The sequence below is a fragment of the Phyllobates terribilis genome, unplaced genomic scaffold (genome assembly GCF_046119375.1).
Source record: "Phyllobates terribilis strain yellow unplaced genomic scaffold, ASM4611937v1 Scaffold_86__1_contigs__length_6382490, whole genome shotgun sequence".
NCBI classification, from domain to species: domain Eukaryota; kingdom Metazoa; phylum Chordata; class Amphibia; order Anura; family Dendrobatidae; genus Phyllobates; species Phyllobates terribilis.
The window spans coordinates 2,758,390-2,826,259 of record NW_027362846.1 but is presented as its reverse complement, the minus strand read 5'-3'; the positions used below and the strand labels follow the sequence as shown (position 1 = coordinate 2,826,259).

General features: G+C 47.2%; 2 protein-coding genes across 2 annotated transcripts in view; both read left to right on the top strand.

The window, feature by feature from the left end:
• Positions 1-30,762: 30,762 nt before the first annotated feature.
• Positions 30,763-39,104, top strand: LOC141197701 (uncharacterized). The gene is made up of 7 exons (XM_073662788.1): positions 30,763-30,961; positions 31,565-31,704; positions 31,834-31,938; positions 32,022-32,157; positions 32,229-32,326; positions 32,523-32,613; positions 36,846-39,104. The coding sequence occupies exons 1-7, from the start codon at positions 30,763-30,765 to the stop codon at positions 37,952-37,954; spliced, it is 1,878 nt and encodes a 625-aa protein (XP_073518889.1). The 3' UTR covers positions 37,955-39,104.
• A 27,037-nt stretch (positions 39,105-66,141) lies between these two features.
• LOC141197750 (uncharacterized) overlaps positions 66,142-67,870 on the top strand; it is an 18,858-nt gene continuing 17,129 nt past the window's right edge. The window contains exon 1 of the mRNA XM_073662836.1: positions 66,142-66,202. The gene's annotated coding sequence lies outside the window, so the exon portion shown is untranslated. The remainder of the gene's footprint in view (positions 66,203-67,870) is intronic.

Here is a 67,870-nt window from a genome sequence, read left to right as displayed (position 1 = left end):
TTGAAATCTGATGGTACATATCGAATGATATTGGATTTGGGGATGTTTAATAAACATACTCCCAATGTTGCTCCCATTGTCGCTGATACTCATGACATGATGGCAAGGCTAAATGCAAAGACAAAATATTTCTCTGTACTAGACATCAGTAATGTTTTTTTCAGTATACCTCTTGAAAAGAGCTGTCAGTACAAGTTTGCATTCACTTTCTTGGATGAGCAATATCTGTTTTGCAGGTTACCTCTAGGAGCACATTTGTCACCTAGTGTTTTTCATCAGGTGTTGGTAAGGGTATTATCCAGATTTTCTAGGCCTGATTGCATACAGCAATATGTGGTGATATTCTGTTGTCTACTGAGGATAAGGAGTCGCATGTTTCTCTTTTGACAGAATTGTTTGAACTGTTGTATGATGCAGGGTTGAAATTTAACACTAAAAAGGTCAAATTGATGCAGACCGAGGTCAGGTTTCTGGGAGTGTTGTTGAGTCCAGGAAAAAGACAGCCATTGCAGGAAAGAATAGAGGCAATCGCTTCTCTCCCAATCCCAACCACACACAAGGCATTGTGACATTTTTTGGGTCTTGTAAACTATTCTAGGGATTTCATTGAGGATTTTGCTGAAAAGGCCAGGTCTTTGTACGATCTTTTGAAAGGTGAAAATAATGATTATTTTGGTCCTTGGGATGTTGAACAACAAACCTCATTTGAACTAATGAAAATGAATTTACAGAATGCACCTGCTTTGTCCACAGTAGATCCTTCAGCTCCATTTGCTTTGCAAGTTCACCCATCAGAGACAGCGGTGTCGGCTGTTCTGTTACAATTGTAGGGAGAAGAGTGGAGAATTTTGGGCTATTTTTCTAAGCTTCTCTCATCTGTTGAAAGAGGTTTTGAAACTTGTGCCAGACACTTGGTAGGCATCTACTTTGCAGTCAGAGCAACTGAACACATTGTTGGTTTCAACGAAATCATTCTGCAAACTCCTCATTCTACACTAAAACTTCTCTTTGAAAAAAATATCCCAGGTGTGTCACATCAGAGATTTGCCCATTGGTTACTGTCATTGTCTCCCAATCAAATGGAGGTAGATTATAAGACCAAATATGTTCTTCCTCAGTTGATGCAATATGAAGGGCAAACTCATGATTGTCTCCAGTCTTTTCAGGATCCAAGTCCATCACTTTTCAGACAGAAGGCAGAGGTAACTGATGAAGCAGTTTTTGTAGATGGTTCCCGATTCTATTCAGATGGGCACTATTATACAGGATATGCCATTTTTTAACCCACAAGAAGACAGGTGGTAAAGCACAAGTTACCGAGTAATTTTTCAGCTCAGAGGGCAGAGCTAGAAGCAGTAAAAATGGTGCTACAGCTGAATGAGGCTGACGATCAGTGTCCCATTGTAATCTACAGTGACAGCTCCTATGTTGTGAGATCACTGACAGATTACCTGCCAGTTTGGGAAAAAAGAGGCTATGTAGATTCTTCTAACAAGACTCTTGTACATAGTGACACACTGAAAACAATTTTTGAAATAGCTTCAAAAACCCCTAATGGTTTTGCTATTGTCAAAGTTCCTGCCCATAAAAAGTCTGATGATGAATTATCTGTCGGAAATGTAACCGCAGATATGTTAGCCAAAGAGGCAGCCCTAACAGGAGAAGAAGTGTTTGAACCTGAACCTCTCGAGGTTTCAGCAGTTCAAAGAACAGACACGCATATCCCTTCTTTTGCGGAAGAACAAGAAAAAGATACAACTCTTGTTGCTTCCCGGGTTGATCCAAAACCTCCCTTTGTTTGTGAAAACGGGGTTTTGTGTCATGACTTAAATGGGGACTTGAGTCCTGTTGTACCAAAACATCTACAGGATGAGTTTACAAGATACAATCATGAAAGCTTGGGTCATTTGGGCCAACAGAAATTGTTAGGCATTCTCAGAGAGAAATTTTACTGGGAAAAGATGGAAGAGACTGTACAAAGTATTGTTCAATCATGTCTCATTTGTACCCAAATTAATCCAAGACCAAAAGGACAGAAACCGCCACTACTGCGAATCGCACCTGCCGATGGTCCATGGTCTACATTACAAATCTACTACATTGGTCCATTACCATCAGGTAAAAATGGTCTCAGGTATGCATTGGTTGTAGTAGATGTTTTTTTCTAAATGGGTTGAAGTTTTACCTGTCAAGAAAAATGATGCTTTGTCTATAGCTAGAGCATTAGTTAATCGTGTCTTTTGTACTTGGGGGATCCCAAGAATGATTACCTCTGATCGAGGAAGTCACTTCACAGGAAAAATCATGCGAGCAGTTGGTACTATTCTACAAACATGTGCCTTACCATCCACAGTCTGCTGGTATTGTGGAAAGGATGAATAGGACAATAAAATGCAGAATTGCCAAAATGTTATTGGACAAAGGTAATACTTGGGTGGATGCGGTACCTTTTGTACTGTTGAGTGTTAGAGGAAAAACTTCCTCCACAACTCAGTTTACTGCTTTTGAACTAATGACAGGAAGGAAAATGCCATTGATTTTCCCACATGAACCATTTTTGTCCACACCTCAAAAAGATGCTGTTGCAAGGTCCAAATGGTTGCAATTGTTGCAGGAAAACTTGGAAACTATTCTTCCACATGCTGCATCAAGAATGCAGAGGATGGAGCCACCATATGAATCCAAATTCAAAAAAGGGGCTCTAGTCATGATTAAAACTTTCAGGAAGAGTGGACCTTGGGAAAGTAACTGGGAAGGTCCCTTTGAAATAATCGACACCATGGGACAAGTTATGATCCCAGTGCAACCAGCATCCAATGTGGTTAAAAATACCCGCAGACAACAAAAATTGTGGGTACACGTCGATCAATGCAAATTGTATATTGCAAAATAATGATACTGCATTTCTTTTAGGAAGAAATGGATTCCAATAAGAGCTGGAATACGGAATACCATGTCCTTGATGGAAGGGATTCAACACCAATCCTTCAAGAAAAGAAGACGTTTCCCAGGAAAAGCTACTATCTGATGGGAACCACATTTCTGCTACTTTGTACTGTTTCAATTCTGATCTACGCAGAAGACATTTTATATCATGGAACAAATACTAGTGAAGTGGATGGACATATCAAATGAACTTTACATTCACGGAAACCAAGAGGATCAAGTATACAAAATCTAATAGATAATAAAACAGCAAAACAAGGGTGAGCGAAAGATTAGATTCCTGAGAACGGTTATTATAAGAAAGTTCATACCCTGGTGGTATATAATATTGTCTAATCAGAAATCCAGACTAATGTAAACCAGAGAACAGTCGGAAAAATGAAGGAAGGAAAAAGGAGAGCAGTCCGACCATAAAGTCCCAAAACGTCATGTGCAGTGGAAATCAAAATAAGTTTATTTATTACAGGTGACAACAATGGATAACAAAACAATGGCAAAAAAATATAAAATAAATACACTAAAAACAGGGGCACATGTCCGGGAAGTATATAGAAATCATGATGGGAACAGCCAATCTCACAAACAATAAATAGCAAGATATAAACGTCACATATGCAAAAAATAATAAAATACAGTATACATATGTATTGTATGCCAAAACCATGCAAGTGGAGCAAGAAAACTAAATAAATACTAAAATTGTGTAATAGATGATATATAATAAATGATAAATGCTGCTGCAATTGAATATATACAAATAAATAGCTATAAATCTAAATTACATATTATATAGATATGAGTCCATCAATGTATATCTATAGGCATATCAATATTAATAATACAGACACAATAGAGTCTCAAGCAGGGTAAATGCAATAGAGAAGTATGTAAAGTGCTAGTGCATATATACTTCCCAAGATATGCAAAAAATACAGAATGTGTAGAAAAGGCTTTGTAGAGGCGAAATGCAGCAGCAAATTTAGTCAAATAATCATTATGGTAAAGCAATCATTAGGAACTAGACCACATCATTGGCATGTAACATAGATAATGGTAAAGACTTACAATCTAAAGGCTCTCAATCCCGGGCTGCGTCCACCCCGACGCGCGTTTCGGCAAGCGCCTTTGTCAGGTGGTCTGTCCATAAGTCTTTACCATTATTGATGTTACATTACAAAGAATGAAAAGAACTTCAACACAGGTTAGAAGTAAGAGGGGATATTAGAAGATATTTTCGGGGGATTAGGAACAGTGGGAAGTTTAATACTATGGACATTCATACACTTAAATCAGATTTGGAAAATATTGGGTATGGAGGCAAAGGAGTAAAAATTCACAAAAGTTTGAATCAACTTCTTGAAAAGATTGTTTTCAACACTGCTGCTATGCTGGGATCTTCAGTGTCACATCTACAAGAAGCTACTTTAGCTCTAATAGAAAGTGAGCAGGAATCCCAAGTGGCCAGAGCATGTCTAGAAATTCAGATTGAATATTCCACCAGTCTGAAAATGATTGCACAAATGCACAGGCATTACAAAGTGGAATTACACCTTTAGGAATAATGAGAAATTTGCCTACAGAATATAATTTTGCGCTAAATCATACAGATTTGTGGGTAAATAAGTGGTTAGGATTAGTGATGACTGAGCATGTTTGCTACTGCTCGGTGCTCGCCCGAGCATCTCACTGCTCGACATGCTCGGGGTTGCTCGGCGGGAGCTTGGGTCTCCTCCCTGCATGTTTTGCGCTCTTTAGAGAGCCAATGAACATGCAGGGATTGCTTGCCACTCACTGTAATGCCGTAGCCATGTTGGTTGTGGCATTACAGTGATTGGCTGGCCACACAGCGCCATCAGGCCGCCATGCTCGTCACAGTCAATCCGGAATCAGACAGTGTAGGGAGAGCTGCTGCTGAGCTAGGGAGAGATTCGCTTGTGTCTAGTTAGTGTAGGTGTACAGACTAAATTAGAGACACATATCCACCTCAACAAACAGTCCTTCTGAAGACTAATCCATCTGCAGAGATATCAGGCAGACAGTGTATATAGCAGACTGCAGTGCATATAGCACAAGAGGCTCCATTCCAGTTCTGCCTTCTGCTGCTGTTAGATATTTCTAGACAAAGGCCCAGGTCTCAGGGGCCAGGAATATTTTTTTTGGGATCTTAATCCTCATTATTTGCTTAAAAAGCAATACAGAAAACACCGTTTTTCTGCACCATTTGCTTGTAGGCACTGCAGAATACAGCCAGGTCCTTTCCATACTACAGCACTAAAAATCCAGCTATTTAAAACTGTGTTTTCTCCGTCACACGGATCACATACACGTTTTCAGAAAATACTGCCATTTAGGATCTTCATTAAAAATTTGTTTCAGTGTGTCAGTGAAGTAATTGACACCAGATTGATGTTCAAAATAGTTACCTACAAGCCAGGTATTTAAAACTGGTTTGTCCGTCACATGGATCACATATAAGTTCGCTCCAAATTCAGTCATTTGTTTTGAGCGTGGAAGATATTGTCCTCCATTTAAAATGGGCAAGGCACATGGCAAGGGACGAGGAACTGGACCTGATGGTGATGATGGTGCATGCCGAGGCTGTGGGCAAGCTGAAATTCTGCCAAAACAAACACCCACATCTTCTCACTCGACCTTCCTGTCCCAATTAATAGGGGACCGCAGAACAGCACTATTGAACACAGAGCAGTGTCAAAAGGTTGTTGGTTGGATAGCAGATAATGCTTCCAGTCACTTAGCCACTACCCCCACCTTGTCTTCCACACGGTCAAGTCGGGTGAAGCGGGGCAAGAGGAGATCGCATGTACCGATGCCCAAATATTTGAGCAGCCAAGGTCACACCAAGGCGACTGTGGGAAAGTGTCCCAAGAGGTGGACGATGATGAGACACAATTGCCAGAAAGTCAGGAGGAGGACCAGAGTGCAGAAGTGGAAGACGAGGTGGTGGATGATATAGTAACTGACCCAACCTGGCAGGAGGACATGCAGAGCGAGGACAGCAGCACACAGGGGGAAGGAGGCAGAGCACCCCAACAGGCAGGAAGCAGAGTGGTGGCCGCAGAAAGAAGGCATTCAACCGTTCCCTGTAACACCAACACGAAGGAAGTTGCCAGTACAACTGTTAGGTCTTCCCAAGTCTGGTTGTTTTTTAAAGACTCTGCCGATAACCCCAAAAAGGCCATTTGCACCACCTGCCAGGCCAGCATCAGCGGGGGTTGCAAAACGACCAGCCTGACCACCACCCACCAGCATGATCAGGCACATGGCAGCAAAGAACCTGACTTTGTGGGCCGAACCCCAGGGTCCAGGAACAGTGTCTGCGGCTGGCACCGTTGCTTCTTCCGCTGTTGTGCATGCAAGCCAATCCCCTGTCCATGGTGCATGCGAAGATGCCTCCTGCCCTGCACCTGTCATTGCATACTCTCAAGTAGTAGCTTGAGCATGTTCACATCCCTGTGTCCCAGTTCAGCGTTCAGTTGTCCATACCCCAGTCCTTGGAACGCAAGCGCAAATACGCAGCCAACGCCCCACAGGCCACAGTACTAAATTCCCACATTTCACGACTGCTTGCACTCGAAATGTTGCCTTTAAGGCTCTTGGAGATGGAAGCATTCCGCAACCTGATGGCGGCGGCTGTCCCTCGGTACTCGGTCCCCAGCCGCCACTATTTCTCCCAGTGTGCCGTCCCTGCATTACACAAGCACGTGTCCCAAAACATTAGCCATGCCCTCAACAACACAGTTACCGGGAAAGTCCACCTAACCACGGATACGTGGACAAGTGCTTGTGGGCAGGGATGGTACATCTCGTTGACGGCACACTGGGTTAACAGTGGAAGCCGGGACCCAGTCAGACCTTGGGATGGAACACATCCTCTCGACGCCGAGGATTGCGGGCCCTAGGTCAATCAGGGTTGCCCCCACAGTCTACAGCTCCTGCATATCATCCTCCTCAGCCTCCTCCTCCTCTTCAGCCTCCATCTCCGAAATGACCACATCAGTCACAAGCTGGAAGCACTGCAGCACTGCCTCGGCCAAGCGGCAACAGGCTGTGCTGAAGATAATATGCTTAGGTGACAAACCGCACAATGCTGAGTTGTGGACCGCTCTGAAAGAGCAGGCAGATCTGTGGCTCACACCGCTGAACCTACAGCCAGGCATGGTCATGTGTGACAATGGGCGAAACCTGGTGGCGGCTCTGAGGCGAGGCGAGCTCACACACGTCCCATGCCTGGCCCATGTGCTTAACCTCGTGGTTTAGCGGTTTCTCAAATCCAACCCGGAGCTGACGGATCTGCTTGTTAAAGTACGCCGCCTGTGTGCCCATTTTAGAAACTCACCTCCAGCTTCCGCCACCCTTGCTATGTTTCAGCAGCGTTTGCAGCTTCCGTGGATTGGGTGACAATGAGGAGGAGGAGGAGGAAGAACAGGAACTAGTTTCATGTGCTATAGACGGTACTACCTGCACAACTGTCATACCGTTTGTTCAGCGTGGATGGCCAGAGGACAGAGAGGAGGAGGAGAATGAGAGCATGGTCAGTCATCCTCTTGGTGAGGACACGGAAGTCTTGCCTGTTAGCAGTCTGGCACGCATGGCTGAGTTTATGTTACGCTGCCTTTCCCATGACCCTCGCGTTCTCAACATTATGGGTGACAGTGATTACTGGTTGGTGACACTTCTAGACCCACACTACAAGGAGAACTTTATATCTTTTATTCCTGAGGCGGACAGGTGTACAAAAATGGGCAGTACCAGAAGGCCCTTGTTGCGGAACTATTAAAAAATTCCCATCTGAAAACGCTGGCGGCAGAGGTCACAGTTCGTTGGACAACCAAGGAGTACAGGCGAGAGAGACACAAATGCAATCCAGCAGAGGCAGGGGAACACTGTCAAAGTTCTGGGACAGTTTTCTCAGACCCTCCCATCGCACAGGCCCTGAGGCGCTGGGTATTCTCACAAGGAGTGCAAAGTTTGGGAAGATGCTGAGAGAGTACCTTGCCGACCATACCAACGTCCTCCGTGATTCCTCTGTGCCTTTTAATTATTGGGTATCCAAGCTGGATACGTGGAATGAACTGACTCTCTACGCCTTGGAGGTCCTGGCTGCCCTGTCGCTAGCATTTTATCAGAGCGGGTTTTTAGTGCCGCTGGTGGAATTATAACTGATAAGTGCATCCGCCTGTCACCTGAAAATGCTGTCAGGCTGACTCTTATAATAATGAACAAGGGCTGGATTGGGCCAGACTTCTCAACACCACTGAATTCTAGCAGCGTAACATAAACTCAAATCCAGTGTCTTTTTTTGGGAGGTGTATTCCTATGCACCTCTTCACACCCACACATGGGTATACGCTTCCTGATTTTGGCTATTTGCTCTTGTCTTCCTCATCCTCATCCTCCACTACCATATTACCAGGGTGACCGTGGTCCGTGATGCAACACCCACATAATTTTTTTAAAGGGTGTTTATGATGCCCGTAAAAAAAAATAATTATACAGTATGTTCATGTATACCCCCCAGGTGTAAATATTTGTCAGCCCATACATTTAGTGCATGGGCATTCCAAGTATAGGAGACCCGCTCTTTTCTAATGGAAACATTTTTTTATGAGGCCCTCTAAGTCTCTTCCAAGGACATTGGAGTGCCTCCCAATTTTTGGCAGCCCTTGCATTCACTGCATAGGCCAACACTATGGGAGACCCTCTCCTTTCTAATGACAATTTGTCGTTACTGTGGCCCTGCTCTATGTGACCTAAAATTGGTCAGCCGTTGGACTCACTGCAAACCCTATAACTGTATAGCAGGCTCTCTCCTTTCTAATGGGAATTTGTCGTTACTGTGGCCCTGCTCTATGTGTCTTTAAATTCTTAGTGGGGTTTTTCCTAAAATTGGCCAGCCGTTGGACTCACTGCATACCCTATAACAGTATAGCAGACTCTCTCCTTTCTAATGGGAAAATGTCATACTTGTTACTGTGGCCCTGCTCTATGTGTCTTTAAATTCTTAGTGGGGTTTTTCCTAAAATTGGTCAGCTGTTGGACTCACTACATACCCTATAACTGTATAGCAAACCCTCTCCTTTCTAATGGGAACATGTCATACTTGTTACTGTGGCCCTGCTCTATGTATCTTTAAATTGTTAGTGGGGTTTTTACTAAAATTGGTCAGCCATTGGACTCACTGCATACCCTATAACTGTAACACACAAGGACAAAGTAAAACAAACATATAAAAATACTCTGTTGGTTATAAAAAACAGGGTATTTGGTTGACACGTTTTTTGTAAAAAAATGTATACTAAGCCGCTCTATCAACGTCAATGTAACCCACATCAGAGCAGTCTCTAACTGATGTATTTAAAAACTGATCATGTGTATAGTACCTATATAGTGGGGTTTTTCCTAAAATTGGTCAGCAGTTGGACTCACTGCATACCCTATAACTGTATAGCAGACCCTCTCCTTTCTAATGGGAACATGTCGTACTTGTTATTGTGGCCCTGCTCTATGTGCCTTTAAATTCTTAGTGGCGTTTTTCCTAAAATTGGTCAGCCGTTGGACACACTGCATACCCTATAACTGTATAGCAGACTCTCTCCTTTCTAACGGGAATTTGTCATTACTGTGGCCCTGCTCTATGAGTCTTTAAATTCTTAGTGGGGTTTTTCCCAAATTTTGGCAGCCCTTGCAGTCACAGCATGGGCATTACCACTATAGGAGACCCGCTCCTTTATAATGGGAAATTTTTTTTTACTGAGACCCTTCTCTATGTCTCTTCAAAGGGGTATTGGGTTGCGTCCAAATTTTTGGCAGCCCTTGCAATCACTGGATACGCAATAACAGTATAGGAGACCCACTTTTAAATAATGGGAACAACAAAGCATAGCCGGCTGATGGCTCTCCAACAATAGCGAGGGCCGACTGCTGGCCTTTTAAGAATTGTAAGGGCCGTCTGATAGCCCTATAAAAATAGGCTTTAAGACTTTCAGAGTCCCTCCATCATAAATAAAACAGGATGTGTCTGATGATGTGTCACACAGCACATTCATAGAATCATAGAATCATAGAATGGTAGAGTTGGAAGGGACCTCCTGGGTCATCTGGTCCAACCCCCTGCTCAAAGCAGGATTCACTAAATCATCTCAGACAGATGTCTGTCCAGCCTCTGTTTGAAGACGTCCATTGAAGGGGAACTCACCACCTCTCGTGGCAGCCTGTTCCACTCATTAATCACCCTAACTGTCAAAAAGTTTTTTCTAATATCTAATCTGTGTCTCCTCCCATTTAGTTTCATCCCATTGCTTCTAGTCTTTCCTTGTGCAAATGAGAATAAAGATGATCCTTCTACAATGTGACAGTCCTTGACATATTTGTAGACAGCTATTAAGTCTCCTCCTCTCTTACATTGCCAGGTAAGGTTGTAAAATGTTACAATTACATTTCCCGGTGAATGCATTTGTCTTAAAAAAAATAACTTAAAAAAACCAAAACAATAGGATCTTTTTTTAGTATAAAAAACAGCGTCACCAATTTAACCTCAATGTAATCACATTGTTCAGCTCCTGCACCTCCTCCTCCATCTCCGAAATGACCACATCAGTGACAAGCTGACAGGCTGTGGTGAAGATAACATGCTTAATGCTTAGGTGACAAACCGGCCAGCGCTGCAGAGTTGTTGAAAGCTGTAACACAGCAGCCTGATCTGTGGCTCTCACCGCTGAACATACAGCCAGGCATGGTCGTGTGTGACAATGGGTGGAACCTGGTGACGGAGAAATGATAGCCGGAGTAGATACAGTTTCCCTCTATGCCTGTCCTTTCACCGAGCTAAAGGATATGACTGTGGTGAAATACAACTCCCACTGAGAAGCTCTTTCAGATTGAAAAACATTGTGCCCAGCAGAGGATTTGATTCTGAGGGCTCACCTTTCTCCCCCGCTCAAGAGCCCCATAGTTAGCGCTATCATGAACTCTCCTGAGGTAGAAGCCAAGGCACACCAGAGGATTCTCTGGTGGGACCGTCCAACCCTGCCGAGAAGCAGTCCTGGCTAAGAAAAGTATGGGGGAAGGTTCCCGGACACTCTATGGCTGCTTTTTTTAATGCAGATCAGATGTGCTTATGCATGTTATCTCTCAAATCGCATTGCAGATCAGGCCCACTCTGTAGTCATGAAATTAAATGCACAAATAAAGATGTGTGTGTGTCAAAGCACCACCGACAAGTGCGAGTTGATGTTGGACGGGCTGCCATTGCTTCTGCAACAAGCTGCATTAGAGGACTTCCTGGGAGAAATGACACCCAGAGTAGATACGGTTTCCCTCTATGCTAGTCCTTTCACCGAGCTAAATACAAATCTCAGCAAAAAAAGCTGTGGACTGGCTCCGTACCGTCCCTGGCAACATTCACTTGTCCAGTTGTTTGTGGGTAGGCGGTCCTTCCCAGTAAGTGCACGGGGGAGGGCACGGGTAATGTTGTGGGACCCGTGCTTGTGGAAGGCAGAGACGATACCGGGAAAAATAGTGGCGGCTGGGGACTGAGTATGGATATCCGGTCGCTGCCGCCATAAGATTGTGGACAGCTTCCATCTCCATGAGCCTAAAAGGCCACATTTCAAGTGCAAGCAGCTGTCAAAATTTTGGCAGTATAGTATTGCAGCCTGTGGGTGGGTGGCTGACTGCATACTTGCGCTTGCATTCCAAGGAATGCGGTAAGGACAACTGAACGCTGTATTGGGACAAAGACGTGGACGGTGATTGTTGCAAGTCTGCAATGACAGGTGCATGGCGGGAGGCATGTTCGCATCCGCCAGGGATCACTTATGATGGGCACACTTTTAGGCAGTGACCTGGGAGTCAGAGATGCTTCCAGAGGTATTCCCCATGCTGTTCCCATGTCTTTTCAGCACTGTATGCATGTGTCTGATGATGTGTCACACACCACATGGCCAGGTAAGGTTGTAAAATGTTAAAATTAGATTACCTGGTGAATGCATTTGTTTTGGTTGAAAGCAATGCAAAAGTGCAAAAACGAATCAAAAACGCTTTGTGTGAACATAGCCCAAGTTGTGGAGGAGTATTTTTGTTTTTCCTTATTTATTTTGCCTTATATACAAGTCATTACCCTGGAAAGGATGTTTCTTAACATATTTCCCAGGAAAATCCATTTTGGTTTAGTTTTTGTATGTTTTATTGTGAGTCCATAAAAGTGGCGTAATACTCTGACCACATTGCTGACAGCAGTGACCTGGGAGTCAGAAACGCTTCCAGGGGTGTTCCCCATGCTGTTCCCATGTCATTTGAGCACTGTTCCCATCAATTTGGGCAATTTTTAGGCCCTCTGCAGACCGCTGGGGGGAACCACCTGAAAAATGCTCGAGTTTCCCATAGACTTACATTGGGCTCGTTGCTCGGGTCAACCACCCGAGTATTCCAATTTGCTCGACCCGAGCAACGAGTACCCGAGCATTTTAGTGCTCGCTCATCACTAGTTGGTCACAGTCTTCAGCAAAAATTGCAGCAGGAAATGTATTAACAAATCCAATCATAATCATATTTATTTTAAAAGAAATATAAAAAAAAAATATAACCTTTTGAGTGAATTTTTATTTTTAATTTAGAAGCTTTTGGGAACTCAGATGACATTCAATACAGGTGTTGATACAAGGTTTTCAGAATAAAGAATGAATGCGATACGAATGGTGAGAGAATGGAAGACTCCATACTAAATAAGGAAGGAGTCACTGACTGTGGTGGCCCCTCCCCAGGCCGTGGCGATTGGTGACCCCCCTTCGCTGCCCCTTACTGACCAGTGATCCTGATGCCCCCGGAAGGATCCAAAGAAGTGAAAGGGGACGCTACAAGCCGTCCCATGGATACATAAACACCGGGACATCCCACGTTACTTCCTTTCTTTGCTGATCCCAGAGTGGAACGTCATGGAGAATTCAGGATCAGGTCAGATTGCTGAGGCCCTCCGGGCTGGGTTTGCACAGGGGGGCGAGCGCTGGTTACAGGCCCTCATGTTGGGGCTCAGCGATCACCCCCCTGGCCCCAGCTCTAATTCTCCGGATAACCCTTCCCCTGGCCCTCAACCCCTTAAGGGTACATCACATCCCCCAATCCCCTCACCCCTTGGGCCCACTCACTCACCACTCAACGTGCTGCAGCCGAATCCTTTGGGACGAGGGGCTGCAGTTCTGCCACTGTCTGGCCCTGTCCTCCATTCTCGTCCGGCCGCCGCAGATGCACAGCTGCAGGCCACTCATCGTGGCTCACCCCCTGTCTCGGGGGTTCGGGTAGCTGTCGCACCTCGGCGGCCACGCGACGTCGAGGCAGAGCTATCATGTGGGGCGGTTTGGCAGGCGCCCCCCGGCATTGGACGGCGATCGGCTGCGGAGCCTCTTCGTGTTCTTGCAGGAGCGAGGGAGCGGGTGGCCGGAGCAGGGCGGTGTGTTCGCGCTGGCGTTGGGTTGCGGGGGGGTTCCTTTGGCGGTTGCGCGCTGGAGCAGGGAGGCGGGCGCGCGATGTAACTAGGCTGCAGAGGCATTCTGGACTGGGGGGCGTGGCCTGCGCCTCCCCCAGCATGGAACAGGAACGGCAGCTGGTGCAGCAGAGGATCCTGCGCCGCACTCACAGCTGCACTAGTCTACGATTGTGGGTTGTCTTCTGTGTCAGCTGCGGGCACAGCGGGGATTCAGGTCTCCTGCCTGCCGCCGGTGCTGGAGACAGCACCGAGCACATCTAACCCCAAACCCCTAAACACTCCCGTCCCGCATCCTGCCGAAGGGCGCCCTGGAGAGCGGAGGTCCAGCAGGCACTCCCGCCCTCCAGAGCGCTTTAGGCACAGCACCCCGCTGCCACAGAAAAGAAGTTGCGGGTCATACATTTATCCATCACCTCCCCCTCAACACACAGCAGGCGCTGTGGTGGAGCACAGCTCTGGACAGGAATCCTCTGCCGGGGACTGTGCTCTGCCAACCGCCCAAACACCCCCCGCAGAAAAACCCCTATTAAAAATAAAATAAAAAGTTCCCAAAACAGCACACGTGACCCTACACATCCAGGGGACATGGCTGCCCCTGTAATCACCACAGCCCATCCAGCGCCCAGTCAAATGATCAATACCATATACCCCTTTGATAGCGCAGCGACTCACGCGCCTGACACCGCTATAGCATCGCCCTCTAGCTGGACACAAATTGCACCGCCTCATCCCGACAGCACACATGTATACTGCGCAGAACCCCACATACACCGTCAGGGACACAGAGACTCCAGGCATACTCGCTCCAGGCGAACTCGCTGTAGTTCCTCCTCCGACAGATCTACATCATCACACACGAATCACCGGCGAAGGAAGAGGTCGCCGCAAGCAAAGCGGAGATCGGCATCCCACAGGAGGGGTCATAGGTCGCGGTCCTCAAGGTGGCGCTCACCATCTTCCGCATCAGAGATGTCGGGACCATCGTCAAGCCACAGCCGCTTGCACTGATCCCGTCCTTCGGGGGGCAGAGATGATACAGCCTGCACGATGAAGCGAGTTCACGTAGGTCTACAAGCAGAGGCACACCGCTCACCCCGAGCGAGACTGGTGTCTCCAAACATCGGAGTCCCTCCTCCAGCCGCAGAAATGGGTGAGTGCAATATAAGTATAACTGAAATGGGAAATAATAACAGCAACTTAATAACGGCCCTTAAGGCCATAGTCGAAAAACTATCCGCGCCACCAGGCGCAATACATAATCCTACCAAAACAACTCCACCATTAGCCAGCGTACACAAGGACGCATTCTTTTGCGGGATTAGCCCATTAGGCTCACACATAGGCGAGGAAACCAGAATAAAAATATGGAATAGTGACTATATCGACATTTGGTCACTAGTAACCGCTGACCAACATACTATAGACAAAGAGAGAAGTGTAGCCGACCGACCATTCGACAGAAACAGACAAAAGGTCGCAAAGACTGGTTACAGGCGTTTTCTGTGCTGGGTTGCATCATGGGCCAAAAACATCCGGAACGCTGCTCGGAACTATTCATATACCAGGATACAGTGTATAACTCGTACAAAGCCCACGGCGGTTCAGCATGGTGGCGCTACGATGAAGAGTTCCGGAGGCGGTTGGCCCTGCAACCACAGCTAGGCTGGGGGGGTAAAAGCTACAGAAGTATGGTTGAGACTAATGCTGTCACAGAAACACCATCCCTTTTCAACAACGGCTACTGGACAACCGGCAACAGCAGGCCAAAATTCAGTGGTCGTACATAGACCAGGGGCCTGCTGGCAGTACAATGAGGGACACTGTCGCTTCTACGCCTTATTCAGATACAAACATGAATGTTCAGCCTGTGGAGGAGCCCACCCTGCAGCGAGATGTTCTCGTCCCGCAAGCAAATTATCAATTAAACTCCTACAGTCAGAATCCAAGGACCCCGGTGAGCGTAAACGCGATGGGCCCCTGGCTAGACCAATATCCTAGGAAAGACGCAGCGGGGCAGTTACGTTTTGGTTTCACATCCGTTTTTTTCATCCCTTTCAAACTTAATAAATCGCCCACCTTTGCAAATAACCTTAAATCTGCAAAAGAACACCCTGAAATACTTAGGCAAAAAATACAAAAAGAAGTATCTCTAGGCAGAGTGGCGGGTCCTTTCCCAACACCACCATTCAGTAACCTAAGAGTTTCCCCTCTAGGAATAATACCAAAAAAAGAGCCGGGTTCATTCCGGCTTATCCATCATTTATCTTACCCAAAAGGAGAGTCTGTAAATGACGGTATTACATCTGAAGACGCCTCGGTCTCCTACGCGTCATTCGACAGAGCAGTAATGTTAGTACGCGATGCGGGGCCCGGGGCGATGCTCGCTAAATCCGACATAGAATCCGCCTTTCGCCTACTACCGGTGCACCCAGATTGCTACCACCTGCTGGGATGCCAAGTGGACAATGAATACTTCTACGACACTTGCCTCCCAATGGGTTGTTCAATTTCTTGTTATTACTTTGAACTATTCAGTTCTTTCCTAGAATGGGTGTTGAGGTATGAAACCGGCAGTAGGTCCGTCACACATTACCTAGATGACTTCCTATTCGTCGGACCAAAAGACTCAAATCAATGCCAATCATTACTTAACGAATTCACAAACATCGCTCGACGGTTCGGAGTCCCATTATGCCCTACAAAAACCATAGGCCCCACAACAAAGCTATCGTTTTTAGGCATCGAAATCGACACCACAGCAGGGTTCTTCCGTGTCCCAACGGAAAAATAAAAAAACATTACACCAGATCGAGGGATTTTGCGCGGTACGGAAAGTAACTTTACAGCAAATGCAAGTGTTACTTGGCCTCCTCGTGTTTGTGAGCCGGGTGATGCCAGCCGGAAGGGTTTTTTCTCGTCGTTTATCCCTTGCAACAAAACGTGCATTACAACCGAGTCATAGAATCAGAATCACCAGGCAGCTTCGGGCGGACTTAGAGGTGTGGAAAAACTTCTTACAATCATTCAATGGTCACACGTTATTTATGTCAGCAGAACAGTCCAACATTGAACTAAGTCTTTTCACCGGGGCAGCAGAAGCGGGCGGATATGCAGCGATACTAGACAACCAATGGTGCACAGGCTTATGGCCTCCATATTGGTCTGAACAAGGATTAACAAAAAAACAGACACTCCTGGAACTCTTCCCAATAGTGGTAGCCATAGAAATATGGAGCACGTACCTAGCTAACAAAAATATACGCTTCATAACAAATAACACCAGCCTAGTGCACTGCATTAATAAGATGGCATCATCGTCTCTCCCAGTGCTAGGCCTACTACGCCGGCTAGCATTCCTGTGCCTAAAACACAATATATGGGTTTGCGCGAGCTACAATATTGAAGAGTCTAATGCTGCTGCTAACGCTTTATCACAATTCAATTGGTAGGTTTTCAGAGAGCTCCTCCCCAACGCCCACCCGTCGGGCACCAGTTGCCCACCCTCCCTACTGATATAGTGGCGAACAGCTGATGCCATTAATCAGAGCATCAGTCGCCCCGTCAACGTGGAAGGCATACGGTAAGGCATGGGAAGACTGGACACGATTAGTAGCAGGCAGACGGGTCGACCTATGTGAACAAGCCAGACTAGATGTAACCATAGAATTTCTTCACCAACTAATGATGAGGGGCATATCAGGGGCGTCAGCGCAGCGGTGGCTAACCGGAGTGGCATTTTACTTTCAATTACTGAATTGGGAAGATGTGACAAAAAGATTCATCATCAGGCAAGCCTTAAAAGGGTGGAAAAGGGGTCAGCCAAGTCAGGAGTGCAGACGTCCCGTGTCACTAAATCTGCTCTCAAAAATCATATCCCTAACACCATTAACATACCACTCACAATTTGAAGCAACACTAGGGTCTACTGCATTTGCAATCGCCTTCTTCGGGGCGCTACGCATAAGCGAATTAGTCCCTCGATTCAAAATCACCACCAGTGGAGGCTTATTACACCAGGACGTAGTCATAGCCAATAATGCAATACGCCTACGCATACGCAAATCCAAAATGGACCCAGCGGGCAGGGGCACTTGGATGCTTTTACAACCCACTAACGGTATACTGTGTCCGGTAACAATAGTAAAAACATATACAGCCATCAGGCCGCAAAGTAATTTCTTCCTATCACACATTGACGGAACTCCATTATCAAGATACCAGTTCCAAGCTATATTTAATAAATGCCTAACATCAGCAGGGAACCACCCCAAAGATTACGGGACACACTCATTCCGCATAGGCGCAGCCACGGAAGCAGCTAAAGCAGGATTGTCAGAGACGGAAGTTCAGAGGATAGGGAGATAGCGATCCTCGTGTTTTGCAAGATACATAAGACCGGACTTGTTATCCTAACGTAGTTTGTTTCTTTTACAGGTGACGATAAGCCAACAGTGTGGGTGATAGGCCACTCGTATATATATTGGGCAGAAAAAAAGGCGAAAGTCTGCCCGGGCGGGAGGAATATAGGGTTTCATAACACATATTTCAACTGGAGAGGTATTAGAGGCCTGAGAGGCCACAGGTACTAATAATCGACATAGGAAGAGAATCAACAGGTCCGGTCATCTTAGTTATACACGCCGGGGGAAATGACCTCTGTCATTACAAGAGCGCATAACTAATGGAAATAATGAAGCTAGACACTGAGCGCTTCAGAGCATTTTTTAGTAAACTAACGATAGTATGGTCAGAGATTGTGCCGAGAGCGGTATGGCGAGGTGCGCGAGACATCACGGCCATCGAATGGACAAGGAGGCTAATAAATATTCGGATGGCAAAATTTGTAAATGAAAGAGGTGGTGTAGTGATAAGACACCGAGAGCTGGAAGGAGATAAAACAGGCCTGCTAAGGCCCGATGGTGTTCATTTAACAGATATTGGACTGGATATACAGTCATGGCCAAAAGTATTGAGAATGACACCAAAATTATATTTTCACATGATCTGCTGGCCTCTGGTTTTTATTAGTGTTTGTCTGATGTTTATATCACATACAGAAATATAATTCCAATCATATTATGAGTACCAATAGGTTATATTGACAGTTAGAATGAGTTAATGCAGCAAGTCAATATTTGCAGTGTTGCCCCTTCTTCTTCAAGACCTCTGTAATTCTCCCTGGCATGCTCTCAATCAACTTTTGGACCAAATCCTGACTGATAGCAGTCCATTCTTGCATAATCAATGCTTGCATTTTGCCAGAATTTGTTGGTTTTTGTTTGTCCACCCGTCTCTTGATGATTGACCACAAGTTCTCAATGGGATTAAGATCTGGAGAGTTTCCAGGCCATGGACCCAAAATGTATGTTTTGTTCCATGAGCCATTTAGTTATCACCTTTGCTTTATGGCAAGGTGCTCCATCATGCTGGAAAAGGCATTGTTGGGCGCCAAACTGCTCTTGGACGGTTGGGAGAAGTTGCTCTTGGAGGACATTCTGGTACCATTCTTTATTCATGGCTGTGTTTTTAGGCAAGACTGTGAGTGAGCCAATTCCCTTGGCTGAGAAGCAACCCCACACATGAATGGTTTCAGGATGCTTTACAGTTGGCATGAGACAAGACTGGTGGTAGCGCTCACCTCTTCTTCTCCGAATCAGCTGTTTTCCAGATGTCCCAAACAATGTAAAAGGGGATTCATGAGAGAAAATGACTTTGCCCCAGTCCTCAGCAGTCCACTCCCTGTACCTTTTGCAGAATATCAGTCGGTCCCTGATGTTTTTTCTGGAGAGAAGTGGCTTCTTTGCTGCCCTCCTTGAAACCAGCCCTTGCTCAAAGAGTCTCCGCCTCACAGTGCGTGCAGAAGCACTCACACCAGCCTGCTGCCATTCCTGAGCAAGCTCGGCACTGCTGGTAGTCCAATCCCGCAGCTGAAACAGTTTTAAGATAAGGTCCTGGCGATTGCTGGTCTTTCTTGGGCGCCCTGGAGCCTTTTTGACAACAATGGAGGCTCTCTCCTTGAAGTTCTTGATGATGCGATAGATTGTTGACTGAGGTGCAATCTTTGTAGCTGCGATACTCTTCCCTGTTAGGCCATTTTTGTGCAGTGCAATGATGGCTGCACGTGTTTCTTTAGAGATAACCATGGTTAACTGAAGAGAAACAATGATACCAAGAACCAGCCTCCTTTTAAAGTGTCCAGTGATGTCATTCTTACTTAATCATGACTGATTGATCGCCAGCCCTGTCCTCATCAACACCCACACCTGTGTTAATGGATCAATCACTAAAACGATGTTAGCTGCTCCTTTTAAGGCAGGACTGCAATGATGTTGAAATGTGTTTTGGGGGTTAAAGTTCATTTTCTGGGCAAATATTGACTTTGCAAGTACAGTAATTGCTGCTAAGCTGATCACTCTTTGACATTCAGGAGTATATGCAAATTGCCATTACAAAAAATGAAGCAGTAAACTTTGGAAAAATTACTATTTGTCTCATTCTCAATACTTTTGGCCATGACTGTATTCCTGTCAGGACTCCAGGACGGAGTGGAACAAGCGTTAATGATGATGATGGGTGGGGGTCGGAGTCCTGCCTACGAGTATGCAGGATCCTCCGTGGCCTGAAATAGAAAGGACATGTTGGAAAGTTATTCTTGTTGGTCAACTTGCCGGTGTGGAGACACAGGGCATGCTGCAACAAGCGGAATTATTTTTGGAAATAAAATGCCTTTCTAATGGAATGAGTTAAAGTGTTAATAAAGCTGTGACTGATCCTCACCCATCCAGTTGTAAGAGTTACATTATTGTAGTGTTAAGGAAGGGGTGGCGGTAGGGGGGTTGAGCGTCTGGGTTTGGTTGGGGGTCCCCACAGTCTGAGTTTAGGATTGATTATGATATTTCTTAAATCATAATCAGGGGGGGACTGTAAAATATTAATCTCTAATGATAAAAGTATATACATAAGCTTTAAAGTTCTGGTTCGAGCCTTGCTTAGTTTCAAATATTCTAGAGAAAGATTGCAGTTATTCTGGGAACCTTGGCAGAGACACCTGTTCTGTACGTCAAACCTATAGGACTCTGGTCTATATGGGTTATTTGGAGATAACTAATGATCCTTTAAAGGTCACTAGCCATATGTTTAAAATATACCAACACAAGGTAAATGTGCACGTAGTCAAAAGGCATATTCCATGAGTTACTAGTTTTGTTCTAACATGGTAGAAGTTACTAATATACCAGAAAGTCGCGATATTGAGTTATGAAACTGTAAAAATAATCTCCAATGTATGTCTATGAGGCGAGATGGTATATAAGCAGAGGCAGACATGAATGGGCAGACGTCTCATACCTTGAGAATCTCCACCACGGACCATCTCATGCTGTATACTTAAGAACTTATGAATGTTGCTTTCTCTCTTATAACCTAATACTTCTTTCTGTGCTATGAACTATTTTTTCCGTATTTTTGTAACCACTTTTGAATGAACTTTAAACAAGATTTTGTTTTATCCACACAATTCAATATTGCTTTCCTTCCTATCCTCACTGTACTCTTACTCCAATGTAAGTGTTATATTTGTAACAGTGATGGAAAAGTATCATAGTCTTTAGTAAGTGGGCACCTCGTACACACGCGGCTCCGCTCCGTACACACGGCTCTGCTCCATACACCTCAAACACATGGCTCCGCACACCTCGTACATGCGTGCCTCCGCTCCTCACACCTCGTACACACGCGGATCCGCTCCATACACCTTGTACACACGCAGCTCCGCTCCGGACACCTCGCACACACGGAGCTCCGCTCCATACACCTCAAACACATGGCTCCGCACACCTCATACACATACGCCTCCGCTCCGTACACCTCGTACACACGCGGCTCCGCTCCGTACACATGGCTGTGCTCAATACACCTCAAACACATGGCTCCGCACACCTCGTACATGCGTGCCACCGCTCCTCACACCTCGTACACACGCGGCTCCGCTCCATACACCTTGTACACACGCAGCTCCGCTCCGGACACCTCGGACACACGCAGCTCCGCTCCATACACCTCAAACACATGGCTCCGCACACCTCATACACATACGCCTCCGCTCCGTACACCTCGTACACACGCGGCACCGCTCCGTACACAAGGCTCTGCTCAATAAACCTCAAACACATGGCTCCGCACACCTCGTACATGCGTGCCTCCGCTCCGTACACCTCGTACACACACGGCTCTGCTCCGTACACCTTGTACACACACGGCTCCGCTTCGTACACCTCAAACACATGGCTCCTCACACCTCGTACACACGGCTCCGCTCAGTACACAAGGCTCTGCTCCATACACCTCAAACACATGGCTCCGCACACCTCGTACATGCGCGCCTCCGCTCCGTACACCTCATACACACATGGATCCGCTCCGCTCCGTACACACGGCTCCGCTCCATACACTTCAAACACATGGCTCCACACACCTCGTACACCTTATACACACGGCTCCGCTCCATACACCTCGTACACACGGCTCTGCTCCGTACACCTCGTACACACGCAGCTCCGCTACGTACACCTCGTACACATGCGGCTCCGCTCCGTACACCTCGTACACACGCGGCTCCGCTCCGTACACCTCGTACACACGCGGCTCCGCTCCGTACACCTCGTACACACGCGGCTCCGCTCCGTACACCTCGTACACACGCGGCTCCGCTCCGTACACCTCGTACACACGCGGCTCTGCTCCGTACACCTCGTACACACGCGGCTCTGCTCCGTACACCTCGTACACACGTGGCTCCGCTCTGTACACCTCGAAAACACGCGGCTCCGCTCCGTACACCTCGTACACACATGGCTCCGCTCCGTACACCTCATACACACGCGGCTCCGCTCTGTACACACGGCTCCGCTCCATACACTTCAAACACATGGCTCCACACACCTCGTACACCTTATACACACGGCTCCGCTCCATATACCTCAAACACATGGTTCCGCACACCTCGTACACGCGCGGCTCCGCTCCGTACGCCTCGTACACACACGGCTCTGCTCCGTACACCTTGTACACACACGGCTCCGCTTCGTACACCTCAAACACATGGCTCCTCACACCTCGTACACACGGCTCCGCTCAGTACACAAGGCTCTGCTCCATACACCTCAAACACATGGCTCCGCACACCTCGTACATGCGCGCCTCCGCTCCGTACACCTCATACACACATGGCTCCGCTCCGTACACACGGCTCCGCTCCATACACTTCAAACACATGGCTCCACACACCTCGTACACCTTATACACACGGCTCTGCTCCGTACACCTCGTACACACGCAGCTCCGCTCCGTACACCTCGTACACACGCGGCTCCGCTCCGTACACCTCGTACACACGCGGCTCCGCTCCGTACACCTCGTACACACGCGGCTCCGCTCCGTACACCTCGTACACACGCGGCTCCGCTCCGTACACCTCGTACACACGCGGCTCCGCTCCGTACACCTCGTACACACGCGGCTCCGCTCGGTACACCTCGTACACACGCGGCTCCGCTCTGTACACCTCGTAAACACGCGGCTCCGCTCCGTACACCTCGTACACACATGGCTCCGATCCGTACACCTCATACACACGCGGCTCCGCTCCGTACACACGGCTCCGCTCCATACACTTCAAACACATGGCTCCACACACCTCGTACACCTTATACACACGGCTCCGCTCCATATACCTCAAACACATGGTTCCGCACACCTCGTACACGCGCGGCTCCGCTCCGTACGCCTCGTACACGCGCGGCTCCACCCCCTACGCCTCGTACACGCGCGGCTCCGCCCGTACGCCTCGTACAAGCGCGGCTCCGCCCCATACACGCGCGGCTCCGCCCCGTACGCCTCGAACACGCGCGGCTCTGCCCCGTACACGCGCGGCTCCGCTCCGTACACGCACGGCTCTGCCCCGTACGCCCCGTACACGCGAGGCTCCGCCCCATACACGCGAGGCTCCGCCCCATACACGCGAGGCTCCGCCCCGTACACGCGAGGCTCCGCCCCGTACGCCTCGTACACGCGCGGCTCCGCCCCGTACGCCTCGTACACGCGCGGCTCCGCCCCGTACGCCTCGTACACGTGCGGCTCCGCCCCGTACGCCTCATACACGCGCGGCTCCGCTCCGTACGCCTCGTACACGTGCGGCTCCGCTCCGTACGCCTCGTACACACGCGACTCCATACACACGGCTCTGCTCCGTACGCCTCGTACACACGCGGCTCTGCTCCGTACGCCTCGTACACGCGCGGCTCTGCTCCGTACGCCTCGTACACGCGCGGCTCTGCTCCGTACGCCTCGTACACGCGCGGCTCTGCCCCGTACGCCTCGAACACGCGCGGCTCCGCTCCGTACGCCTCGTACACGTGCGGCTCCGCTCCGTACGCCTCGTACACACGCGACTCCATACACACGGCTCCACTCCGTACGCTTCGTACACACGCGGCTCTGCTCCGTACGCCTCGTACACGCGCGGCTCTGCTCCGTACGCCTCGTACACGCGCGGCTCTGCTCCGTACGCCTCGTACACGCGCGGCTCTGCTCCGTGCACCTCGTACACGCGCGGCTCTGCCCCGTACGCCTCGAACACGCGCGGCTCTGCCCCGTACGCCTCGAACACGCGCGGCTCTGCCCCGTACGCCTCGAACACGCGCGGCTCCGCTCCGTACGCCTCGTAAACGCGGTGTTCCGCTCCATACGCCTCGTACACATGCGACTCCATACACACGGCTCCGCTCCATACACCTCGTACACACGCGGCTCCGCGCCGTACACCTCGTACACATGCGGCTCCGCTCCGTACACCTCGCACACATGCGGCTCTGCTCCGTACACCTCGTACACATGCGGCTCTGCTCCGTACACCTCGTACACGCGCGGCTCTGCCCCGTACGCCTCAAACACGCGCGGCTCCGCTCCGTACGCCTCGTAAACGCGGTGTTCCGCTCCATACGACTCGTACACATGCGACTCCATACACACGGCTCCGCTCCGTACACCTCGTACACACGCGGCTCCGCTCCGTACACCTCGTACACATGCGGCTCCGCTCCGTACACCTCGTACACATGCGGCTCTGCTCCGTACACCTCGTACACATGCGGCTCTGCTCCGTACGCCTCGTACACGCGCGGCTCTGCCCCGTACGCCTCAAACACGCGCGGCTCCGCTCCGTACGCCTCGTACACGCGCGGCTCCGCTCCGTACGCCTCGTACACGCGCGGCTCCGCTCCGTACGCCTCGTAAACGCGGGGCTCCGCTCCGTACGCCTCGTACACGTGCGGCTCCGCTCCGTACGCCTCGTACACGTGCGACTCCATACACACGGCTCCGCTCCGTACACCTCGTACACACGCGGCTCCGCTCCGTACACCTCGTACACACGCGGCTCCGCTCCGTACACCTCGTACACACGCGGCTCTGCTCCGTACACCTCGTTCACACGCGGCTCCGCTCCGTACACCTCTTACACGAGCGGCTCCGCTCCGTACACCTCTTACACGAGCGGCTCCGCTCCGTACACCTCGTACACACGCGGCTCCGCTCCGTACACCTCGTACACACGCGGCTCTGCTCCGTACACCTCGTTCACACGCGGCTCCGCTCCGTACACCTCGTACACACACGGCTCTGCTCCGTACACCTCGTACACACGCGTGGCTCTGCTCCGTACACCTCGTACACACGCGGCTCTGCTCCGTACACCTCGTACACACGCGGCTCCGCTCCGTACACCTCGTACACACGCGTGGCTCTGCTCCGTACACCTCGTACACTCGCGGCTCTGCTCCGTACACCTCGTACACACACGGCTCCGCTCCGTACACCTCGTACACACGCGTGGCTCTGCTCCATACACCTCGTACACACGCGGCTCTGCTCCGTACACCTCGTACACACACGGCTCTGCTACATCCACACTGTAAACCCCTCCTGACCCCACACATAAACTTCAGCTCATCCAGCACCATGACAACCAGCACAGCAGAGTCCTGCATCCACTGAGGCCCCTGATCATGTGACCCCTGACTCCTCCCCTCCTGTGACCTCATCACAGCTCCTGTGCGCACAGAGCAGCAATATATGTGGTGGCGGCTTTGCAGGTGGACGTATGTGGAGACCCCATTACTGGGCGCAGGGGGCATTAACCCCTTCAGCACCGAGACTTTTGGGGTCTTGTGTTGCCCCTTTATAAGAATCATAAGGTTTTTGTTCTGTTTCCTGTAATAGATACATACGACCCAACTATGGAGACAGGAAGGGAGGAAACGTATTGTTCTCATAGTACAGGACCCCTTTACTGCCCCACAGTGTAATGCCCCCATTATGCCCCTTATGCAGGATGTATGATGCCCCCCACACAGTGCAATGCCCCCATTATGCCCCTTATGCAGGATGTATGATGCCCCCACACAGTGTAATGCCCCCATTATGCCCCTTATACAGTATGTATGATGCCCTCACACAGTGTAATGCCCCTATTATGCCCCTTATGCAGGATGTATGATGCCCCACAGTGTAATGCCCCCATTATGCCCCTTATGTAGTATGTATGATGCCCCCACACAGTGTAATGCCCCCATTATGCCCCTTATGCAGGATGTATGATGCCCCCACACAGTATAATGCCCCCATTATGCCCCTTATGCTGTATGTATGATGCCCCCACACAGTGTAATGCCCCCATTATGCCCCTTAAGCAGGATGTATGATGCCCCCCACAGTGTAATGCCCCCATTATGCCCCTTATGCAGGATGTATGATGCCCCCACACAGTATAATGCCCCCATTATGCCCCTTATGCAGTATGTATGATGCCTCCACAAAGTGTAATGCCCCAATTATGCCCCTTATGTAGTATGTATGATGCCTCCACACAGTGTAATGCCCCTATTATACCCCTTATGCAGTATGTATGATGCCCCCACAGTGTAATGCCCCCATTATGCCCCTTTTGCAGTATGTATGATGCCCCCACAATGTAATGCCCACATTATGCCCCTTATGCAGTATGTATGATGCCCCCTCAGTATAATGCCCCCATTATACCCCTTATGCAGGATGTATGATGCCCCCACACAGTGTAATGCCCCCATTATGCCCCTTATGCAGTATGTATGATGCCCCCATTATGCCCCTTATGCAGTATGTATGATTCCCCCACACAGTGTAATGCCCCCATTATGCCCCTTATACAGGATGTATGATGCCCCCACACAGTGTAATGCCCCCATTATGCCCCTTATGCAATATGTATGATGCCCCCACACAGTGTAATGCCCCCATTATGCCCCTTATGCAGTATGTATGATGCCCCCACACAGTATAATGTTCCCCCAGTGTCGCCTGAGGTCCTGCACTTGGAATGATTCTTCTGGAAAATGGGTTTCCTTCTGCCTGCTCCCCTACATGTAGACCCTCGAGCATGTATACAGGCATGTAGGGGAGCAGGCCTTACTAGATATCGAGGCTTTGTACAGTAATCTACTGCATGATGATGGTATCAGAGGAGTAAGACATTTCTTGAAATCGAGATCGATAGAGTGTAGCAGACATAATGACTTCATGGAGGATCTTCTAAAATTCGCTATTACTCATAACTTCTTTCTTTTTGACAGGAAGTACTTCCACCAGCTCAGGGGTACTGCGATGGGGAGCCTCTGTGCCCCCTCATATGCTAACTTATCCCTAGACTTGTGGGAGGAATTCACAATATTCAGGGATGATCATAAGTGATGGCATCCATATATTGGGGTACAGTATAGATATATTGACCACATTTTTATCATCTGGTCAAGGACGAGTGAACAGTTTCTTGCATTTGTCAGGGAACTCAATATCAATAGCGATGGCCTTAGATTTACATCTGAGTTTAATTATTACCAGTTGCCTTTCTTGGATGTACTAATCTAGAAATAACGAGATGGGACCCTAGGGACACTCATCTACCATAAACCTACAAGCACTAATAAACTATTGAAATGGGATAGCCACCACTGAAAAAGAGAATACCCAAGGGCCAATTTTTACAGTTGAGAAGGAACTGTTCTAATGTCACAGATTTTAATATACAGACAATAGACATTAACACCAGATTCATGGAAAAAGGTACCCACAGTACAGTTTAGATTCCGCACGATTGTTTGCAGAAAAACAGGAGAGACAGACAATCCTCCATACCTAACCAAGAGAGCAAGAAAAAGATGGGATAACACGAGTAATAGGAACTGAGTAACGGTATCTTTAATATCCTCAGAAAACACTAGGATGTACTTGTGGCCGACGCGGACCTGAGGGTGCTGTGTGATCTACTCCCACAATAACTTTCAGAATTGGTCAGTCAGTTAGGGACCATTTAGTGCATAGTGTCTATAAAAAACCAAGGGGACTTGGCTAGATAGAAGAATCTGTGGTTTCTTTAGATGTGGAGAATATTGTACGTGTAATTGGATGAGACATGTAAATCTTGTTCCTCTACTGGTAAAACCATTGTTCAGAAGGATTATTCCAACTGTAAAACCTCGGGACTTGTATATATGGCCACATGCACCTGCCCCTAGATTATGTAGGCAAGGTCAAGAGGGAATCTAGGAGTAAGGTGGGGTAGCATCTGGGCGATATATGCCATGGTCGGGACACCCCATTAGCGAGACACATGAACAGTGTACATCGAGTTGAAACCGGAGACATCTCCTTTTGTATCATTGAGGTGGTTAAACCCAATGTGAGAGGAGGTGATCTCAATAGATGTATCCTCAAAAAGGAAAGTGAGTGGATTTCCAGATTGGATTCACTAGACCCTAAGGGACTCAATGAGCAAATTTCCTGTGCCTGTTTTGTGTGAATACAGCCCCATTCTGGATTACATTTTTGGATTTTATACTCTACCCATTGCTACTCAGTTCTCTGTGAATGAGGTTCACATATTGTTGTACTTCATCGAGATATCTGAGTTTCTATATCAGAATTATTTCTTATCAGTTATATCCCACTTATACTATTAAGTAACTAACAAGTGTGGGTTCCTTGTGTATTTCTAATTGTGTAATAGGGGTCAAATTTGACCATTTAGGAATATACTTTGGCCATCATCCCATATTTTTTGTAGTGACAAAGTAGATCTACATGTCTATTGCATGATGGGAGGATGTGCAGTACTTGTTTTTAGTCTCCCATGACGCTGACCTCAGAGACTGGACTTTTCTATATTGGTGAAATGCAATCCAAATCCATTATGCGCTTCAGCGTGGAACTCATGCTTATGGACATGCGCAGTCTCAGAATGATCCTAGATGTGCTTCAGCGTGTAACACAACTACGGGCATACGCAGTTCCGGGTACTACTGGCACGGTGGGAATCAGTTTATCTGGCGTTTCAGTGTAAACACATGCACACTAGGGGATGGACATTATCGGACTTCTAGCTCATGAGAAGTAGCGCAGACGCAGTACATTATTGTAGACCGGCTCCATTCTATATACAGTGGGTACGGAAAGTATTCAGACCCCTTTAAATTTTTCTCACTCTTTGTTTCATTGCAGCCATTTGGTAAATTCTAAACAGTTCATTTTGTTTCTCATTAAAGTACACTCTGCACCCCAGACTTTGTGGAAATTTCTCCCATCTCCCTACTGCATTTCTGGAGCTCAGTCACAGTGATTTTGGGGTTATTCTTTACCTCTCTCACCGAGGCTCTTCTCCCACATTTGGTCAGTTTGGCTGAACGGCCAGGTCTAGGAAGGCTTCTGATGGTCCCAAACCTCTTCCATTTAAGGATTATGGAGGCCACTGTGAACCTTGAGTAATGCAGAAATTCTTTTGTAACCTTGGCTAGATCTGTGCCTTGCCACAATTCTGTCTCTGAGCTCCTTGGGCAGTTCCTTTGAGCTCATGATTCTCATTTGGTCTGATGTGATCTGTGAGGTCTTATATAGACAGGTGTGTGCCTTTCCAAATGAAGTCCTATCAGGTTAATTAAACACAGTTGGACTCCTATGAAGGAGTAGAACCATCTCAAGAAGGATCACAAGGAAATGGACAGCATGTGATTTAAATATGAGTGTCTGAGCAAAGGGTCTGAATACTTATGACCTTGTGATATTTCAGTTTTTCTTTTTTAATAAATTTCAAAAAAAATCTACATTTGTTTTTTTTCAGTCAAGAAGGGGTGCAAAGTGTACATTAATGAGAAAAAAAATGAACTTTTTAGAATTTACCAAATGGCTGCAATGAAACAAAGAGTGAACAATTTAAAGGGGTCTGAATACTTTCCGTACCCACTGTAAAGCGGTGCTGCACGTAGTGGTTTAGAGGAATGCGGTGTCCACCACTAGTTCCTGGCGCTGTGTGCGTTGTTAGGGGCAGGATGATATCTAAAGGCGGGGGGCGGGATTAGTGAGGGCGCCTGACCCATAGCTGCCAATCCTACAGGGCTGTGTAGTGTGAACTCCGGAAGTGCACGTGTGATGTCACCGGAAGTGACGCGCTGCTCCCAGGAAGCTGTGCATTCCACAAGCCGGTGTAAATGCGTTTCAGTGAGCCGGAAGTTTGAGTGCCAGGGAGAGAGAACGTGCGTTCCACCAGTATAGAGCATAAGACCCCATGGGCATGAGCCAGAGCCTTTGATGGAGTGGAGAAGGATCCAGGAGAGTGGACAAGAATGTGTCAGAGAGGAATAATCTGCAATAAAGGAGACAATATATGAGTAGGATATGGAGATCAAAACATGTATATTATTGACCTATTCAAATTGAAGACCACATTTCCAAATGTAAAATTCATTTTAACATAGGGTCACGTAAGATCCCTGGGTGACAAGTTTATTTATACCAATTGTTCAATGAGAACCAAACTCCAAACATAAAAAAACCTTATATAAAGGCCAGTAGGTCATACTCCCTATTAAGGCTTTTCGGTGAAGGGCACCGTGATGGGCACCAATGTGGCCCCCCCATATGCAAATTGCTTCTTGTCAGCTTTCGAGAGTCAGGTGGTCTACTCTAATCCACTTTTTCAAGAACATTCCATTCTCTGGAAACGTTTCATAGACGACATCTTTTGCATATGGGGGGGTCCCTTAGAATCTTTAGAGGTTTTTCTCCACACTGAACTCCGCATGGCCAGATTTGAGCTTCACCATGACATATCATTCAAGCAGTGTTAGTTTCCAAGGATCAAGGATACACAGGGCCACCTAACAACTGGCCTCTATTCCAAGCCCACCGATTGCTATGGCCTATTACACTTTTCTAGCAATCATCCAAGGTCGATGAAGAAATCTATACCTACATCACAATTTCAGAGGGTCAAACAGATAGTGTCCAGTGAAACTATCCGCAATCAGAGGTTACAAGAAATGATAACCAAATTCACTGAACGAGGCTATCCACCTAGCTTCTTGCATCCCCAGGCGTTGTATTCCAGAACTGATCGTCCAAACACTAAGGACAGAATCCCCTTCGTTACACGTTACCTACATCTTACATAAAACCATTAGGAAACACAGGAACATCTTACAAACTGGCTATCCCACGATCCCTGCGTTCCAACAACCCTTCCTACCGTGTTTTAAGAGAGCAACCAATATTAGAGACTCTCTGGTATGTGCCGATTTGGGCACAGCGCACCAAGGTCCTAAACAACGGTTCTTGCAGAATCCCAAAATGGGCACATTCCCATGTCTCCATTGTCGTCAATGCAGCAATGTCCTCAGGTCAACCGAAACGTTTACTTTTGTTTTTGGACTGCATTAAAAAAAATGTTTTCTATAAGAACCATTGAGTGCCGAGGTTATTCTCAATGTCAATTCCAGTGTCAGAAAATTAGACGAGAATTAGCGTTATGGAAGATGAGTCTATGAGAAACGTATTCAGCTGCTGACTCCGAGGAAGAAACTGCTTGTTGTCTGTGGCCTAAAATATAAAGGTTTTATTACTAGATGTAAAGGAAAAAAAATGAAATTCTGTAAAATAATAAATCTCCTTATATGTTTCCCCTCATTATCTCCAATAGTTGTATTATTACACAGGATTTTTATGATGTTACATCTGCTCATCCTCTTCTCTCTACAGTTTCGGATCCTCTCAGTGGAGATATTCTATATAAGAGAATTTTCCTGATTTACCTATCACAGATGGATATGGGCAGAGACAAGATGGCAGAGAGGTTATTACACCTCACCCTAGAGATCCTCTTTCGGCTTACTGGAGAGGTGAGAGATTCTGATGACGTCACATTACATCATTCTTATCTATGGGAATAACAGATGGACAGAACTGGAGAGGTGAGGACTCTGGAAATGTCTAGAGTGAGTTTTATTAATGTGTCTCTCCATAACCAGAGATTAATCACGGGGCCTCCACCTCACCCCCTGATACATGAGGACATCAATGACCAGAAGATCGTAGAACTCACCTACAAGATGATTGAGCTGCTGACTGGAGAGGTGACACTGCTGGGAATGCTGGGACATTATACAGTAACACTATGAAGAGATCGGGGAGATGACGGTATCATTGTATGTGTCAGGTTCCTATAAGGTGTCAGGATGTCGCTGTCTATTTTTCCATGGAGGAGTGGGAATATTTAGAAGGGCGCAAAGATCTGTACAAGGACGTCATGATGGAGGTTCCCCAGCCCCTCACATCACCAGTTAATAAACAGGGCTAAATACACACGGCCTATAATTATCTGTATGTAAAGAATGAATTCAGTCCTTGTATGTGTTTCCTCCAGATCTATCCAGTAAGAGGACAACACCAGAGATATGTCTCCGTCCTTTTCTTCCACATGACTGTAAACAAGAAGATCCCAATGTTCCTCAGGATCATCAGGTAGATGAAGAGAAGGTGACATGAGATTTCCCCTATGATGTGTAGACGGCTGTGAAGGTCTTGTGTTCAGTCTTGTTTTATCCACCATTATTATGTTTTATATTTGTGTAATGAGAACGGTGGAGATGGCAGGATTAGAGCTGATCATAGATGTGACTTCTCTGTCTGTTTGTGACTTTTACAATATTTGTTTCAGTGTGAAGATCTGACCGGTATTAATATTACAGAGATATATGTGAGGGGTGATGAGCAGTGTAAAGAGGAGATTCCTACATATGACTACCCAGGTGAGTAGTAACCACTAAATACAGAGAAGTCGTCACAAATTCTTCTCAGTCCCTGTCTGTGGCTGCTTTATCGGTGGTGTAGTCCGGCCGTATTATAATCGTGTGATCACCATTTTGCCGCTAGACCACAACATTCTCCTCCATCTGAAAATGTTCAAATTACTTGCGAAAATTGTGAAAGTCCTTTTCTATAGCACTTACAACCTGGAAGATCCACCTACCCCCTGGGATTAGATTATGCTGACCGTTACCTGCCCAGGTCTGTAAACTACGAAGCTAAATGACAGCGTATGTAGAATGTGCTGACAAATTAGAAAATCACTTGAAGAAAAATATTATGATGGGCCTCTTAGAGAAAGTGGAGGGTAATGATGCTGTTGGCTTCCTAGAACCCTGATATCTTATTGGATGAATCTACCTTCTCTCCCTTCTGTGCTGCTGAATGTGCTCATATGGTTCCTACAAGACCAGGTCCAGTCTTTCTGGGCAAACTTCACTTTTTTGATCAACAACATTAAATGTCCAGTGAAGGCCAAGTGTGAATTTCTGTACAATAACAACAGAGTTTCCCTTTATTCTGACTGTTCAATTTCTTTTAAAACCAACTAACTTCAAACAGGATTCTGATAAACTATACAGAAAACATTACACCTGTGCCATGATATATCTCTAAGCTGTGCGTGGTTGATGGCTGTAATATACATTTATTCACGCCTGCAGGAGATGTGTTGGCATGGCTCCAGCCCTGGTTTCATGGATTCACTCCACGTCATAAATTCCATTATGTTTTCAATCCTAATAAATTCAGATTACTGCACAATCTCTCCTGAAATGGGGGCGCTAATACTTTCTCTACTCTCCTGGTCAGAACTCATAGTAGCTCCAATGGTCCACCATAAATGAGTGTGACTCCGGTTTAGTGTTGGATTTCTCCCCTCATACATACGTTGTTGTTGGGGATGTTACATGTTTTTATATTCTTTCTTTTTTTTACAAGTTCATTCTGTATGATAGTTTCATTGTGGTGGGATCGGCCTTCCTCACTTATGTGACTCTGTAACTCCCTGGTAGTCTTTAAAAAAGATCTCCATTGCCTTTTCCAAATGCCCGAGATCTAAATTTAAGACACCTCAGCTCTGCACTATTATAAAAAATTTCACTTTAAATGTCTAATATTTCTTCTCATCTGACAGAAACTATTGTCCCTTACGATAGTTTAGATTGCTAAGAGCCACCGAGCCCCATACTCTAATTACCCCAGAGAGGTTTCACCACTAGTTACTCATTTTACTCTGATGAAGACTGTTGAGTTTGATCATTTCAGTAGATGTTTTATTGTGTATAATCACAGTTTTTGACTTTGTAATCCTCTGATTTAACCTCTTCCTGCAGCCAGTTTTGTGTTTCTAAACAGGCCCCATTTTTCAAATCACTTTATGTGGTGATAACTTTGGAATTCTTCACAAAGGATAATAGAAAATAAATGGACCTTAAAAATTATTTTCCAACTTCTCTTGAATCTGACAATCCCCTATATACGGCTGTACACTATTATCTGGGCACATGGCAGGTTAAGAAGGGAAGGAGCGCCATTTAGCTATTCTAATGCAGATCTTGCTGGGATAGTGTGCAGACACAATGTATTGGGGGCACTGTTCATGGTCACCTGGAAGCTCAAAAGATGGCCACCACGAACAGGCTTGCCTTATGTAACCCGTTTACAGATTTCACAAATTAATAATAATAATAATAATAATAATTTTTTTTATTTTTATAGCGCCAACATATTCCGCAGCACTTTACAAATTTTTGGGGGGACTTATACAGACAATACAGAATAAGCATATCTCATATTGAAAGGAGTGAGGGCCCTGCTCGCAAGCTTACAGTCTATGAGGAAATTGGGGAGACACAAAAGGTAGAATGTACATATATTGTATAATACTGCCTTAATATACTAAATTTGATAAATAATAATACATAGACTGGTCGCCTGCCAGTATATGTGCAGTCCTGACCGAGGCTATTATGTGCATGGTTGGTATGAACCTGAACTTGAAGAAGATTTTAATATGGGGGAAAACTGGGATGGACAACTGGGATGGACAGATAGTGTGTGGAGGCGTTATTCCAGTCTAAAGAAATAGGTTTTTAGGGTCCGCTTGAAACTGTGGCTATTGGGAATTAATTGAACTGTCCTGGGTAGTGCATTCCAAAGAATTGGCGCAGCACGCGAGAAATCTTGGAGACGGGAGTGGGAAGTTCGGATTACGGAGGATTTTAGTTTTAAGTCACTGGCAGAACGGAGGCCACGTGTAGGGTGGTAGACTGAGACAAGGGAGGAGATGTAGGGGGGTACTGAAGCATGGAGCGCTTTGTGGGTAAGCGTGGTAAGTTTAAATTGAACTCTATATTGGATGGGTAACCAATGCAATGACTGGCACAGGGAAGAGGTATCGGTGTAGCGGTTGGCGAGGAATATGATCCTGGCTGCTGCGTTAAGGACGGATTGGAGAGGGGAGAGTTTAGTAAGAGGGAGCCCAATAAGTAGAGAATTGCAGTAGTCCAGACTAGAATGAATAAGAGCTACAGTAAGAGTTTTTGCCGAGGCAAAGGTGAGAAAAGTCCTGATTCTTGAGATGTTTTTGAGGTGTAGATGATATGATCGAGCGAGTGATTTGATGTGAGGAGTGAAGGAAAGATCTGAGTCAAAAATGACCCCAAGACAGCGGGCTTGTTGCTGGGGAGTAATGGTTGAGCCACAAACGGAAATGGCAATATTGGGCACAGGTAGGTTAGTGGAGGGAGGAAATGCGAGTAGTTCAGTTTTTGACAGATTCAGTTTTAGACAGAGGGAGGGCATAAATTACTTCATAAATTTACGTCATAAACACAAATTACTTTGCTCATCATCCTTTAACCCCTCTACATGGATCTGGACTAACACAGAGACCCCTAGGCTTGGGCCACGGTGTTACTTGCTGTTCTGTGGAGTGAGATGGGAAGAAGAATAGTCAGGTAGCCGGGTCAGAACCAAAAGGATAGAGAAAATACAAACTCAGAAGACACAAGAGTAGTCAGTAAATGTGCCGGGGTCACAACAGGAAACAAATTCACAAGCCGGGAGCTGAGCTCAGAGGACTGAACCAGAGGAGAACAAGGCTGTATCTGGAAGTTTCCGGCAATATGCTTCCAGCTTTAGTAGGGTGTGGTGCTCTCCAAATGGCTGAAGCAGGGAGCAGATTACTCCAGCTGGACAGCACATACACCCATACTGCCAGACTGGATGGTACTACAGGTCCCAGGCACCCTAATCTTAGTGGCTGGACAGAGCCTTCGCCGCCCAGAGCTTCTGGTTCTGACGTCTCCTCCATCACCAGCGCCGCCTGCAGAATGAATAAGACGGTGCCTGGTGACAAAAGCAGATGTCGCAGGAGCAGATCCCAGAGGAGATGGGACACACCATTTACAGAAGCCCTAATATAACAAAATGGCAGAAAACCAGAGCAGTAGAAATCCCCATAAAGTGACTCCATTTTGGAAATTATAACCCTCAGTGAATTAATCTATAGGAGAAGTGACTATTTTGACTCCACAGTGTTTTTCTGGAAATTAGCACGCAGTGGATGTTGGAGCGTGAAAATTACAAATATGTCATTTTATTACCCAAACCATAGTGCCTAGATTGTGCTCCAGGAGACACACAACATAAATAAAGTGGGTTCTTCTCATTATAGTAATGCCAAATACATGGAGGCTAAATGAGGTTTAGGCACATAAACTACTGCAAAGCTCATAAGCGAGGGTGAGATCTGACTTTGGAAGAGCGGATATTGCTGGATTGGTTTATGGAAGCCATGTTACTTTTCAAAAGCCTTTGAGCCACTAATAATGTGGAAACCTCTGTTTTTCCATTGACAGATGATGGACCTGAGTGGGGACTTGTTTTTTGTCAAATAAGTAGAAGTTTTTATTGGTATTATTTTCGCCTACATAACATCATTTGGTGGCTTTTTATTCCATATTTGGGAGGCAGAATGAAAAAACAGTTGAACACCACGCTCTACTGATCCATCCTATGAGGTTTTCTATTAGACAGTCATTGTTCTGGTGAATAAGTGATTTTTTTTTATATAACTTGCCTTTTTACGGACAAATTAAGTAGAAATGTTAAAAAATATAAAATTCAAGGATTTTTTATTAAAAATAATAATTGGTTTTATTCTTGGCAGATGACTGTACCAGGAGATCAGAGGGACAGCTGACATCTTCAATTTTCAAATCAGATAATTTTGAGATCTCACAGGATACAATTGAAGTGAATGCCATTACTCCAGATATACCATCATCCCTTCACAGCAAAGATCTGTCATCTGATCCTTTGAAACACGTCCTGTCTTCTGATTTATTACCGACTACTAAGGAAAATCATAGTCACAAAATAAGCATTAAAAAACGAACTGCTCCTAAAGCAAAGAAGACATTTTCACGTTCAGAATATAGAAATAGTTTTCCTCTCAAAAAGTCTTTTCTTAAACATCAAAAAATTCACACAGCAGAGAATAGATTTTCTTGTTCAAAGTGTGGGAGATGTTTTAATCAGAAATCAGATCTTGTTAGGCACCAGAGAACTCACACAGGAGAGAAGCCATTTTCCTGTTCAGAATGTGGGAAACGTTTTACAGAGAAATCAACTCTTATCACACATCAGCGAACTCACACAGGAGAGAAGCCTTTTTCATGTTCAGAATGTGGGAAATGTTTTACAGAGAAATCAAATCTTATCGTACATCAGAGAACTCACACGGGAGAGAAGCCATTTTCCTGTTCAGAATGTGGGAAATCTTTTGCAACGAAATCAAATCTTATCAAACATCAGAGAACTCACACAGGGGAGAAGCCTTTTTCATGTTCAGATTGTGGAAAATGTTTTGGACACAAATCATATCTTAATAAACATCAGAGAACTCACACAGGGGAGAATCTTTTTTCATGTTCAGAATGTGGAAAATATTTTACAGAGAAATCAACTCTTATCAACCATCAGAGAACTCACACAGGAGAAAAGCCATTTTACTGTTCAGAATGTGGGAAATGTTTTACAGAGAAATCAACTCTTACCAAACATCACAAAACTCACATAGGGAAGAAGCCTTTTTCCTGTTCAGAACGTGGGAAATATTTTAAAAATAAATGGAATCTTATTATTCACCACAGAACTCACACAGGGGAGAAGCCTTTTTCATGTTCAGAATGTGGGAAATGTTTTAACCAGAAATCGGATCTTGATAAGCACCAGAGAACCCACACAGGGGAGAATGTCGCAACTACACCCAACTAGTCTCTGTAGAGACTAGAAAGGCCCTAGCTGCACAACTAAAAACACCACCACACACCTAACTAATAAGCCATTGAGGAGTTTCTCATACCCCCAGAGGAACCAGAGGGGAGGCTGCAACACACTGTCAACCAGGGGAAAGGAAAGTATGAAGTAAAATACGAAAACCCTGAATGAGAAACAAAAACACATTCATATAGGGCAAAGAAGGTAAGCTAAGGAGAACCAAAAATAAAAGGAACAAGTATAATCTCCCCGAAACCTAACATTGTTAGAATAAAAAGGTACTCGGAGGGAAAGCAAAGTGACCGGGAGGATAGTTTCACCTTTGTGGTGAAACTTATAAAATTCATCCTCACCAACTGGAAATGTAAACCTGTCCGTTTATAATGACCACGGACAAGATAAAGATTCCCAACTCACATCAGGACCACAAGATCCCAGATACTTTCAGCTGCATCACAATGAACTTAATTATATGTTCCAAATGTCCAACTGTCCAACTGGGAGTCTGTATGTAGGGGAGACAGGGCAAAAACTTAAAACAAGGATGAATTCTCATCGCCATACAATAAAAGGAAAAAAAAGAATAGATCTACTTGTGGCCAAACATTTTTACGGCCACAGCTGCTTCTCCCTCTCCCATACTGATAGTTCTGCTTCACTTCACTTGTCTTATCTTTTGCATTATTCCTGTGCCCTGTTGTGTATAAATATGTGACTCTTCAGATTTTGTATTATACTATGTCTACCGAAGAGATCTGAGTAGTCTCGAAAGCTTACTGACTAATGGCTAACTGAAAAGATGGTATCAACCACTGAGGACTTTCAAACTTTAATGTTTTTCTCCAAACAGCAATTTTAAGATCTCTCCACAGGTGTTCAATGGGATTTAGGTCTGGATTCATTGCTAGTCAGAACTGTCCAGCACTTTGTTTCCATCCATTTTCTGGGTGCTTCTTGAAGTATGTTTGGGGTCATTGTCATGCTGGAAGACCCATGACCTAGGACGCAAACCCAGCTTTCTGACACTAGGCACTACATTGTGCCCCAAAATCCTTTGCTAATCTTTCATGATGCCTTGCACATGATCAAGGTACCTGACCAAAGGCAGCAAAACAACCCAAAAACATCTTTGAAGCGCCACCATATTTGACTGTATGTGTTGTAAATTTATTGATTATATTGCGCTCCTTGGACAGAGGAACATCCGGATCTCTAAAGATGGACTTATAACCTTGAAATTATTGATATTTTTCAACAATTTTGGTTCTCAAGTCCTCAGACAGTTCTCTTCTCCTTTTTCTGTTTTCTCCATGCTTAGTGTGCCACACATATGCACACAATGCAAAGATTGAATCAATTTCTCCCTTTTTTATCTGGCTTTAGCTGTGATTTTCATATTGCCCACACCTGTTACTTGCTACAATTGCGTTTGAACAAGCTTCACATGGTTGAAACAAAGTTGTTTAGCCACAATTTTGGCAAGGTGTCAATAATTTTGTCCGACCTATTTTATGTGGTTTTGTTTGAAATTATGTTCAATTTGCCTATTTTTTCTGTGTTTTCTTGTGTTGTTCCAATACACACAAAGGAAATAAACGTGTATAACAAAACATGTAATTGCAATAATTTTCTGGGAGAATTACTTTTCTAGAACAATTTCAAGGGAGCCAACACTATGACCATGACTTGTTTTTGTTGCCTTTTTAATTTGTTGCAGCATATCATCCTCTTCATGTTCAGCTATATTAGGAGGCTTGTAGCAAAGTCCAGTTAGCAGCTTTCCATTATTGCCACTTCCATGTACATTACCCATACTGATTTTACATCCGGGATGTAAAGCTCAAAACATGCAGAGGGCCAAAATGAAAAACTTGGACAAAGTCGTGGACCAACCAGTATACAGTATAATGGGCCCCATATAGTCCTCCATACAGAATAATGGGCCCCACATAGTCCTCCATACAGTATGATTGACCCCACATAACTTTCCATACAGTGTAATGGGCCCCACATAGCTTTCCATACAGTATAATGGACCCCACAAAGTCCTCCATGCAGAATAATGGCCTCACATGGGTGTGGTGGTTCTGGTGTTGTGGGTCAAATATAATCACCAAGAGTTGGGCATATGTGCTTTACATTGTCGAAGCTGCCCCCCATGTCGTCATTGAGCTTGAGGTCTTAAGTTGATTTTAACGAAAATACACACCCCTCTACTTATTTTTCTTTCCTATCCATTTGAATGTAGTGTAATCCTCTATGTTTGTCACCCAGTCATGGCTTTCATCCAGCCAGGTTTCTGTAATGCCCACCACATCGTAATCTGAGGCTGACCTAAGAGTCTCTGATTCATTCATTTTGTTTTCAAGACTTCTTGCATTTGCTTGCAGACATTTAATACTATTAACACATTTACTACTGCTACTCGCCTACTTACTTTCCTTGAATGTCTCACTCTCTGTCTAATCTACCCCCTTATTTGCACAGCTACCCTCGCTCCCCCCAGATCCTAGGTTGAAAGCTCCTCCATCCATCTGACCATTTTTTCCCCCAGCACATCTGCATTCTCCCCATTGAGGTGCAGCCTGTCCCTATTGTAGAGCCTGTAGCCGACAGAGAAGTCAGCGCAGTTCTCCATGAACCTAAACCCTTTCTTCCTGACAGTTATCTTCTTAAGTTCCTGCTGACTTTCTAGTGACGTAGTGGAATCAGCAGTATTTCTGAAAACACCACCTGTACTTCAGCTTCTCTCCTAATTCCCTGTAATCATTTTTAAAGACCTTTCACCTCCCTCTAACTTTGTCATTGGTACCAATGTGTACCATGACTGCTGGGTTTTCCCCAGCCCCACCCAATAATCTGTCTATCTGATATCATGAAAATCCCCGTTAGGGGCACACAAAATGTGTGTGTTCTCGTCTTAGTTGTCTGCCGCCAAATTGTATATAGGATCTATACGGTCGGAGAAATCACAAATGAACACTGAGTAGTGTCTCAAATAGGCTTTTTATAGGAAAAATCAGGAACCTTTCCACACATTACCTCATTGCCTTATCTCATAATTATGGCTGACATCTGTCGCTAATGAGTCATTATTTTAATATGTAAACAATTAAGTCAAGCTGACTCTCAATTAAATCAATTAAGTCCGTCTTGCACTTAAGGTTCAAAGGTCAATCAGAATAGTCACTTATCTTTTGTTATTCTGTAATTTCCCTAAAAGAAATAAAGATCATTAGCAAGCTCAATTTATCAGATTAATATGTTAGTCAATAATCATTAGGGATTTTCAATAATTCCATGTTCCACATAGTATGTGGATGTTTGATCATTATGAGGTTATTGGTACAATGTGGTACGAACAGGAGGAGGGCATTTTGGATTGTCTGCAATTCTTAACCCCTTTCCGACCATGTCAGTAATAGTACGTAGCTGTGCCCTGGGCCTATTGGGCCAGCTACGTATTATCACTCGATCTGCGATCGCGCCCGCACACAAGCGGTGCGGGGCATTCGCCGCCGGGTGTCAGCTGATTGTCACAGCTGACTCCCGGTGCTGGGAGTGGTCCTGCACTGCTCCCGGCACATTAACCCCCGCAATGCTGGTGGCAAGGGGGGAGGTGATCGTTACACTCACTTCTCCTGCCGGCGTCCAGCAATGTCTGTGGCGACTTCCGGATGTTGCCATGACAACCCGATGTCGTCATGACAACATCTGGGTCACCAGGAGGCAGGACGTTACTTTGGTCATGCGCAGTGCGCGACCAAAGTAATGTCTCCCCTGTGTGCAGCGCTGACAGGCTGCATGACAAAGGGAGCTGCTGCTCTCTATGCCATGCAGCCGATGAGGCTGCAAAAAGTGAAAGTCCCATAGTGGGACAATGTGTAAAAGTAAAAAAAAATGTAGAAAAGTAAAAAATAAAAAAAATTGTAAAAATATAAAAAAAAAATAAAAAAAATAATCCCCAAAAAATATATTGAACCCATAATATTTATTTATTATGAAAAAAAAAATAAACCAATAAAAGTACACATATTTGGTATCGCCGCGTCCGGAACGACCTGACCTATAAAACTGTCCCACTAGTTAACCCCTTTAGTGAACACGGTAAAAAAAAAAAAAACGAAGCAAAAAAACAATGCTTTATCATCATACCGCCAAACAAAAAATGGAATGACACGCGATCAAAAAGACGAATGTAAATAAAAATGGTACCGTTAAAAACGGCATCTTGTCCCGCAAAAAACAAGCCGCAATACAGCTCCATCAGCCGGAAAATAAAAAGTTATAGCTCTCAGAATAAAGCGATGCAAAAAAATAATTTTTTCTATAAAATCGTTTTTATTGTGTAAAAGCGCCAAAACACAAAAAAAACTATATAAATGCGATACCGCTGTAAATGCACTGACCCGAAGAATAACGCTGCATTATCAATTTTACCACATGCAGAACGGCATAAAAAAAAGCAAAAAAACCAATTCCTGAATTGTTGGTTTTTGTTTATTCTGCTTCCCAAAAATCAGAATAGAAAGCGATCAAAAAATGTCATATGCCCGAAAATGGTACCAATAAAAAGGTCAACTAGTCCCGCAAAAAAAAAGCCATCACATGACTGTCGGCCAAAATATGGAAAAATTATAGCTCTCAAAATATGGTGATGCCAACACTAGTCTTTGCAAAAAAGCGTATTTTAGTGTGTGACAGCTGTCAGTCATAAAAACCCGCTATGAATCTGATATTGCTGTAATCGCACCGACCCGAAGAATAAAGTCGTCTAATCACTTATACCGCACGAGGAATGGTGTAAAAAAATAAACTCTAGGGTTACGGTTGTGCTAGGGTTAGGATGGGCTAGGGTTAGGGTTGGGGCTAGGGTTGGGGTTTTTTCAAAAGTAAAGAAAAAAAAAATGATGACAATATGGCGACCAGTGTTGAGCGCAAGTGCTCGCGGGTGTTCGAATGACATACACGAGTCTCCACCCCATATGCTTCGCGGCCCAAAAAAACGTTGCTGGGATCGCCTGCCATGCACGAGCGATCCCCGCATGTTATTTTTTGGGTGTCTAACATCCGTGAAACGTGGGGCGGCGACTCGAGCATGTCATTCGAGCACCCGCGATACATGGTGCATACCCGAGTACCCGATGCAAACTCAAGTAGCGAGCACTTGCGCTCAAAACTAATGACAACTTATTCAATATGATGACCTAATGTTATCAAATTCTGTCGTACCTTTGGGTTCAAAATGTACACTATACCCCTTGATAAAATTCTTGAGAGGCCTAGTTTCCAAAATGGAGTCACTTGTGGGGGGTTTCCACTATTTTGGCACATCAGGGGCTCCCGAAATGCAACATGGCGTCCGCCCTTGATTCCAGGCAATTTTGCGTTCAAAAAGTCACACAGTGCTCCTTCCCTTCTGAACCCCAATGTGCGCCCAAACAGTGTATTTTCCCCACATATGGGGTATTGGCATACTCAGGAGAAATTGCACAACAGTTTTTAGGTTCCATTTTCTCCTCTTACCCCTTTGAAACTAAAAAAATTGGGGCAAAAAGATAATTTTTGTGGAAAAAGTTTTATTTTCACGGCTTCATGTTCTAAACTTCTGTGAAGCACCTGGGGGATAAGGGTGCTCACCACACATCTAGATAAGTTCCCTCAGGGGTCTAGTTTCCAAAATGGTGTCACTTGTGGGAGTTTTCAACTGTTTAGGCACATCATGGACACATCCACTAATTATTCAAGCAAATTTTACATTCAAAAAGTCAAATGGCGCTCCTTCCCTTCCGAACCCTGCCGTGCGCCCAAACAGTGGTTTTCCCCCACATATGGGGTATCGGCTTACTCAGGAGAGATTGCACAACAAGTTGCATGGTGCAATTTCTCCTGTTACCCTTATGAAAATGCAATACTGGGGACTGAAAAACATTTTTGTGGGAAAAATGTGAAAATTTTATTTTCACGGCTCCATGTTATAAACTTCTGTGAAGCACCGCAGGGGTTCAAGATGCTCACCACACATCTAGATAAGTTCCCTGAGGGGTCTAGTTTCCAAAATGGTGTCACTTGTTGGTGGTTTCCACTGTTTAGGCACATCAGGGGCTCTCCAAACGCAACATGGCGTCCGCTAATTATTCAAGCAAATTTTACATTCAAAAAGTCAAATGGCGCTCCTTTCCTTCCGAACCCTGCCGTGCACCCAAACAGAGGTTTTCCCCCACATATGGGGTATCTGCGTACTCGGGAGAAATTGCACAACAAATTTTGGGGTCCATTTTTTCCTGTTACCCCTGCAAAAATAAAAAAATTGGGGTCTAAAGTAACATTTTTGTGAAAAAAGTTAAATGTTCATTTTTTTCTTCCCCATTCCAAAAATTCCTGAGAAGCACCTGAAGGGTTAATAAACTTCTTGAATGTGGTTTTGAGCACCTTGAGGGGTGCAGTTTTTAGAATGGTGTCACTTTTGGGTATTTTCTGTCATAAAGGCCCCTTAAAGTCACTTCAAATGTGATGTGGTCCCTAAAAAATATGGTTTTGTAAATTTTGTTGGAAAAATGAGAAATCGCTGATCAACTTTTAACCCTTATAGCACACTAACAAAAAACATTTTTAGTTCCAAAATTGTGCTAATGTAAAGTAGACATGTGGGAAATGTTATTTATTAACTATTTTGTGTGACCTATCTCTTTGATTTATTGGAATAAAAATTCAAATTTTGAAAATTGTGAAATTTTCTCCAAATTTCCAATTTTTTCACAAATAAACGCAGGTGATATTGAAGAAATTTTACCACTATCATGAAGTACAATATGTCACAAAAAAACAGTCTCAGAATCAGCGGGATCCATTGAAGCGTTTCAGAGTAATTACCTCATAAAGTGACAGTGGTCAGAATTGTAAAAATTGGCCTGGTCATTAACATGCAAACCGCCTTGGGGGGGTAAAGGTGTTAATACATAAAAGTATGGAGTTCCATTTTCATATAACTTCCATAATAATACATATATTTATCTATAACACCCCAAATTAACTTAGGAATAATCTTAAGGACCATAATCTTTCCACTTGACGAGATAATGCAGACCTGACCCACCTGGAACCAAGAATTCGCCTTACTTCATACTCCCAATACACTTCCAAATCCGCCTCAATTATGTCTTGAGGTCCCCTCAAATTTTTTTAAAAGAGAAGAATGGAAAGAATTATTGATTTTCCAGGCAATAGGAAGTTGCAACTTAACTGTCACAGAATTTTAAATTTTAATAATTTTATAAGGACCTACAATTTTAGGTGCAAACTTTCTAGATGTGATCTTTAAGCGCAGATTTTTTGAGAACAACCACACAAAATCCCCCACCCTAAAGACAGGAGCCTTCCTAGATCTGCGGTTAGCAACTCTTTTGGCCCAATCACTATCTACCAAAAGATACATTTCGACCTCCCTCCAATCCTTAAAGAGGTTGTCCACTACTATTAACAATGCCCCCATGGATTTAAATTGTGCCAAGTTTTTTTGTAAATACCTTGCTTGTTCTTTATTGCCTGTGAGCGGCGCTATTGCTGGCCGCTCACCAGCCATCACGTGACCCCGGCTGCAGCCGACTCCGACATCCGCTGATGTCACGTCAAGTTCCGGCTGCAGTCAGGCGTGAGCAAGTGACGCACTCCCCCTTGAGTGATGGGCTGTGGTCGGGGTTTCACCGCACATCACAGCCCAGATCCACCGTGCGCTTTCCCTCTCTGCTTTAGTTGGGAAAGAGCAATAAAAAATTGAATTGCACTCGGACCAATGTTAATGAATGAATGACATCTCATCTGCAATTTTTTTTCTGAGCTGAAATCAGGCTGATTCACAGCATGCTACGATTTGCCACGTATCTCAGACGAGACTCGCCAATGCAAGTCAATGGGTGCGTGAAAAAAAACGCACGCACAGCACTCGGACCATGTGAGTGGCATCCAATTTTCATGCACCCGTCTCTTTAAAAGCTGGCAATTAATCAGCCGCATACAGTTACAATACATCGGTGCCCAACAATTTAGAATGGAAAGAATAGCTATACACATAGAATAGATAGAAAGGTGTCAGTCATGTATATAATTAGTACAGTGACTGTGTTGGTTACTGTACTTGTCATTTATTGTTAAATTAAAGGATTTATTAAAAAAAAATTGGTGTGGGATCCCCCGTAATTTTATAGTCTAGCAGAGGTTAAGCAGACAGCTTGGGCAGATTTTTGAAGCCAGGGAAAAGTGTAATACCCACGGAGCTTCCCAGGCTACTAATATCAGCCCCCCAGCTGAATACTTAGCCTTTACAGGCTATTAAAATGGGGGACCCCCAAAAAAATTGACGTTGGGTCCCCCTATTTAACAGCTAGCAAAGGCTATGCAGACAGTTGGGGACTATATTAGCCTAGGAATGGGCCATGAATATTGGCCCCCTCCGAGGCTCGAAACAGCAGCCCTCAGCCGCCCCAGAAGTGGCGCATCCATAGGATGCACCAATTCTGGCTGGCTCTGCCCACTGCCCTGTAGTGGTGGCAGTGGGGTTATAGGGTTGGGGTTGATGTCAGCTTATAAGGCCAGCTGACATCAAGCCCGGTTAGTAATGGAGAGGCGTCTATAAGACGCCCCCATTACTAACACCGTGGTGAAAGTGATATGTGAAATAACTACAACACCATGAATAAAATATTTTATTTGAAATAAACACAGAGACCTTTTATTGTTCTTTATTAAACCCTACTTACCATAATGTCCATTCCAGCTGAAGCCAATGTCCCCTGCAACAAAAGTTAAATAATAAAGCAACCTCATCTTTACCTAACTAGAAACACTAGCGATCTTAGGCCACGGTCCTACTATCAGTATTTGGTCAGTATTCGGTCAGTATTTTTTCTCAGGAGTGGGAGCCAAAACCAGGTGAACAATCAGAGAAAAGGTATAATAGAAACAAGTCACCAATTCTGCATTTATCCCCCATTCCTGAGAAAAAATACTGACCGAATACTGATAGTGGGACTGGGGCCTTAGAATAAAAAAATTCATTGTATTGACATCAGGGGTATAGATTTGAGTAACTAACTCAAAACCAATGAGGAATAAAGTGCAGATTTTTGGGAGCACATGATACAATATATACAGTTGAAATCAGAAGTTTACATGCACTATATAAAAAGACACATATGCATGTTATTCTCAATATCTGACATGAAATCATAATAAATCTTTCCCGTTTTAGGTCAATTAGAATTACCATCATTTTTTATATTTGCCAAATGCCAGAATAATGAGAGAGAATGTTTTTAAGGCATTTTTATTACTTATTGCAAAGTCAAAAGTTTACATACATTTCATTAGTATTTGGTACCATAGACCTTAAACTGAATGACATGGGTCAAACGTTTGGTATATCCTTCCAGAAGCTTCTCACAATAGTTGGTCGGAATTTGGGCCCATTCCTCCTAACAAAACTGGTGTAACTGATCCAGGTTTGTAGGTCACCTTGATGCCACCTGCCTTTTCAGCTTTGCCCATAAATTTTCAATAGGATTGAGATCAGAGCTTTGTGATGACCACTCCAAAACATTGACTTTGTTATCCTTAAGACACTTTGTTACCATTTTGGCAGTATGCTTCGGGTTATTGTCCATTTGGAAGACCCATTTCCGCCCAAGCTTTAACTTCCTGACTTATGTCTTGAGATGTAGCTTCAGTATTTCCACATAATCTTCTTTGCTAATGATGCCATCTATTTTATGAAGTGCACCAGTCCCTCCTTCAGCAAAACCCCACAACATGATGCTGCCCCCCTATGTTTCGCAGTTGGGATAGTGTTCTTAGGCTTCCAAGCTTCTCCCTTTTTCCTCCCAATGTAACAATAGTCATTATGCCCAAAAAGTTGAATTTTAGTTTCATCAGACCACAGGACGTCTCCAAAAATTAAGGTCCTTTTTCCTGTGTGCATTTGCAAACATTAATCTGGCTTTTTTATGTCTCTTTTGGAGTAATGGCCTCTTCCTGACAGAGTGGCCTTTCAGCCCATGTTGATATAGTACTCGTTTCACTGTGGATATTGACAAAATCTTACCAGCATCCGCCATCATCTTCACAAGGTCTTTTGCTTTGGTCCTTGGGTTGATATGTACATGTCGGACCAAAGCACGTTCATCTCTGGGACACAGAACCCGTCTCCTTTCTGAGCGGTATGATGGCTGGACATTCCCATCTTGTTTGTTCTTGTGTATAATTTGTAGCGTCGGCGTCCCTGCCTCCTGCTAGGCAGGGACGCTGTTCCCCTCACCTCTCCGCTCCGTGCCCGGCATCTTCCTCCCACTCTGCTGGCAGCGCGCGCTCCTTCCCGGCCACGGTGCTTAGGGCGCGGGCGCGCTCCCCCTCTCTTAAAGGGGCCGTGCGCGTCGTCCTAAGGAGTCCCCGGCCAATGGCCGGAGGACTTCACCATATATAAGGCACCTCCTCCAAAATGGAGGTGCCCGAGCAATGTTGTAGCACAGTTCATCACTCTGCTTCAGCCCTCAGGTCCCGTTTCCAGTTTCCTGCCAGTTTCCTGTCTGATACCTGCCTGTCTCGTGGCTACCTGCTACTATTCCTGCGGTCCGACAGTCTGCCTACCAGCCCTGCCAGTCTGTCTATGGATCCGTCTGCCCGCTCACCTGGGAGCGCACATCTGCTACCTGCCTGCTAGCCTACCTGGAGGCTCCGCCGTCACGTGCTGTGACCACCTGCCTGTCCAGAGACTCTTGCCCGCTCACCTGGGAGCGCTCACCTGCTACCTGTCTGCTAGCCTACCTGGAGGCTCCGCCGTCACGTGCTGTGACCACCTGCCTGTCCAGAGACTCTTGCCCGCTCACCTGGGAGCGCTCATCTGTTACCTGTCTGCTAGCCTACCTGGAGGCTCCGCCGTCACGTGCTGTGACCACCTGCCTGTCCAGAGACTCTTGCCCGCTCACCTGGGAGCGCTCATCTGCTACCTGCCTGTTAGCCTACCTGGAGGCTCTGCCGTCACGTGCTGTGACCACCTGCCTGTCCAGAGACTCTTGCTCGCTCACCTGGGAGCGTCCACCTGCTACCAGCCTGCTAGCCTACCTCGAGGCTCTGCCGTCATTTGCCGTGACCACCCACCTGTCAAGAGACTGTCCCGGTCACTTGCTGTGATCCCCTGCCCGTTTACCCAGAGACTGTCCCGGTCACTTGCCGTGACCACCTGCCCGTTTACCCAGAGACTGTCCCGGTCACTTGCCGTGACCACCTGCCCGTTTACCCAGAGACTGTCCCGGTCACTTGCCGTGACCACCTGCCCGTTTACCCAGAGACTGTCCCGGTCACTTGCCGTGACTACCTGCCCGTCTTCCCTGGGCGCCACCCGCTTCCTTACAAGGGCCACCCCCTTGTATAGTAGCTCAGAGGTTCCGCGTCCCAGACCCGTTACAGTTTGCTCGGGCCATGGAACCCGGTGGCACCCAAGCTCCCTCGCTCTCGGACCTATGTCATGAACTGTCCCGTCAGAGGTCCCAACAGGAGTCCATCCTGGGTCACCTGCGGAATGTCAACTCTCGCCTGGACACTCTGACTGCTCCACCAGCAACCACCGCTAGTGTCATGACTCGCAATCCGGCAGCGCCGCTGCCCACCAATACCATGGTATCCAGTCCTGGACCCCGGCTTTCTGCACCTCCTCGCATCGGAGGAGACTCCGCTCAAACTCGGGGCTTCATAAACCAGTGCACCCTGCACTTTGAACTCTTGTCCCACCAGTTTATCTCCGACCGGTCCAAAGTGGCCTTTATCATGTCCCACCTCACGGGGGAGGCTCTGGCTTGGCTAAATCCTCTATGGGAGAGAGGAGACCCCCTGGTGTCCGACTTGCCAGCCTTTCTCACGGCTTTCCGGAAAGTCTTCGACGAACCAGGACGGAAGACCTCATCCGCATCGTCTCTGCTACGCCTCCGTCAAGGAAATCTCACCGTGGGCCAATATGCCATACGGTTCCGTACCCTTGCTTCGGAGCTGGCCTGGGATAACGACGCCCCGGTGTCTGTCTTCTGGGAGGGTCTGTCCGGCCGTATTAAAGATGAACTCGCCGGTCGGGACATTCCTACCACTCTCGACGACTTAATAACACTTGCCACCCGGATTGACATCCGGTTCCAGGAGCGCGCCAAAGAGGTCACCCGTGAGAGGAGGTTTCCACGCCTAGCCCCCACCTTCCAGAAACCCGTCACTCCCTCCGTTTCTCCCCAGGCACACTCACCTGAGCCTATGCAGGTCGACCAGACCAAGATGGTCAAAACCTGTCAAGACTTACGCCGTGCCGAGGGGAGCTGCTTCTACTGTGGCAGTAAGGAGCACCGGATCCGTACCTGCCCGGAGAGGTCGGGAAACGCCTGTGTCTAGGATCGCTCAGAGAGGTCGTCCTAGACAAGAGTAAACCCTCTCCATCTCTGCTGCTGTCGGTCTCTATCATCTGCGGGGAGAACCGTTATTTTGAACTAGCCCAACTTGACTCTGGAGCTGCCGGGAATCTCATTTCTCAGTCCCTGGTAGAAAAATACCGCATTCCCACCAAACCTCTGGCTGTACCCTTATCTGTCGCTGCCGTGGATGGGGGCCTCTTACCACGTCCCATCCAACTCATCACCGAATCCATTACTCTGCAGGTGGGAATGCTGCACTCTGAGAGCATCTTCTTTCATGTTCTGCCTGGACTCTCTCACGCCCTCTTGCTAGGCCTACCTTGGCTCCAGAAACATGCACCCGTGCTTGATTGGCAGACCGGAGAAGTCCTTCGCTGGGGACAGGACTGCCATAAGACTTGTTTGGTTCCCGTCCATCCCGTCCGTCCTTCTCCTACCCCAGCTAATCTACCTGGACTTCCGATTCCTTATTGGTCATATGCTGATGTCTTTAATAAAAAAGAGGCAGAGACATTACCCCCTCATAGACCATACGACTGCCCAATCGACCTGTTACCCGGTACTACTCCTCCCCGTGGGCATATTTACTCTTTGTCCGCTGCTGAGACCCGGTCTATGTCTGTATATATTGAGGAGAATCTGGCCCGGGGATTTATCCGGAAATCTACCTCCCCGGCAGGAGCAGGCTTCTTCTTCGTTAAAAAGAAGGACGGCTCTCTCCGTCCCTGTATAGACTATAGAGGCCTTAACCAGATCACGGTGAAGAATAAATACCCCCTTCCGCTCATTCCGGAATTATTTGACCGTCTGAGGGGGGCTAGAATCTTCACCAAACTGGACCTCCGTGGGGCGTATAACCTGGTCTGTATCCGTCAGGGGGATGAATGGAAGACGGCATTCAACACCCGGGACGGCCACTATGAATATCTGGTAATGCCCTTTGGTCTCTGTAACGCTCCCGCCGTCTTTCAAGAGTTGGTCAATGACATCTTCCGGGACCTTCTCTACTCCTGCGTAGTGGTGTACCTGGACGACATCTTGGTCTTCTCTCCGGATCTCCAGACTCACCGGAGGGATGTTCGTCAGGTCCTGCTCAGGCTCAGGCAGAACCACCTCTACGCTAAATATGAGAAGTGCCTCTTTGAGCAGACCTCGCTTCCGTTTTTGGGCTACATAATTTCTCAGACCGGCCTACGAATGGATCCCGAGAAACTATCTGCCATCGAGAAGTGGCCTCGACCAGAGGGGTTGAAGGCTATTCTGCGGTTCCTGGGCTTCACCAACTACTACCGCCTCTTCATACCGCACTTCTCTTCCCGGACTGCCCCAATTTCCGCGCTCACCCGTAAGGGCACTAATCCCAGAGAATGGCCGCCCGAAGCAGAGGAAGCCTTTCTTTCCTTAAAACAGGCTTTCTCTTCCGCCCCGGTGCTGCATCGCCCGGACGGCAACAAGCAGTTCTTCCTGGAAGTTGACGCCTCCTCCTCTGGAGCCGGAGCGGTACTTACCCAAAAATCGTCTTCCGGGAGAATGGTAACTTGCGGCTTCTTCTCCAAACTCTTCTCCTCTTCTGAGCGCAACTATTCTATAGGAGACCGAGAGTTATTGGCCATTAAGCTGGCATTGGAGGAGTGGCGTTACCTGCTCGAGGGGGCTCTTCACCCGGTAATAATTTACACTGACCACAAGAACTTGGCTTACCTCCAGAGTGCCCAGAGACTTAACCCGCGCCAAGCCCGGTGGTCCTTGTTTTTTGCTCGCTTTGATTTTGTTCTTCATTTTCGTCCGGCTGACAAAAACATCAAAGTGGACGCCTTGTCCCGATCCTTTCTGGTGTCTGATCTCGAGGAGGAACCTAAACACATCATCGATCCCGCCAGAGTAATGCAGGTGGCTCCCGTGAGTTCAAATCGTCTCCCTCCCGGTAAGACGTTCGTAACGGTACCTGATCGGGAGAAGATCCTACACTGGGGTCACTCGTCTAAACTAGCTGGCCACGCCGGTCACAAAAAGACCCTCCAGCTTATTACCCGCACTACTGGTGGCCTACCCTGCACAAGGACGTAATAGACTTTGTTTCTGCCTGTGTGTCCTGCGTCCGCAACAAGGTTCCGAGACACCTGCCAGCCGGTCGCCTCCTTCCGCTTCCTGTACCTGCTGCCCCGTGGCAGCATATTGCTATGGACTTCATAACAGATCTCCCTGTCTCTGCCGGTTGTACAGTCATTTGGGTGGTCGCTGACCGCTTTTCCAAAATGGCTCATTTCATTCCCCTGCCAGGCCTCCCATCTGCACCCGAGCTGGCTAAAGACTTTATCCGCCACATCTTTCGTCTTCATGGCCTGCCCCTCCACATCGTGTCGGATCGTGGGGTTGAGTTCACTTCACACTTCTGGAGAGCCACATGTAAACTGCTAGACGTCACCCTGGACTTCTCCTCCGCTTACCATCCACAGTCCAATGGTCAAGTGGAGCGGATCAATCAGATCCTGACCAGTTACCTCCGGCACTTCGTTAATGCCCACCATTCAGACTGGGTGGATCTCCTGCCATGGGCCGAATTCTCTTACAACAATCACGAGAGCGAATCTTCCTCCAAATCCCCGTTTTTTGTAGTCTTCGGTCAGCATCCTCGGATCCCATTTCCCGTCTCCACCTCGGTGGATAATCCGGCTGCGGAATCTCTTGTTAGCGAATTTTCCTCCATTTGGGAGAGTACCCGATCCGCACTCCTTCAGTCGTCCGAGCGGATGAAAAAACACGCCGACAAAAAACACCTGGATCCTCCACAATTCCGTCCTGGAGATAAAGTCTGGCTCTCGTCCAAGTATGTCCGGCTCAAGGTTCCTTCCTACAAGTTAGGGCCTCGGTTCATCGGCCCACTGGAGGTTATCAATCAGATCAACCCGGTGGCCTATAAATTGAAACTCCCGGCCAACTTGCGGATCCCTAACTCCTTCCATGTATCTCTCCTCAAACCCGTGGTATTTAACTCTTTTTCCAAGTCTACAGGTACGCCTCCTGCTCCGGTTTCCGCTGAAAACGAGTTTGAGGTAGAGAACATTCTGGCCACCAAAAGGGTAAGAGGAAAGACCTTTTTTCTAGTAGATTGGAAGGGGTTTGGTCCTGAGGAGAGAACGTGGGAGCCTCGGGAGAACATCCATGCCCCTCTCATCCTTGCTAAATTTCTGTCTGGCCTAAAAAAGGGGGGGCCTAAAGGGGGGGTACTGTAGCGTCGGCGTCCCTGCCCGGCGTCTTCCTCCCGCTCTGCTGGCAGCGCGCGCTCCTTCCCGGCCACAGTGCTTAGGGCGCGCGCTCCCCCTCTCTTAAAGGGGCCGTGCGCGTCGTCCTAAGGAGTCCCCGGCCAATGGCCGGAGGACTTCACCATATATAAGGCACCTCCTCCAAAATGGAGGTGCCCGAGCAATGTTGTAGCACAGTTCATCACTCTGCTTCAGCCCTCAGGTCCCGTTTCCAGTTTCCTGCCAGTTTCCTGTCTGATACCTGCCTGTCTCGTGTCTACCTGCTACTATTCCTGCGGTCCGAGAGTCTGCCTACCAGCCCTGCCAGTCTGTCTATGGATCCGTCTGCCCGCTCACCTGGGAGCGCACATCTGCTACCTGCCTGCTAGCCTACCTGGAGGCTCCGCTGTCACGTGCTGTGACCACCTGCCTGTCCAGAGACTCTTGCCCGCTCACCTGGGAGCGCTCATCTGTTACCTGTCTGCTAGCCTACCTGGAGGCTCCGCCGTCACGTGCTGTGACCACCTGCCTGTCCAGAGACTCTTGCCCGCTCACCTGGGAGCGCTCATCTGCTACCTGCCTGTTAGCCTACCTGGAGGCTCTGCCGTAACGTGCTATGACCACCTGCCTGTCCAGAGACTCTTGCTCGCTCACCTGGGAGCGTCCACCTGCTACCAGCCTGCTAGCCTACCTGGAGGCTCTGCCGTCATTTGCCGTGACCACCCGCCTGTCAAGAGACTGTCCCGGTCACTTGCTGTGATCCCCTGCCCGTTTACCCAGAGACTGTCCCGGTCACTTGCCGTGACCACCTGCCCGTTTACCCACAGACTGTCCCGGTCACTTGCCGTGACCACCTGCCCGTTTACCCAGAGACTGTCCCGGTCACTTGCCGTGACCACCTGCCCGTTTACCCAGAGACTGTCCCTGTCTGTGACTACCTGCCCGTCTTCCCTGGGCGCCACCCGCTTCCTTACAAGGGCCGACCCCTTGTATAGTAGCTCAGAGGTTCCGCCTCCCAGACCCGTTACATAATTGTTTGTACAGATGAACGAGGCACCTTCAGGTATCTTGAAATTGTACCCAAGGATGAGCCAGACAAGTGCAAGTCCACAATTCTCTTTCTGGTATCTTGGCTAATTTCTTTAGACTTGACCATGATTGTTATGTTCTGCTACCAGAGCTAAGGAAAGAGAGGAGATCTGTCCCTACGATAGAACTCAGCTTAATCCCTACGATGTAACAGGGGACCTGATCCTGCGATCAGACCTGCTAAAGTCCTAAGCTAGTCTGTACGGAGACCTATAGATGTGGGGAAGGAATCCCTACAAGTACTAAGGACTGGGAGGAAAATGGGACACCTCCTAACAGAAATAGTAGCAGACAGACGAACAAACAAAATATATAGAACATAGAGGTCCGTAGACCAAGCAAACTAACAGAGTTAGATACAGAGCACAGGCTAGCTAGAAAGTAGTTAAACAATGAAGTCCAGCAAAGCCAGAAGGGCGGAGCAGGATTAAATAGGCCAACAAGGTCATGTGACCAGCAAAGGAAAAAACCTAAGAGCAAGGTTCTAACAGTACCCCCCCTTCTAAGAGGATCCTCCGGATCCCCTAGGACCAGGCTTATCAGGAAATCTCCTGTGAAACGCTCTGATAAGTCTGGACGCGGAAACATCATCCGACCTCACCCAAGAGTTATCCTCGGGTCCGAAACCTTTCCAGGCCACAAGATACTGCAAACTACCTCTATACCGTCTAGAGTTAAGGATGCGAGAAATGTCATATTCCCCGTCCTCCACCACCGGGGGAACAGAGGCAGAGGCGTCACAATCCGATACAACAGCTTTTTTCAACAGAGAGACATGAAATACCGGATTAAGTCTCCAGGAGGTAGGAACCTCCAACCTAACAGCAGATTGGTTGACAACCTGAAGCACCTTAAAGGGCCCTACAAACTTGGGACCCAATTTCTTAGAAGGAATCCTCAACCGCAGATTCCTAGAGGACAACCAAACCATGTCACCAACAGCGAACATAACCACCTGTCGTTTCCTATCAAAGTAGTCTTTAGATTTTCTGTTGGCCTCCTGAAGATTACCACGCACATCCGTCCAAACTCTCTCCAAATCACCGGAAAAATTCTCCTCCTCAGGCACGGCAGATCCCAACTTGGAGAACTACCCAAAACGACGGATGTCTCCCAGAACAACAAAAAAAAGGCGAACAACCAGCAGAAGAAGATGTATGATTGTTCAGAGCAAATTCAGCAAGTGGCAGAAACTCAGACCACCCCTCTTGATTGTCTGCCACAAAACAAAGCAAGAACTGCTCAACATCCTGGTTTTTCCTTTCTGTCTGGCCATTAGATTCAGGATGATATCCTGACGAGAACGACAAATGAACTCCCAACCTGTCACAAAAGGCACGCCAAAAACGAGCCACGAACTGAGGACCTCTATCAGAAACAATGTCAGTAGGAACGCCATGAAGTCTGACAATTTCCTTGACAAAGGCCTTAGCGAGAGTTTTAGCGCAGGGCAGTTTGACGAAGGGAACCAAGTGACACATCTTGCTAAAACGGTCCATGACCACCCAGATGACAGTAAAACCCTCAGAGGGGGGAAGGTCAGTTATAAAGTCCATAGCCAAATGTGTCCAAGGAGCACTGGGAACCTCCAAAGGACAAAGCAACCCCGCAGCAGGAGTATGTGAGGACTTAGATCTAGCACATATAGTACATTGGCGCACCCACTTAATGACTTCCTTCTGCCATCCAGGCCACCAAAAACTGCGACCCACCAGTCTCTTGGTCTCAGAGATTCCGGGATGACCTGCCAACCGAGATTCGTGACACTCAACAAACAAATCTCTCCTAAAGGTCCCAGGCACAAACAACCTCCCATGAGGAGTGTTAGATGGGGCATTCTCCTGTGCTTTAAGAATCTCATCTTCCAAAACGGAGTCTAAAGCAGCTATCACAACACCTTCTTGTAAAATGTTCTCCTCTTTCTCAGCACCGACTATGGGAGAAAAACTGCGAGACAAGGCATCCTCCTTAACATTCTTAGTACCAGGGATGTAAGTAACGGAGAAATTAAACCGCGAGAAAAACAGTGCCCACCTAGCCTGACGGGCATTCAGGCGCTTGGCAGCATCAAGATATATCAGATTTTTATGATCCGTAAGAACCTGAACGGGAAATTCCGCACCTTCCAAGAAGTGGCGCCAGTGTTCAAATGCGAGTTTAATAGCCAATAATTCCCGATTACCAATATCGTAATTCAGTTCAGTGTCCGAAAATTTTTTTGAAAAAAAGGCATAGGGATGTAATCCATCCCCGTTATCCTGAGACAATACTGCGCCAACCCCCACAGAGGAAGCATCAACCTCAACCAAAAACGGCTTAGTCACATCAGGCTGCATAAGGATGGGAGCAGAGGTGAACCTCTCCTTGAGATACACAAAAGCTTCAATGGCCTCAGAAGACCACTGAACCGCATCAGCACCTTTCCTGGTGAGATCGGTCAGAGGTTTGACGATACTAGAAAAATTTTTTATGAATTTTCTGTAATAATTGGCGAAACCCAAAAACCTCTGTATCGATTTCAAACCAATAGGCCTAGGCCATTCCTGTACAGCTTGAACTTTAACCGGGTCCATCTCAAAACCTTCGCTGGAGATAATGTAGCCCAAAAAACTAATTCTCTGTACAGCGAACTCACATTTCTCCAGTTTAGCAAAAAGCGAATTGTCCATCAATAACTGTAATACCTCACGTACGCTCCGCCAATGAGACTCCAGATCCGGCGAATAAATCAAAATGTCATCCAAATACACAACCACATTTTTGCCGATCAAAGGTCTAAGGATGTCATTAATAAGATTCTGAAAAAATGCAGGAGCATTAGTAAGACCAAAAGGCATAACCAGATTCTCAAAATGACCCACAGGAGTGTTAAAAGCAGTCTTTCATTCGTCACCCTCCTTCATGCGCAACAGATTGTATGCCCCCTTAAGGTCGATTTTAGAGAACCACTTGGCCCCCAATTAACTGGTTAAACAGATCAGGAATCAATGGCAGTGGGTAAGGATTGCGTACAGTAATTTTGTTAATCTCACGAAAATCCAGACAAGGACGTAAACCGCCGTCCTTTTTTTTTACAAAAAAAAATCCAACCGCCACAGGAGACTTAGAGGGCCTAATGTGACCGGCGGCCAAGCTTGTCTGTATGTATTCCTCCAAAGCCTTTCTCTCAGGAATAGTAAGGTTAAATAAACGACTTTTAGGAAGAGTTGCTCCAGGGACAAATTCAATAGAACAATCATAGTCTCTATGGGGAGGCAAAACCTGCGATTCCTTCTCAGAAAAAACTCTCCAAAAATCCTGAATAGAAACAGGCAATTCTCCCCTATCCAAAGCTGCAATACGCCCGTTACAACACTTGTCATAACATTTATGGCTCCAGGATTTAATTTCACTGGTAGACCAATCCAGTACAGGATTGTGAAATTTTAACCAGGGCAATCCCAATATTACTGGAGAAGGCAAGTTATTCAACACTACCAAATCCAATTTCTCATGGTGAACACCATTAATAGTGAGAGGAAATTCACAGACCTTGAGAGTAATATTCTTCAAAGGGGAACCATCCACAGAAACCACAGCAATGGGGGATGATAAAGGTTCGGGTTTTAAATTGAGTCTTTCCAAGAATCCCCCATCAATAACATTCAGAGTAGACCCACAATCAACAAACACCCGAAATTCCATTAATTTTTCCTGAGCAATCGTGGAAGCAGCTAAAAATACACCCTTGGAATTTAAACAGGCAATACGGGCATGACTGACCATTTTTTTTTCTTTCTTGATACGAAGCTCACAGTCTTTAATTAAATGACCAGATTTTCCGCAATAGAAACACAAGCCTTCAGAAAATCTGCGATCTTTTTCTTGAGAGAGAGGTGCCATCGCTCCAATCTCCATCGATTCACCACTGTTAGTACACACATTCTCATAACCAGAAACTGACATAGCAGAGGATTTGCTCTCATTAACCCTTGCACGCAGTCTCCTATCCACCCGTATAGCTAATTGCATAGCCTGTTGCAAATCTTCAGGTGTAGGATAAGCAATTAGCAGGTCTTTAACCCTTTCACTGAGCCCAGCAAGAAATAGACTTTTCAGAGCAGAATCGTTCCACCCTGTTTGAGTAGACCATCGACGGAAATGAGTACAATATTTTTCCACATTACCTGATCCCTGTTTCAAACGTCTCAACTCAGTCTCAGCTGATGCGACACGGTCAGGATCATCATATAATAGTCCCAAGGCAGAAAAAAAACTATCCACTGAACTGAAGCATGTATCACTAGGTTGCAAAGAAAAGGCCCACTCCTGAGGCTCTTTGCGCAAAAGTGACATTATAAACCCTATGCGCTGGGAATCATCCCCAGAGGACTTGGGTCTCAAACGAAAATACAATAAGCAAGCATTTTTAAATGAAAAAAATTCTCGGTGTTCACCAAAAAATAAATCCGGCAAACGTACCTTAGGCTCCAAGAAATGTGCTCCAGGACAGTTACTCACATGTTGACGGAGCTCAGTCACCTCCAAAGAGAGTCCCTGCAGGTGTTTAGCCAAATCCAGAACCGACACCATGATGGAACAGAAAAAATCTTTCCTTAGAGCATTTGCTGGGCTGGACTTACTGTTGTGTTCTGCTACCAGAGCTAAGGAAAGAGAGGAGATCTGTCCCTACGATAGAACTCAGCTTAATCCCTACGATGTAACAGGGGACCTGATCCTGCGATCAGACCTGCTAAAGTCCTAAGCTAGTCTGTACGGAGACCTATAGATGTGGGGAAGGAATCCCTACAAGTACTAAGGACTGGGAGAAAAATGGGACACCTCCTAACAGAAATAGTAGCAGACAGACGAACAAACAAAATATATAGAACATAGAGGTCCGTAGACCAAGCAAACTAACAGAGTTAGATACAGAGCACAGGCTAGCTAGAAAGTAGTTAAACAATGAAGTCCAGCAAAGCCAGAAGGGCGGAGCAGGATTAAATAGGCCAACAAGGTCATGTGACCAGCAAAGGAAAAAACCTAAGAGCAAGGTTCTAACAATGATACTGCACAAATAAGCAGTGTGTTTCAGGTGTGCATTAAAATACATCCACAGGTGTGTCTCAGAAGCTTTCAAACACATGACATCATCATATAGGCAGTCCAGAATTGTTTAAAGGCATAGTAATCTTAGTGTATGTAAACTTTTGACTTTGCAGTAAGTAATAAAAATGCCTTAAAACATTCTCTCTCTCTCATTATTCTGGCATTTGGCAAATATTAAAAAATATGGTAATCCTAATTGACTTAAAACGGGAAAGGTTTATTCTAATTTCATGTCAGATATTGAGATAAACATGTATTTTTATACAGTGTATGTAAACTTCTGGTCTCAACTGTATATATTTACTTAAGTATAAGAAATGCCTAGTGGCATAAAGTAACCACACCGATCAAAGGGAAAAAATATGCGTTTCGCACCGAGCTTTGTCAATGGGTGATGGTGGACTGAACCACCAGGCTATTTACACATGTAGAAGCCAATCAAAACAGTTGTAACACAGGTGGATTGCTGCACATACAAAATGAATGGGACATCATCGAAGAAGCAGTAGTGGCTTCAGACGCTATCCTCAGATGGCCCACCCACTGAAAACAAGGTGCAGGAGACACCTGTATTCCCATAGGAGTCACCATACTGGTAAGCACAAGATAGATGTGATAGCCATGTGGTCAGTAATGTGACCAACACATGGCTAGAAGAGATCATCCCACCGCTAACACGCAAGACTAATGATGCCGTGGTCATGTGACCAGTAACTCGACCAACACATGAGCGGAAGCAGTTATCTCACCGCTGATGCACCAATACTGAAAGTGTTGATGTATTCGCCTCTTAAAAGAAATCACATGATAATGAGTAATGTGGGGGCAGAATGGGAAGTGATGTACAATCACATCATTATAATCATGGTCATGTGGCTGGGCGGAAACGATTATATGAATGGCAGTCACATGATCGGCACGTCACAATACAGATGGACAATGACACAAAACACAGTGTGAAAGGAACCCAGGAGTTTTTTACTGTAAGAAATGGAATATTCTGCAACGGCCGCGTCAGTCACCAGAACTCAACCCCATCGATCTGCATTTCACAGACTGATCACAAAACTTAAGGGAGAAAGACCCACAAACAAGCAACAACTGAAGTCACTGCAATAAAGGCGGCAAAGCCTCACAAAGGAGGAAACCCAGCGCATAGCTCCCAACCGTCCCGCATATTGTGGGACCGTCCTAATTTTAAGACTCTGTCATGCAGTCGTCCCAGCCAGGACCTTACTTCTTCCACGCAGTGAGAAGCAGACAATATCCCGACACGCACCCCCCCCCCATGTATCAGACTACACCCCTTCCATCTCCTCTTCAACCGGTGGTTCAGAGAGTGAGAGAGTGAGCACACCGCATATCCTGATTCCGGCATTCTCCTGGACTAGTCTAAGGCAATAATTTCAGCAGCAAAACTGCAATCATCTTCAGTAGCTCCATTGTGTCTGATTTCTCAGTCTCTGTGTGCCTGCAGCAACCCCACTGCATTGAAGAAGCAGGCATACACAGGGACTCCGAGAGCAGCCACAAAACGGAGCACACAGGCTGTGGCTGCTGCTGGGGGGGACCCTGAGGAGCAGACACGATGGATTGTCTCCTCTTTTGCAGGCAGCATTTTAGTACATACTAGTTCAGTTCCTGTTATCATTACCTTACCATGGGCGTGGAGAAGAGTGAATATTCAACCGTTGCTAAAAGTGTGCGCTAATAAGGAGAATGAATATTCACTCCTCTGCACGCCCATAGTCCCGGCATGGAGAAGAGTGAATATCCCCGCAGCTCACACCAGCGTCTTAGGGCACATGGCAGTGATGTCATGCGCTGCTCAGATGCTGATGTGAGCTGCTGCTGGCAGAACAGGACGCAGCGCTAGAACAGAGGGAAGGAATCTTGAGTATGAGTGTTTATTTTTTTTATGTGTGCAGTGACGGGGGAGACATGTATACCAGGATTGGGGATGAGGGGACCATGCATACCATGTGTAAACATGAAAAAAACTCTAAAAAAATAATTTTTATTCTGATTCCTTTTAAAACACACCAAAAAACCCCTGTGATATGCAAGTAAGAAGTCGACCCCCTTTGCGGGTCATCGTGGAACGCAAACGTCATTTCCGGTCTAGAAAGTGATGCGTCCTGCTCGTTGACGACGCAACCTCTAGCGTCCTGGGTACTGGGCATGCGCAGTCTCAATCTGCAGACAGGAGACAATACAGGATGGGGAGGATGGTATCAGAAGTAGGTGTACGAGATTTACGGGGCTATGATTGAGCACGATATTTAAATACAGCCGTGGCACATACTAGCATAGCCTGCCATATCCTTCATTGAGCGACATCTTCACTCATGATTTTCTGGAGTTCTGTACATTTGGCCTCCTGATGAACCTACAGGAAGGGGAAACGCGTTGGGGTGATTTCCGGAATATGAGATAAGTTTGCAATAATGCTGCATTCTCTATTTATCTATTAGCATAGTATGAAAAATGTATTAGAATAGGCAGTCACTCATTACCTGTTTATAACTCACATTATCAGGGTCTAGCAGGGAAAGTGAGGGACAGCCGCCGTTGAATGGGGGCGCCAGATTCGTATACTAGGGTGCCAACCTCCATGACAGGCAGTATCAGTTGAGGCTTTCTAAGATAGGGCAGTTTTAAGTCTATATTGTATATGAATGTTTATCATGTTTAAGACTTCACTGACCCATGTGTGATTATCTATTTCCATTTTTGACTCAATGCTAAGTAGTCCCTAAGGGATTTTTGGACGGATCTTGATATAATCATGAACCTTCTTACCTGCATATCACAGGGAGTTTTGGTGTGTTTTAAAAGGAATCAGAATAAAAATTATTTTTTAGAGGTTTTTTCATGTTTACACATATTCTAGTTACCTCTATTTCAATAGAGTTTTTTGTACGTTTAGACCATGCATACCAGGATTGGGGATGGGGGGCCATGCATACCAGGATTGGGGATGAGGGGGCCATGCATACCAGGATTGGAAATGAGGGGGCCATGCATACCAGAATTGGAAATGAGGGGGCTATGCATACCAGGATTGGAAATGAGCGGGCCATGCATACCAGGATTGGAAATGAGGGGGCCATGAATACCAGGATTGGGGATGAGATGGCCATGCATACCAGGATTTGGGATGAGGGGGCCATGCATACCAGGATGGGGATGAGGGGTCCATGCATACCAGGATTGGGATGAGGGGACCATGCATACCAGGACTGGGGATGAGGAGGCCATGCATACCAGGATTGAGGATGAGGGGGCCATGCATACCAGGATTGAGGATGAGGGGGCCATGCATACCAGGATTGGGGTTGAGGGGGTCATGCTTACCAGGATTGAGAATGAGGGGGCCATGCATACCAGGATTGGGGATGAGGGGGCCATGCATACCAGGATTGGGACATGTGAACATGGCCTTACAGACACAAATAAGCAAGATGTATAATAGTGAAGCTACATAAAGATGAGAAAGTTCTGGCGGCTCAGACTGTGAATTAAGGAACAAAACATAATCCTCAGATCCCAACTAGAGATGAGCAGGACGCACAGATGATGTTGTGTTGCCCTGGTGATCAAAAACCGCCAGGGACACCGGAATATTAGAAATTCACGGCCTCCTGTCCAGTCGCCAGATACCGCTGATCTGGAAGCTGGACCAGAGACCCGTGAATGCATCCGCTCATCTCTAGTCCCAATGGTCCCACATACAGTGGACAGTCCTGGATTTGGGTCTGCACCCTGCGTCTGCTGAATGGCCCTCATTAGTAGCGCCCCTCTGACAACACCTCCTGCCAGAGGAGAAAGACATGGTAAATGGGCGTGGATTGGGGTGTGGCCAGGGGCATGGCCAAAGTTCCGTACACCTCGTACACACGCGGCTCCGCTCCGTACGCCTCGTACACGCGCGGCTCCGCTCCGTACGCCTCGTACACGCGCGGCTCCGCTCCGTACGCCTCGTACACGCGCGGCTCCGCTCCGTACACGCGCGGCTCCGCACGCCTCGTACACGCGCGGCTCCGCTCCGCACGCCTCGTACACGCGCGGCTCCGCTCCGCACGCCTCGTACACGCGCGGCTCCTCTCCGTACGCCTCGTACACGCGCGGCTCCGCTCCGTACGCCTCGTACACGAGCGGCTCCGCTCCGTACGCCTCGTACACGAGCGGCTCCGCTCCGTACGCCTCGTACACGAGCGGCTCCGCTCCGTACGCCTCGTACACGAGCGGCTCCGCTCCGTACGCTTCGTACACGCGCGGCTCCGCTCCGTACGCCTCGTACACGCGCGGCTCCGCTCCGTACACGCGCGGCTCCGCTCCGTACACCTCGTACACGCGCGGCTCCGCTCCGTACACCTCGTACACCCGCGGCTCCGCTCCGTACACCTCGTACACCCGCGGCTCCGCTCCGTACACCTCGTACACGCGCGGCTCCGCTCCGTACGCCTCGTACACGCGCGGCTCCGCTCCGTACGCCTCGTACACGCGCGGCTCCGCACGCCTCGTACACGCGCGGCTCCGCTCCGCACGCCTCGTACACGCGCGGCTCCGCTCCGCACGCCTCGTACACGCGCGGCTCCGCTCCGTACGCCTCGTACACGAGCGGCTCCGCTCCGTACGCCTCGTACACGAGCGGCTCCGCTCCGTACGCCTCGTACACGAGCGGCTCCGCTCCGTACGCCTCGTACACGAGCGGCTCCGCTCCGTACGCTTCGTACACGCGCGGCTCCGCTCCGTACACGCGCGGCTCCGCTCCGTACACCTCGTACACGCGCGGCTCCGCTCCGTACACCTCGTACACCCGCGGCTCCGCTCCGTACACCTCGTACACCCGCGGCTCCGCTCTGTACACCTCGTACACGCGCGGCTCCGCTCCGTACGCCTCGTACACGCGCGGCTCCGCACGCCTCGTACACGCGCGGCTCCGCACGCCTCGTACACGCGCGGCTCCGCTCCGCACGCCTCGTACACGCGCGGCTCCGCTCCGTACGCCTCGTACACGAGCGGCTCCGCTCCGTACGCTTCGTACACGCGCGGCTCCGCTCCGTACGCCTCGTACACGCGCGGCTCTGCTCCGTACACCTCGTACACGCGCAGCTCTGCTCCGTACACCTCGTACACACGCGGCTCTGCTCCGTACACCTCGTACACAAGCGGCTCTGCTCCGTACGCCTCGTACACACGCGGCTCTGCTCCGTACACACACGGCTCTGCTCCGTACACCTCGTACACACGCGGCTCTGCTCCGTACACCTCGTACACACGCGGCTCCGTTCCGTACACCTCGTACACGCGCGGCTCCGCTCCGTACACCTGGTACACGCGCGGCTCCGCTCCGTACACCTGGTACACGCGCGGCTCCGCTCCGTACGCCTCGTACACACACGGTTCTGCTCCGTACACCTCGTACACGCGCGGCTCTGCTCCGTACACCTCGTACACACGTGGCTCCGCTCCGTACAACTCGTACACATGCGGCTCCGCTCCGTACACCTCGTACACAAGCCGCTCTGCTCCGTACACCTCATACACACGCGGCTCTGCTCCGTACGCCTCGTACACACGCGGCTCTGCTCCATACACCTCGTACACACACGGCTCCGCTCCGTACACCTCGTACACACGCGGCTCTGCTCCGTACACCTCGTACACACACGGCTCTGCTCCGTACACCTCGTACACACGCGGCTCTGCTCCGTACACCTCGTACACACGCGGCTCTGCTCCGTACACCTCGTACACACGCGGCTCTGCTCCGTACACCTCGTACACATGCGGCTCTGCTCCGTACACCTCGTACACACGCGGCTCTGCTCCGTACACCTCGTACACACGGCTCCGCTCCGTACACCTCGTACACGCGCGGCTCTGCTCCGTACACCTCGTACACATGCGGCTCTGCTCCGTACACCTCGTACACACGCGGCTCTGCTCCGTACACCTCGTACACACGGCTCCGCTCCGTACACCTCGTACACGCGCGGCTCCGCTCCGTACACCTCGTACACACGCGGCTCCGCTCCGTACGCCTCGTACACACGCGGCTCTGCTCCGTACACCTCGTACACGCGGCTCCGCTCCGTACACCTCGTACACACGGCTCTGCTCCGTACACCTTGTACACACGCGGCTCTGCTCCGTACACCTCGTACACACGCGGCTCTGCTACATCCACACTGTAAACCCCTCCTGACCCCACACATAAACTTCAGCTCATCCAGCACCATGACAACCAGCACAGCAGAGTCCTGCATCCACTGAGGCCCCTGATCATGTGACCCCTGACTCCTCCCCTCCTGTGACCTCATCACAGCTCCTGTGCGCACAGAGCAGCCATATATGTGGTGGCGGCTCTGCAGGTGGAGGTATGTGGAGACCCCATTACTGGGCGCAGGGGGCATTAACCCCCTCAGCACCGTGACTCTTTTGGGGTCTTGTGTTGCCCCTTTATAAGAATCATAAGGTTTTTGTTCTGTTTCCTGTAATAGATACATACGACCCAACTATGGAGACAGGAAGGGAGGAAACGTATTGTTCTCATAGTACAGGACCCCTTTACTGACCCCCATAGTGTAATGCCCCTTATGCAGGATGTCTGATGCCCCCCCACAGTGTAATGCCCCCATTATACCCCTTATGCAGGATGTATGATGCCCCCACACAGTGTAATGCCCCCATTATGCCCCCTATGCAGGATGTATGATGCCCCCACACAGTGTAATGCCCCCATTATGCTCCTTATACAGTATGTATGATGCCCCCACACAGTCTAATGCCCCCATTATGCTCCTTATACAGTATGTATGATGCCCCCACACAGTATAATGCCCCCATTATGCCCCTTATGCAGTATGTATGATGCCCCCACACAGTGTAATGTCCCCATTATGCCTCTTATGCAGTATGTATGATGCCCCCACTCAGTGTAATGCCCCCATTATACCCCTTATGCAGGATGTATGATGCCCCCACGCAGTGTAATGCCCCCATTATGCCTCTTATGCAGGATGTATGATTCCACACAGTGTAATGCCCCCATTATGCCCCTTATGCTGTATGTATGATGCCCCCATTATGCCCCTATACGGTATGTATGATGCCCCCATTATGCCCCTATACAGTATGTATGATGCCCCCACACACTGTAATGCCCCCATTATGCCCCTTATGCAGGATGTATGATGCCCCCACACAGTGTAATGCCCCCATTATGCCCCTTATGCAGGATGTATGATGCCCCCACGCAGTGTAATGCCCCCATTATGCAGTATGTATGATGCCCCCACAGTGTAATGCCCGCATTATACCCCTTATGCAGGATGTGTAATTCCCCCATTATGCCCCTTTTTTAGTATGTATGATGCCCCCACACAGTGTAATGCCCCCATTATGCCCCTTATGCAGTATGTATGATGCCCCCACACAGTGTAATGCCCCCATTATGCCCCTTATGCATTATAGTAGATGAAATTCATAGGAACAATAGTAGGGAGAGCAATATTTATCATATATCAATCACAATAATATAATAATAGACTCCTACCATATATTAGGACTAAATATCATGGCCAATCGCTATAAACATAACAAACAAAAAACTGAAGAAAGACGATCTAGAGGCCGTATTGTAAAACTACAATATTCTTTATTAGTATCTGTAAAGATGTGCGGTTGTGGATTTTAATAATCACCTAGACAGGTTATCGATGCAATTATTATTTATTATTATAGCGCCATTTATTCCATGGCGCTTTACATGTGAAAAAGGGGTATAATACAAGAACAATTACAATAACAATAATCTTGAACACAATGTGACAGCGACTGGTACAGGAGGAGCGAGGACCCTGCCCGCGAGGGCTCACAATCTACGAGGGATGGGTGAGGATACAGTAGGTGAGGGTAGAGCTGGTCGTGCAGCGGTATGGTGGAGCGGTGGTTACTGCAAGTTGTAGGCTTGTCTGAAGAGGTGGGTCTTCAGGTTCCTTTTGAAGGTTTCCACGGTAGGCGAGAGTCTGATACGTTGGGGTAGA

Bases quoted from the DNA above. Each gene is read 5' to 3' on its own strand.
- LOC141197701 (XM_073662788.1), top strand. From the start codon at position 30,763: ATGAAGAAATCTATACCTACATCACAATTTCAGAGGGTCAAACAGATA. The intron at 31,705-31,833 runs GTGAGAGATTCT...CTCCATAACCAG, and splicing joins TCTTTCGGCTTACTGGAGAG to AGATTAATCACGGGGCCTCC. The intron at 32,614-36,845 runs GTGAGTAGTAAC...TATTCTTGGCAG, and splicing joins TCCTACATATGACTACCCAG to ATGACTGTACCAGGAGATCA.